At 39.0% G+C, this 72,089-nt stretch overlaps 2 long non-coding RNA genes and 1 pseudogene across 2 annotated transcripts; 1 reads left to right on the top strand and 2 right to left on the bottom strand.

The window, feature by feature from the left end:
* Window positions 1-10,059: 10,059 nt before the first annotated feature.
* Window positions 10,060-12,802, bottom strand: LOC141494263 (cyclin-A2-like; annotated as a pseudogene).
* Window positions 12,803-24,965: 12,163 nt separating this feature from the next.
* LOC141493408 (uncharacterized) lies at window positions 24,966-32,651 on the bottom strand. Its single transcript, XR_012470205.1, has 2 exons — window positions 31,402-32,651; window positions 24,966-29,019 (listed from the first exon to the last, which is right to left on the bottom strand). It is a non-coding gene; the product is annotated as an uncharacterized LOC141493408 (long non-coding RNA).
* A 22,565-nt stretch (window positions 32,652-55,216) lies between these two features.
* Window positions 55,217-64,129, top strand: LOC141493409 (uncharacterized). Its single transcript, XR_012470206.1, has 3 exons — window positions 55,217-56,184; window positions 59,806-59,932; window positions 60,860-64,129. It is a non-coding gene; the product is annotated as an uncharacterized LOC141493409 (long non-coding RNA).
* Window positions 64,130-72,089: the final 7,960 nt, after the last annotated feature.

Consider the following 72,089-nt stretch of genomic DNA (forward strand, 5'->3'; position numbering starts at 1 on the left):
AAGGTTTATACTGGAATCTCTAAAAACATTCCTCACTAATTGGTGACATCCTTTGGGTTGTTCTCTGAAGACAAACCATCTGGGTCTCTTTGACATCTTTTTCACACCCTGTATATGCTCAGGTTGGTAGACTGCCCCAAGATGAGACATGTCCTGGTGATCAGACTTACTGAAAGTTATTTTCTGTTTATCTTTGCTTAAGTAAGACAGTAGTGCCCCATGGCCCCTCCCTTATTGGAGGCTCCTCTGCTGCTGGCTGAATTGTTTCCCTGTTTTCAAATTCGAGTTGCATGAGGGTTTGGACTATCCTCAATCTGATGTTCAGGACTGGCTGGAGATGCAATGTTGGGCTCAAGCTCAGGCAAAGATGTTTCCTTGTGATCAGTACCTGCACAAGGTGTTTCCTCTTTGCCATCATCAGTAGGATGCGGGGTCTGCTGGTGGGAAGGGTTGCATTGAAGTATTCCTTTTGGTTTGAAGAGAAACTGAGGTTGACAGTCTTAAAGTTGAGACTATTTCTGTTTCCTGAGCGGCAAGGATTTCCATAGCATAGCCTGGGGAAAGGCCCTTTCTGAGTGGGATGGGTCAGGACTTCAAGGTAGTGCTCATGTTGTAATTCATTTTCTTTTTTTTAATTTATTTTTTATTAAAGATGTTATTTGAGTTTTACAATTTTCCCCCCAATCTTACTTCTTTCCCCCAACCCCCCCCCACAGGAAGCAATCTGTCAGTCTTTACTTTGTTTCCATGTTGTACCTTGATCCAAATTGAGTGTGATGAGAGAGAAATCATATCCTTAAAGAAGAGACAAGAAGTCTAAGAGGTAACAAGATCAGATGATAAGATATCTGTTTTTTTCTGAATTAAAGGAAATAGTCCCTGAGCTTTGTTCAAACTCCACAGCTCCTTATCTGGATACAGATGGTGCTCTCCTTTGCCGACAGCCCAAATTTTTTCCCTATTGTTGCACTGATGGAATGAGAGAGTCCTTCAAGTCCTTCATTTCCATATTGCTGTTAGGGTGTACAGTGTTCTTCTGGTTCTACTCATCCCACTCAGTATCAGTTCATGCAAATCCCTCGAGGCTTCCCTGAAATCCCGTCCCTCCTGGTTTCTAATAGAACAATAGTGTTCCATAACACACATATACCACAGTTCGCTAAGCCATTCTCCAGTTGAAGGACATTTATTGATTTCCAATTCTTTGCCACCACAAACATGGCTGCTATAAATATTTTTGTACAAGTGATGTTTTTACCCTTTTTCATCATCTCTTCAGGATATAGACCCAGTGGTATTGCTGGGTTAAAGGGTATGCACATTTTTGTTGCCCTTTGGGCATAATTCCAAATAGCTCTCCAGAAAGGTTGGATGAGTTCACAGCTCCACCAACAGTGTAATAGTGTTCCAGATGTCCCACAACCCTTCCAGCAATGATTATCCTTCCTGGTCATATTGGCCAACCCGAGTGGTGTGAGGTGGTACCTCAGAGAAGCTTTAATTTGCATTTCTCTCATAATTAATAATTTAGAGCAATTTTTCATATGGCTATGGATTGCTTTGATCTCCTCATCTGTAAATTGCCTTTGCATATCCTCTGACCATTTGTCAATTAGGGAATGGCTTTTTGTTTTAAAAATATGACTCAGTTCTCTGTATATTTTAGAAATGAGTCCTTTGTCAGAATCATTAGTTTTAAAGATTGTTTGCCAATTTATTACATTTCTTTTGATCTTGGTTACATTGGTTTTATCTGTGCAAAAGCTTTTTAATTTAATGTAATCGAAATCATCTAATTGGTTTTTGGTGATGTTCTCCAACTCTTCCTTAGTCATAAACTGCTCCCCTTTCCATAGATCTGACAGGTAGACTAGTCCTTGATCTTCTAATTTGCTTATAGTATTGTTTTTTATGTCTATGTCCTGTAACCATTTGGATCTTATCTTGGTAAAGGGTGTGAGGTGTTGGTCTAATCTAAGTTTCTTCCATACTAACTTCCAATTATCCCAGCAGTTTTTATCAAAGAGGGAGTTTTTATCCTGGTGTCCTGACTCTTTGGGTTTATCAAACAGCAGATTACTATAATCCTCTCCTGCTTTTACACCTAGTCTATTCCACTGGTCCACCACTCTATTTCTTAGCCAACACCAAACAGTTTTGATGACTGATGCTTTATAATATAATTTTAGATCAGGTAGGGCTAAGCCACCTTCGTTTGCACTTTTTTCACTAATCTCCTGGCAATTCTTGACTTTTTATTTCTCCATGTGAATTTACTTACAATTTTTTCTAATTCATTAAAGTAATTTTTTTGAATTTTGATTGGTAGGGCACTAAACAGCTAGTTTATTTTTGGTAGAATTGTCATTTTCATTATATCAGGAAAAGAGCCTTGACATCATTTTCAGAGAATTACTACAGTAAAATTGTCCTGATATTCTAGAAGCAGAGGGCAAAATAGAAATGGAGAGAATCCACCACTCCCCCCTGAGAAAGAGATCCCAAAAAACCAACCCCTAGGGATATTATAGCCAAATTCTAGAACTCCCAAGTCAAAGAGAAAATATTACAAGCAGCCAGAAGGACACAGTTCAAATACCGTGGAGCTGCAGTCAGGATCACACAGGACTTAGCAGCAACTACATTGGAAGCTCGTAGGGCTTGGAATACAATATATCTGAAGGCAAAAGAGCTTAGAATGCAGCCAAGAATGAACTACCCAGCAAGGCTGAATGTCCTCTTCCAGGGAAAAAGATGGAATTTCAATGAACCAGGGGAATTTTAGATGTTACTGTTGGAATGGCCAGAGCTGAACGGAAGGTTTGATCTTCAGATGCAGGAATCAGGTGAAGCATGGAGATTGGAGGAGAGGGGAAAAATATGAGGGACTTGATGATGAACTGCATGTATTTCTGCACAGAAAAATGACACTGATAATACTCATATGAACTTTCTGAGTTAATAGAGCAGGTAGAAGGAGCTTTTATAGTTCAAGCACAGGAGAAAGTTGAATTTGAAGATAAAATATGGTGTAAAAATGGAGTCAATAGAAAAAAGGGAAATGTAATGGGAGAAAGAAAAAGGAGAGGGGGATTAGGCCAAGATATTTCATATAATAAGACTTTTTCTTTATTACAATGAGTGAATGCAATGATATGGAAGGTGGGAAGGCAAAGGGGAATGACGGAACCTTCGTTCTCATCAGAGGTGGCTAGGAGAGGAAACAGCATATATACTCAATGGAATATAGGCATCTGGAGTAAGAAGGAGAGGGGGACAGGGGGAAGGGGTGTGGATGTGGGTGATGGAGAAGAGGATGGACCATGGGGTGAAAGTGGTCAGATAGAACACATTTTCTTTCTTACTTCTTGCAAGGGGCTGGGATTGGATGGCCTGTCCAAGACCATAAGGCCAGGTAGATGCTGGGCCTAAGGGGTGGTATGGGGGCTCAGGGCCTCTTGGCCCCAGAGCTGGGGATCTGTCTGCTGTGCTACTCTGCGACCCTACAGCAGAGTCAGAGTGAAAGGAGAGAGAAAATATAGTACATGGTAGTGGAGAAATATGAAAGGAGGGAGTTGCAATCAGCAATGGCAAGGGTGGAAAGATATGGAAGTAACTTTTGCCATGGACTTATCATAAAGAGTGTGATCCACTGGTGACAGAGTTGTTGGTGTTGGAACAAAGACTCAAGCACATTTTTTATTATTTTTGGGGGGGTGTAAGGCAAATGGGGCTGTGTGGTCTGCCTGGGGCCATATAGCACGGTGATCGTTGTGTGTCTGAGGCCAGATTTGGACCCGGGTGCTCCTGGATCAAGGGCCAATGCTCTGTCCACCACCCAGCCTCCCCTACTATTATTACTATTTTATTTTGGGTCTTTTTCTCTTTTTTTTGCAGGGCAGTGTGGTTCGGGAGGCTTGCATGTCACATGGCTGGGTGATTATTGGGTGTACAAAGCTGGATGTGGGCTTGGGTGCTCATGGCTCCAGGGCTGGTGCTCTGTCCATTGTGCCACCTGGCCATACCTCCAATTATTACTATAATTTTTTTTTAAATTTTTTTCTCTCCCCTTTATTGCTCAAGCAAGTCTATATTTATGGGTGAGGAGGGAGTATTTAATTTACTCTTATACAAGAATATTTTATTAATGTAAAAAACATTATTTGTACAAAATGAGAATATTAAAAAATACATAGAAACATGAAAAAAATTGTCATTTTTATTATATCAACTCTACCTATCCATGAGTAGTTGATATTTTCCCAGTTACTTAAACCTGATTTAATTTGCACGAGAAGTGTTTTATAATTGTTTTCAAAAAATTCTGAGTCTGTCTTGGCAAATAGACTCCCAAGTATTTCATATTTTCTGAGGTTACTGTGAATGGGATTTCACTTTCTAGCTATTCCTGCGGTATCTTGTTAGACATATATAGAAAAGTTGAGGATTTATGAGGGTTTTTTTTAATAACCTGCAACTTTGCTAAAATTGCTAATTGTTTCCAGTAGTTTTGGGGATGATTTCTTGGGATTCTCTAGGTATACCATCATGTCATCTGTCAAGTGTGAGAGTTTTATTTCTTCCTTCCCAATTCTAATTCCTTCAATTTCTTTTTCTTCTCTAATTGCTGAAGCTAACATTTCTAATACAATATTGAATAGTAGTGGTGATAATGGGCACCCTTGTTTCACCTCTGATATTATTGGGAATGCCTCTAGCTTTTCCCCATTGAATATATTACTTGTTGATGGTTTCAGATAGATACTGTGAATTAATATAAGGAACAATCCACTTATTCCTACACTCTCTAATATCAAAAGCTTTTTCAGCATCTATTGATATGATCCTATAATTTCCGATAGGTTTGTTGTTGATATAATTGATTATACTAACAGTTTTCCTAATATTGAACCAACCCTGCATTTCTGGAATAAATCCTACTTGATCATAATGTATTATCCTAGTGATCACTTGTAATAGTTTTGCTAAGATTTTACTTAAGATTTTTGCATCTATACGCATCAGGGAGATAGGTCTATAATTTTCTTTCTCTTTTTTAACTCTCCCTGATTTAGGTAACAGCACCATATTGGTTTCATAGAAAGAATTAGGCAGAGTTCCATCTTTCCCTATTTTTCCAAAGAATTTATATAGAATTGGAACCAATTGTTCCTTAAATGTTTGGTAGAATTCGCTTGTGAATCCAACAGGCCTTGGAGATTTTTTCTTAGGGAGTTCAATGATGGCTTGTTGAATTTTTTTTTTTCTGAGATAGGGCTGTTTAGGTATTTAATCTCTTCTTCATTCAACCTGGGCCTGTAGTAGTTCATCAGCAAAGAGACTGAGGAGGGGACTCCAGACTCAATGGTACTGTCACAAAAACGGAGTGTTTTGGTATCTTCAAACCTAATAATCAAAAGCACAATGGAAGAAAACTTAAATCCATTGTTGGCTGATTATGATGCAATAAAAGTCACATGCAAGAAAGGAACATGGAGGGGCAGCTGGGTGGCGCAGTGGATAAAGCACCCGCCCTGAAGTCAGGAGTACCTGGGTTCAAATCCAGTCTCCGACACTTAATAACCTAGCTGTGTGGCCTTGGGCAAGTCACTTTAACCCCGTTTTGTGGGTCAGATTTTTGTGAAGAGTTTTTTTTCATATGATAGATGGGGAAAGATCAGGAGACTTTAGAACTGTGCCTGTCTTCTCTCCACCATCTTGGCCAGAAATTTTTTTTCTAAAAATATCCAAGAGGAGGTTTTTGGCCCTGGTCCATAGGGCCTTTTTTTGTCTTTTCCTTCTCAGCAGGCAAATAGGTAGGGATGGGAGGAAGTAAGGTAAAGGGATTGGGAATTGAGCAAGGTTTGTAGGACAAATGAGGTGAGGGCATTGGAGCTAAAGGGCCTTGGGAAATCCCCAAGTCTTCTTTACATATCAGGGTTAGCTGACAAGGTCTTCTAATATATCTCATGAATGTGGATTCATGGTGATCCCCTTGATATCCTGTAGATAAATGAGAGAGGTGAGTTATCTCCCTAAGCATCTGAAAGTAAGAGTATGACCTGCCTTAAGACCTTACGCATCTGATAATAAGAATAAATCCTAAATATATATTGCAATGAGAGGAGTATGTAGGAAATACAAACATGAAGGAGCAATTGGTGGACCAAGGGACAGGATCTAAACCTTGTCTATACCTGGCAGATGGGGTAATATTGTAATCTTTTCAAACACTTTCATATGCGTCACATCCATAAATCCACGATGTATGCCTGATAAAGCAAGGGAGATCCCATTTACACCAACTCATAGATCTTGAGAGGAGAGATCCCAAGGAGAGGAAAGTATTGACTTACTGTATGGAACAGAAATAAAAGTTTAGAGAAATCTGAGAAGATATGCATGTGCTTATGTGCTAATGCAGAGTGGAAGGAGCAGTACTAGAACAAATTGGTACCATCACACAACTGTAAGAGATAGAAGCACTAGAACTAGTGTAGTTACCACCCATGATTCCTGAAGACTGACAACTGTATCCATCTTCCTGGCAGAAAGGTGAGAGAATGGAATAGTGAGGGAGACATTATTGGGATCCTTGAATATGTGACAATTTGTTTTGTTTGACTTTATGTTCATACCGAGGGATTTCCCACATTTTTGCTCATCATTATCACAAGGGGAGAAGGGGAAATTTTGAAGGAAAATAAGTAAAGGATTTTAAATTACAAAACAGAATGAAATGGAGCAGCTAGGTGGCACAGGGGAGAGAGGATGGACCCTCCGGTCAGGAGGACCTGATTTCAAATCTGGCCTCAGACACTTAATACTTGTCTAGCTGTGTGACCTTGGGCAAGTCACTTCATCCCACTGTCTTAAAGGAAAAAATAAAACAAAACAAAAGAAAAATAGAATGAAAGCAAATACTATGTGTCATCCCGGCTTACCAGATAGAGAACTCTGGAGTCAGGAAGTTTGTTGCTGTTCATTTGTGACTCACTCTTCTTGACCTTATTGAAGGTTTTTTGGGCAGAGATTCTGAAATAATGTCATCTCATTTTCTATGTCATTTTACAGATGGGGAAACCAAGGCACACAAGATTTAGTGACCAGTCCAGAGTCACAGAGCTAATAAGTGTATGAGGGCAGATTTGAATTCAGGAAGAGAAGTCTTCCTGGCTCCAGGCTCTATCCATTGCACAACCCAGCTGTTCCTAGGAAGATCTTGATTTAATTTTGTCCCTAACACTTATGGACAATAGGACCCCCTAGGATTTCAAAAAAACTCCCTCAAGCCCTAAGCTAAACTGTAATTTCTGTTGCTAGAAGGCCTCTGTTCTGTGAAAATTCTGCACATCCATGAAATCGTGGTCCTCTGGAAAAGATCTGGCCTCAGAAGACCTGAGTTTGATGCTTGGCCACTTATCTGACTTTGGGTCATCAAGTACAATGCATTCATGATGAGTTTTTATTTCCTCTAAAACATCCTAAATATCAGGGTCCCAAAGTAAAAATTGTTTTTCACGGATCTTTCATTACAATAAGGCAGAAAATACATAGATATAAAAGTATTCTCATAATACAGATAAAAATTATTTAAGATAGAAAGGGGAAAAATCAGTAAAGACTTTGTCTAGGAGGAGGTTGAGTAGTCCATCATGAGGGAAATGTGGGGCTGACTCCAAAGGGCAGGAGAGAGAATGAAAGTAAATTCCAGACTTGAGCCAGAGGAATACAAAGCACAGATGTGAGAGAGAGTGTTTCCTAAGCACAGAACTGACTCCAGGCGAAATGATGCAGAAGACAGAACATTGGATCTGGATGTTAGGAAGACTTGAGTCCTGGTCCAACCTCAAGACACTAGATGTGTGTGACCCTGGGGCAAGTCAATATTTTTCTTAAGTTTCTTCATCTGTGGAATGAAAGTAATAGCCTCTCCAAGGGCTTTTCTGAAAATTAAATGAGACCATATCCTTGGTAGTTATTTCTATATTCAGGTATATGTGACAAAGTTAATAAGTTTCTAAACCTTGACATTTCTGATAAAAAGGGAAAATATTAGTTTTTCAAATATCTGAGAGAGTTATAAATCTGAATGTGATATCTGTGGGGAAATATGTCAGTCTGCCTTGTCAAGGCCTCCTCTTCTTTGTAGTCTGTTGATTTAGCCTGATTCAATATTACCTAATCAGTTTCCTTTACTGGGTGAACAAAGCACAAAATAAGGAACATCTTGGAGGAGGAGAGAGGCATCCTTTTGTTATTTACATATATATATATATATATATATATATATATATATGTATATACATTCCCTTCTCCAGTGTAAGTGTGATTCTTATAAATTATAATTGGAAGCAGATATGACTGATAAGAGGATCCTAATGTCCTCTCTATAAAATCTCATTGGTTGCCTAACTTTGATAACCTTTTTCTTTTCTCTATATTCTCTCAACCTTTCTATTTGTGTTATTCTCTTGACAGATTTCATCCACTATAGGTTTCTATTTTAAAATCTTAAGAAAATAAACTGTCATGTGCAAAGGATCTTTTAGTTATGATTTTTAATTTTTTTATTTGATTTCTGATTTATTTCAGCAGTTATTCATGTTAATGCAAATGTGAACCCAACTCTTGATACTATATTTCAATATCATTATCTTCTGCAAATGTAAAACTTTAAAATGCATATTTAAGTAGCTAAATCTCACCTTAATCTCAGCAAATGGCCATCAAAGGTCCTTCTTATACTGATTATAGTAAATTCCTATGACCAAAGCACATGAAGGTTGGAGAAGGAAATTTTTTAAAGAAAGTCCTTGGCCTGCCTTCTACTGGACAGTTCATTGTACCTGATAGCTTCAGAGGGAAGGCACCACAGGCTTGTGGTCCTGACAAAAGATTTTTCATCATTATTCAAAGGGACACAGGGCCTAGCATTTGCTTTTCCTTAATTAAGTGTGAAAGTCTAGTGGGACCCTGGCAACAGAAGCGAGGGTCCCAGGCAGTGATTGGGTCCTGCTCTGTTGACAAGGAGCCTGGAAGGTACCAGGCTCCTCTCCCTGCAGAAGCTGAGGGAACATCTAACTAAATGAAATGTCTATTTTCTCAGATGCTTTGATTTCATCTGCTTACAGGATGCAGGCCAACTCCAAACAGGAAAAAAGTCTCAAGTTAAAAAGCAATTAGAAAGAAAAAAAGGAAGACAGCAGCTAACCAGAGCTTTCAAAGTACATTATTGGAAAATATTTGGGATTGTTTATTTTTTTCTTGATTTAAAATAAAAGCATCTAAAAAAGTATCTCATGTAACTGGATTAATTTGAGAGGTTGAATCTATTAGTGTAGGCAGCTGTGAGACAAGTGCAGGGTCTGTGGCCCTGGAGACCAATCCTGGGGCAGCTGGGCCACAGAATCATTCAATCTCTTAAAATTTATTTCCTTTACCCGAAAAATGGGGCTTGTTTCTATCCCACATCAGATACTAATTTGTTGTCAGGCCCTGGATCCAGCTAGTTACTAGCTCTACAATCCATAATTACTACCAAGGATCACTTGGAGTTTCCTCCCTTCCATTTTGAGTTTGGTCAACATCACTAAGCCTACAAAGAAAACTTAGGCGTGGACTGTCAATGCAGGCTTCCCCTATCTGGAGCAGCCTGGGAGTCGTGCCCTTCTGCCCATCAGCTCCCTCCGGTCCTTGGGAGTCCATGAGTGGCACGAATCATCAAGAAGAAGGGCTACATACGGTTTCTGGTTTAAAATCTCATTCTATTTGACACTCCAGGAGAGCTGTTTTGGCAGCACAGGCAATGGGCAAGACAGGGCACTCTGGCAGGGACCGGCAGAAAAGGCCAATGGTTCCACCGGCATCCTTCCCTACTGGAACACTGCCCAGTCCTGCCCTGGAGGAGTGTGTCTGAGCTCAGGGGCTGGGAAAATAGATATGAGCTGACACCAGGAGGGCCGCCAGCATTCTGAACTTGACATCCTGAACAGCCTCCTCCTGGGCTCTCATACCACACTGTAAGGGAGCCAGGTTCAGCACCTTCTGATCCTAAGGGGTGGGCTCGCCTCCTCACTCTGTATAAACACACCACTTAGATCTGCAGCTAAATATGTAGGACAATTGCACATAGAAAAATTTACATTTAAAATCATAAAAATCAAAACAAGGTACTTTATAATCTGTAACTGACTGCTCGAGCTTCAAGAAGTAAGAAGAGAGCTGGGCCGATGAAAGCACCCAGCACGGCCCTGCTGGAGAGCCAGCTCTGAGCGCGGGCACCTTACAAGTTTTGTGTCTGTGGAGGATTGATGAGGGGCGCACGATGGTACTTGGGTGTCTTGTATTTTTCTCGTATAGACTGCTGCGCGTGGTGCTCTGAGGTAGGTCTGGTGGAGATCCATTAGGGAGGGCTTAAGACTTTCCAAGGTGTATCCTGTCTATTCAATTAATGACTCAGGCCAGCTTTTCCTGGTGATCGTGTAGAGTGCTATATGAAAGGCAGCTCCTGTGGTAACTGGTGGTAAATATTTCAGGTAAGGGTCAGCATCATTTAAGCTTAACTCTCCCCAAAACATGGCTGAACTTTCCACTTTGGAATTGGCCTGCTGCTGATGGAGGAAATACTGAGTGAGGAACTGGTTGATGGTTGGGGCAGCGAGGTCGAAAGCAAGCACCTTGAGCACCAGGTGCTCCATTCTTAACACCTGCTTCTTGGTGTATGTGTCATCCGTGATATACACAAACGCGGCCACTTCTGGCGGGTGGATCTCTTCAAACTTTGAGGCGAGGAGCATGGCTGCGTCCCGCCCAGCTGAAGCTTCCCCGCAGCACCGACATCGAGGACAGGAACCTATCGATGTAGTTCACAGCCAAGTGGAGAGTCTCATTCTGGAGTTCGTACTCCTCTCCCACCTCCACCAGCCAGACCACTAAGATGGCACGCATGCTGTTGGTTATATCCGGTTGCTTCTTCATGTAGCCCACTTTGGGAGTCCTGGCGGGCTCGGCGCCGCCGAGCTTGGCCGGGTGGATGTTTTCCTGGTTCTCCTCCGGGCCGGCGTCCAGGATCTTTTAGTATTCATTTTATGATTGTTAAATTCTTAAGAAAATGAAGGTAAACACAAGTGTACTCTAGGTAGTGGCTGAATCAAAAATCGAGATGACCACGGTCCAAAACTGCTCTCAGACACTCACTGCTGTATGACTCTGGGTAAGTCACTTATCCCTCAGTTTCCCATCCATATGAAAAATGAGCAGGAGAAGTAAATGTTAAACCACTCTAGTATCTTTGTCAAGAACACCCCAGGAGGAGGTCATTAAGACTGGGACATGACTGAACACTAAAACTGCACCTAACCTGAAAATCACATGCTTAACACCTCCTCTGAGGGACAGGCCATTTGGCCACTGAGTACAGGATGCATTGTATCCTTGACAAGAAATAGGATGCATCACCAATGGCTGGGTCAAGTCGAATGGTTTCTCTTGATGTTTTCTTTGTCTTTAAGATCGGGGATGTCCACCCTAGAGGTTTCTTAGGACTCTTCTCAATCTCACATGGGAAATCACAGGTTTTAGAAGAGCTAAGGCAAAGTGAAGTGAAAAGAACTAAGATCATTGTGCACAGTAACATCAATATTCTGATGATGCTGATGATCAGTTGTGAATGATTCACTATTGTGATAAATACAGTGATCCAAGACAAGTATAAAGGAATTTTGAAAATGTGCTACCATCAACCTACAGAAAGAGAACTGATGAAGTCAGATTGAAGCATAATGTTTTTCACTTTATTTTTCTTGCTTTTGGGAAATGGCCAAACCAGAAATATGTTTTACAGCATTTCACAGGTATGGTTCATATGTATGCCTTTACAATGGGTGAGAGAGACACATAGGGACAGAGAGAATTTGGAATGCAAAATTTTAAGAAAAACTAAAAAAAATTACTGTTCTGAGAGGTTTTAATCATCCATGGATCCCCATTTAACACAGCTTATAAAACCACATTTCTCCTGTAAAAACTAAACCATTTAGGGGAGGCTAGCTGGAGCAGTGGATAAAGTAGGGGCCCTGGAGTCAGGAGTACCAGGGGTTCAATAATTACCTAGCTGTGTGGCCTTGGGCAAGCCACTTAACCCCATTTGCATTGCAAAAAAAAACTTAAAAAAAAAAACTAAACCATTTAGAAATCTTTTTTTCTCATTTAACAACATCCTCTTGATTTCAGGAGTTAAAGAGTTTCAACACCTCTATATTGTTGATTAACATATCTTGACTCCTAAAGAGACTAATGTATTTGCCCCAAAGTCAGTTATGGAAAATCCACCTATAAAGATGGGATAGGTGTAGAGGGAGGAGGAGGAATAGAAAGATCTTTTGAATGAAAATGAAAATTCTCACCACTGGGAAATATTCTAGTGCTTCTCCACATTTCAGCCACAAGAATATCCTGAGGGTGGGAAGAAAACAAAAACAAAACAAAAAACTGTAGAAATGCAGTTATCTAAGAATGCAGACATTAAGATTCATAGTCCTTTTGATGACTTTGTTGCTTTTCAGTACCTACATTTACCTTTAAATCTTTCCCATGGCCTCATCCTTGAGACCATTAACATTCTCTACATTCTTTGAACATCTCCTATTTCCATCCCCTGTCAGTGTCTGTCTCCCATGTTTGGAATACTCTGTTCCACAACCCACCCACCTCCACCTCTTATGACTCCCTGCTTGCATTCCTGCAGCTCTGTTGAAACACTACTTTCTGCAGAAGGGGTTTCCTGATAACTCACCTCCATGTTTGCCTGCCTATTTCTAATCTATAGCATCAGGGCAGCTGCTAATACCATGTTTGTTGACTAACAGTACTACAGTTTCCTTAGGACCAGAGAGCCTCAGCCAAACTGGAAACAAAAGTTTGCAGAGAACACTCAGACCCAATGACATAGGAGAAGTAGATTGGTCTAGTGACAGACAAGTAAAGTTTAGAGGGGCATTTACGTGAGATCTGAACAGTCAAAATTGAATCCTGACAGTGCTATACTGAACATGTACTTTTTTGTCTCTATGACTCTCTGTTTCTTTAAATATATGAAAGAGCAAGTTTCAAAACCAAAAGATTTGATAGAAAAATTTAAAAGCATATGTAAACTTTCCCTTCTTTTGAGTTTCCCTGGAAGCCAGCAAGAAGCTGAAGAAATAAGATCCCAAATTTTTTATTTGGTTTATGTCTTTTAGGGACAAAATTGTAAGTAATTCAGAACATATTCAACATTTTTAAAAACTGCTTTTTATTTATCCTTAATTCCTTTCTCTATTTATTAAGCATATATTTCCTCCTTCTCCTTTCTTGTTTCAAAAAATTATTTATAGTAAATAAGTAATTAAAATAATTTTGAATAAAGATCACATCCAAAATTTTGTTTTTCATTTCTTTGTACAAATCATTAACTTGGTTTGCCTAAAAAAAACCCAGAACGTGTGAGGTGAGTGCAGATCACATCTCCTATTGTTGGCCTGGGAGTCTTTGCCTATCACATTTACTCCTAAGAAAAAAGGTTTCCTTTTTAAAACCCCTTCCAAAACCATGCCTAAAGGATCTCTCACCAGTAAGAAAGTCTAGGAGATCAGAAAATATGTGTTTGCAAATTTTGGTCAGTCCGTTTCCTGCAGACCAATTCTCAAAAGCCTCCAAATAAGAACAGAGGCCTCAGGAACTCTATCTCTACAGTATGATAAAAGAAAATGGGTTCAGAATGCAACACTTCTCTATTGAGAAAACTAAGTCCTGGTGTGGAGAGAAAATTCAATTTGCCTCTTCAGACACCCACAATCGGACTGAATCTTTGGACCTGCTGCACAGTCATTTAATACTCTTAAGAGGATTATGACATCATAATGTCATATAATTACATAATTGTCATAATTGTCACAATTATCATAATGTCATCATTGAAGTCAGAGCTTCCCCTTATCTCTAGGAGACCAATCATTGTGTTTCCAGGTCCCAAAGTACAAGGGGGAAAAGAGAAAAATTAAAAGTTTCAGCAGACAGGTCATAGACAAGAGGTAGAGAAAGCTCCTTGGTTAAGCATTTTAGAGAGGATGAAGGATTATTTGACAGATATTGCCATGTGGAGAAGAATCACAGTAGTAATGGTCAAGTTGAAAGGGAGGCTGAAATAAGTGCTTCTATGCTAGGAGAAATGTGACTGGTCTTTAAGGAATGGGGAACATCTGGTGTCAGGTAGGGAACACTGAGTACTACTCAGGAGTGGTCCTTAAGGAGGGGCTGACACCTGCCAAAAGTACAGTAGCAGTCATACTGTGTGTGCTGCAGCCCTAATGGGTTTGATCCCCTTCATATCCTGTAGATAAATGAGAGAGGTGAGTTATCTCCCTAAGCATCTGATATTGCCATGTGGAGAAGAATCACAGTAGTAATGGTCAAGTAGAAAGGGAGTTAGGCTGAAATAAGTGATAAGGGGCTGGAAATGTTACAAAAACAGAGTGTATTGGTACCTTAAAACTTAATAATCAAAAGAAGAATGGAAGAAAACTTAAATCCATCCTTGGCTGATGATGACGCCATAAAAGTCACAATTCAAGAAAGGACCATGGAGAGACAGACATAAAATTAATTCATTACTAATTAATTTTAATGAATGATGGAATAAAATACAACAGAGCAGCAGAAACAAGAATTCCACCAAGACATATATCAAACCTAATTGGTTGCAGTCTAAGCAGTTAACGGGAATATAACTCTAAATTTTACATGAATTAAAATAGGGAAAGAGGAGATCAATAGACTAGGCAATTAACTGAAAAAATTTAGAATAAGAACAAATTAAAAATTAACTAAATACTAAATTGAAACTACGAAAATCAACAGAAATTAAAACAAAAGTAAGAAAATCATTGAATAAATAAAACTGGAATTGATTTTCAAATAAAAGCTACAAAATAGATAAACGTGGTTAATTAGAGGGTTTTTTAAAGTTTTTTACAAGATAGTGGGGTTAAGTGACTTGCCCAAGGTCACACAGCTAAATAACTATTATGTGTCTGAGAGCAGATTTGAACTCAGACCCTCCTGTATCCAGGGCCAGTGCTCAATTATGCTGGACCATGTAACTGCTCCAGTTAATTAGCTGTAAAAAAGGAAGAAACCCAGATGAATAGTAGCAGAAATGAACAAGGTGAATGCACCACTAAGGAGCAGGTAACTGAGATAATTCAGAACAATTTTGCCTTACTATAGGCCAAGGAATTTGACAATCTCAGTGAAATGGATGAAGGCTTAAAAAAAAGATAAACTCTCCAGGTTAAAAGAAGTGGAAATTAAATAGTTAAATGCCCCATCTTCTAGTCCAGATAGATTCCTGAGTGATTTTGATCAAATTTTGTTTTTGTATTTGTTTTTAGGGTTTTTTTGCAAGACAATGGCATTAAGTGGCTTTTGCAAGGCCAAACAGCTAGGTAATTATGAAGTGTCTGAGGCTGTGAGATTTTGAAGGAACAATCAGTTCCAATTGGATATAAGCTATTTGTGAATATAAGGGACAAGGAGTTCTGCAAAAATTCTTCTGACAGCAATGCACTGTGGACATCTAGAGCTGAAAGTGTCAAAACAGAGAAATCAAGTTTTTGATCAATTTACCTAATGAGTATAGATGCAAACTATTTTAAATACAAATTGAGCAATTTTTTAGGAAAAATTTAATGATTAGAACAAGTTATGTATAGGATGATGTACCATGATCAAAAGAAATTATACCTGGAATGCAAGGTTAGTTCAATATTAGGAACTCTATAAGCATACTTAACTATATCAATAGCAGACAGAGAAATCATTGCTATTTCAATACAAGAGGAAAAACGTTTTTAAAAATTTATTTATTTTTGAATTTTTACATTTCTCCCCTAATCTCACTTCCCTCCCCCTACCCCCCCCACAGAAGGCAGTGTATTAGTCTTTGCACTGTTTACATGCTATATATATTGATCTAAATTGAATGTGATGAGAAATCATATCCTTAAAGAATAAAAAATTAAAATAGGTAGTAAAATTATAGAAAATAACTTTTTTTAAAGTTAAAGATAATAATCTTTGGTCTCTCTTCAAATTCCACAATTCTTTCTCTGGATACAGATGGTATTCTGCATTTCAGATACCATAAATTTGTCCCTGATTTTTGCACTGGTGAAATGAGAAAGTCCATTGAGTTTGATCCTTAACCCCTTGTTGCTGTTATCCTGTCCAATAGTCTTCTAGTTTTGTTCATCTAGCTCACCATCAGTTCATGCAAATTCCTCCACACTTCTCTATAGAACCATCCTTCCTGGTTTCTGATAGAGCTATAGTATTCTTTAACATTCATATACCCCAATCTGTTTTGCTGTTCCTCAATTGATGGGCACTCAATTTTTAATTCTTTGCCCCACAAACAGAACTGCTATGAATATTTTTGTACAAATGATGTTTTTGACCTTTTTTCATGATCTCTTCAGGTATAGATCCAGGAGCAGTATCGCTGGACCAAATGGCATGCACATTTTATTGCCCACTGGGAATAATTCCAAATTGCTCTACAGAAAGTTTGGAAGAAATCACAGCTCCTCCAACAGTGTCTTAGTGTCCAAGATTTGCCACATCCCTTCTAACATTTATCGCTTTCCTTTCTAGTCATATGGCCAGTCCAAGAGGTGTGACATGGTAACTCAGAGATGCTTTAATTGGCATTTCTCTAATAAGTAATCATTTAGAACAATTTTTATATGTCTAAGGATCACTTGGATTTCCTTATCTGTAAATTGCCTTTGCATATTCTTTGACCATTTGTCAGATGTGAAATGGCTGGCTTTTTTTAAATATAAATTTGTTTCAGTTCTCTATATATTTTAGAAATGAATACTTTGTCAGAAATCCCTTTCCACTTACTTCCTCCCATCCCTTCCTCCAAACCACCAGAGCAAGTGACAGAACAACAAAAAATCACAAACATGTGGAGCAGGGTAAATACTGTTTTCTCCAATTTTTGGAGTAGAAAACTCAATATCCTGTCACTACCACCTAGGCATAACCCCTAAGTCTACAGATGTGGCCATTGATCAGACCCTGCTACACAAATATTTTCATCCCAGGGAACCAATGAGACCAAAAACAGAAATGTGGACTCTTAACACTTAACAGGCCAGAGGCTCAACTTTATTATATTCAAGGGGCTTAGCCAAAGAAGACTCAACCTCAACTCCAATTCAAACACCAAGGAACACTTCAAGTCAACCCTTCCCATCAGCCTGAGGATATTATGGGGTTGGGAACAGATCCTGAGACACTTCAAGAACTACTCAATGAGAAATATCAAAGGGAAATATTAAAGGGATCAGACCAGCTGACCCCTAATCCCACTGATGATGGCACTCTTCCTCTTGGTGCCGATGACAAGGAAACATCTTTGCTGGAGCCTAAGTCCTTTGCTGCATCCCCTGTCAGCCCTGAGCATGAGACTGAGGATAATCCAGACCCTAATACATGGGATTTACAGCAACTCCAGTTTGAACACAGTGAATCAATACAGCCAGTAGCAGAGGAACATCCAAAAGCAGAGGTCCATGGGACACCAAGGTCTTAATTAATCAAAGGTAAATCGAAAACAACTCTCAGAGAGCCTGATCACCAGGACATTGAATCCTGGGAAAGTCTATCAAAATGAGGCTATAGAGAATGTCAAAGAGATGTGAAAGAGACACAGATGGTTTGTCTTCAAAGACCAACCCATAGGATGCCACCAATTGGTGAGGAAACTTTTTAGAGATCCCAGTATATAAACCCATGTCAGTGCCCTTACTACATTCCATCCACTAACTCTCATTCATTCCAAATGCCAATCCCTTCCTTCCTCTCACCCCATCCTCCAAGTCTGCTGGGATAGATGCATTAAAACAAGTCTAGAGAAGACTCATCAAAAGCTTTAGAGTTTTGGATTCAGGCCAGTAAAACCATTTTATGGCTGTATTTTTATTTAAAAATCAATCCTGAGACTTCTGGCCAAGATGGCAGAGAGAAGACAGGCACAGTTCTAGAGTCTCCTGATATCTTCCCCATCTATTACATGAAACAAACCTCTTAGAGGAAGTCTGACTCACAGACCTCAGAGAGAAAAGCCAGGAAAAAAGAGCATCTACCTCAGGATTTTTCTCCCGCTGCAGCTTTGGTGGATTCGGGCAGGTAAGTATCAGACCCGGATCAGCCAGAGTGGCAGCTGAATTGGAACCGAGAGTCTGAGGGCCGGGGAGCGGGACCTGCTGGATCAGTGGTGGGGCTGGACAAAGGGGGCTTGGGTCCGTGGGGAAGCAGGGGTGCTGGTGTCGGTCCTGTCCCTCTGGAGCTTGGGGAGGGGGCTGTGGGGAGAGGTCAGGTGCAGGAGAGCTGTGGACGCCATAGCTGGGTTCCTTCAGTCTGAGAAACTCTGAGCCCAGGCCTCCATAGCACTGAGGCCTCCTCCAAAACAAACAATTGCAAACTACTTCTGCCTCAGGCCCAGGTGTGTGAGCCTAAGAACCAGCCCAGCTGAGGAATGACCTCAGGCCAGGGTAAAGCCCACCACTGATTGAAGGCAAAAGAATTCAATAGCTCCAACTCCTCCCTTCTGGAAAAGGGAGAAGGCCTCTCAACCCAGGTCACAGACACTCCAGAGAAAGCAACCAGCACCTCCTACTGGCCAGACAGAGAAACTGCACTCAGTAAAGCCTTTAGTGATCCCAAGCCCAAGTGAACCAGCCCCCCCCCCCCCCAACTCAAGGTCTTAGCATAACGAAGAAGGGTCAGTGGAAAGGTGGATCCATAGAAAAATTCCTGGAAGGGAAAGACCCCAACTCAGAGAGACCTGGAACCTCTGAGTAGAATATAATCTGGTCTGCAGCACAGAAAGACTTCCTCAAAGAAATAAGGAAGGAACTTAAAAATTTGGGAGAGACAGTACCTCGCAACAAGAAAACAAAACCTTAGAAAGTATAATTGGGCAAACACAAAAAGATAATAAATCTCTCAGATCATCAATTGGACAATTACAAAATGAGAACAATTCTCTCAGATCCTCAAATGGGCAAATGCAAAAAAATTAATTCTCTCAAAACCTCAATTGGTCAAATGGAAAGCTCTTTCAAAAGTACAATTGACCAATTGTAAAAGGAGTTGCAAAAGGTTAATGAAGAAAACTCCTCCCCCCAAAAAAAGAACAGAGTTGACAGAAACTAATGACTCCACGAGACAGCAAGAGTCAGTTAAACAAAATAAAAAAATAGAAAAAATAGAAGCAAATGTAACATACCTCATCAACAAAACCACTGACCTTGAGAATAGATCGAGGAGGGGCAACCTGAAAATTTTAGGACTTCCTGAAAACATTGTAGAGAAAAAAATCCTGGACTTAATATTACAGGATCTAGTGATGGAAAACTGCCCTGATATCATGGAATCGGAGGGCAAATTAGTTATTGAAAGAATACATCGAACCCCACCAGAAAAAGATCCTAAAATGAAAACACCAAGGAATGTTGTGGCAAAACTGCAGAACTATCAGATAAAAGAGAAAATCCTGCAAGCAGCCAGAAAGAAACAATTTAAATATCAAGGAGCCACAGTAAGGATCATGCAAGACCTGGCTGCATCAACATTATGGGATCGGAGGGCCTGGAACGAGATATTTTGAAGAGCACGGGAACTTGGAATGCCGCCAACAATCTACTTTCCTGCAAAGATGAGCCTACTCTTCCAGGGAAAAAGATGGACATTTAATGAAATGGAAGAATTCCAAAAAATTCTCATGAAAAGTCCAGAGCTAAACAGAAAATTTGGACATCAAACAGGAGGTTCAAGAGACACATGAAAAGGATAAAAAAGGGGAGGGGCAGTAAAAGGAAAAAAAATGCAATAAATGTAATTCTAATGGAGAGAATACACCTTGCCAGAAATGATGGACATTCATGACCTATCCATGAGATGACTATCTAATGGGATGTAACTGGCTTTAACCCCATTCGGGAGAAAGACTCTAATAACTCTCAGGAATTTAGACTCTATTCGATAGAATATACCGAACTAGAAGGGTCAGAAACTCAGAATTTTCTATGACTTAGATAGAATGTTCTAAAAAAAACAACACTACTGCCCTAAAAAGGGGGACAGGAAAGAGACGGGAGGAGGGAGGGAATTGAATGGGGGTAAATCTCGTTACACTAAGAGGTACAAAAAGCCTATGGTAATAGTGGGGAAAAAGGGAGCAGAGGAGAAACACGTGAATCTTCTTCTTATCAGACTTGGTTTAAGTCAACCTACACATACTCAGTTTACTTATAGAACATCTAACCTTTCAAGTATTAAAAGGGGAAAAGGGGAGGGGGACAGAGAAAGGGAAAGGGAGTGGGAGAAATAAGGGGCAATAAAAAAGGAAGGGAAGGGAAAAGGGAAAAAGGGAAAGGGGAAAGGGGAGGGTGTGATATAGGAGGTCAAACACACTGAAGGGGGTGGTTGTCAGAAACAAAAGAGTGGGGAATATGGATAAAAGGGGGGAAGGGGAAAAATACAAACAGAGGGAAGATAGCACGGAGGGCAATAAAGAATTAGTAATCATAATCTTAAATGGGAATGGGATCAACTCTCCCTTAAAACGTAAGCAAATAGCAGAGTGGATTAAAAACCAGAATCCTACAATATGCTGCTTACAAGAAACTCATTTGAAGCAGAGAGATACATATAGAGTAAAGGTAAAAGGTTGGAGCGAAATATATTTTGCTTCAGCTGAAGTAAATAAAGCAGGGGTAGCAATCCTTATCTCAGACAAAGCAGCAGCAAAAATAGATAGCGTTAAAAGAGATAAGGAAGGAAACTTTATCCTCCTAAAAGGTACCATAGACAATAAAGTCATTTCAATATTGAATATATATGCACCCAGTGGGACAGCATGCAGATTCTTAGAGGAGAAGCTGAAAGAATTACAGGAAGACATAGATAGCAAAACCCTCCTAGTGGGAGACCTCAACCTCCCGCTATCAGATCTAGATAAATCAAATCATAAAACAAACAAGAAAGAAATTAGGAAGGCAAATAGATTGTTAGAAAAATTAGATATGGTAGATTTATGGAGGAAACTTATTGGGGATGGAAAGGAATATACCTTTTTCTCTGCAGTACATGGAACTTATACAAAAATTGCCCATGTCCTAGGACATAAAAACCTAATGATCAACTGAAGAAAGGCAGAAATAGTGAATACATGTTTCTCAGATCACAATGCAATAAAAGTCATGTGCAATATTGGGCAAAGGAGATACAGACCCAGAACAAATTGGAAACTGAATAACCTCATTTTAAAACATGAGGGGACCAAAAAACAAATTATAAAAAGAATTAACCATTTTATCCTAGATAATGATGATAATGAAACAACATGACAAAGCCTATGGGATTCATTCAAAGCAACTCTCAGGAGATATATTATAGCTCTGAATGCTTATATGAATAAATTGGAGAAAGAGGAAATCAAAGAACTAAACATGCAACTAAAATAATTAGAGACAGAACAAATCAAAAATCCCCAATTAAGTACCAAATTAGAATTTCTAAAAATTAAAGGAGAAATTAATAAAATTGAAAGCAAAAAAACCTATTAAATTAATAAATGAAACCAAAAGTTGGTATTATGAAAAAACCTATAAAATTGATAAAGCTCTGGTCAATTTGATTAAAAAAAGAAAGAAGAAAACCAAATAGCTAGTATTATAAATGAAAAAGGTGAACTCACCACCAATGAGGAGGAAATTAAAGTAATAATTCAAAATTATTTTGCCCAACTCTATGCCAATGAATATGATAATCTATGTAAAATGGATGAATATTTACAACAATATAAGTTGCCCAGGTTAAATGAAGAAGAGATTAAATACCTAAACAACCCTTTCTCAGAAAAAGAAATTCAACAAGCCATTACTGAACTCCCTAAAAAAAAATCTCCAGGGCCTGATGAATTCTACCAAACATTTAAGAAACAATTGGTTCCAATCCTATATAAAACTCTTTGGAAAAATAGGGAAAGATGGAACTCTGCCTAACTCTTTCTATGAAACCATTATGGTACTTTTACCTAAACCAGGAAGAGTTAAAACAGAGAAAGAAAATTATAGACCTATCTCCCTGATGAATATAGATGCAAAAATCCTAAGTAAAATCTTAGCAAAATGATTACAACAAGTCATCACTAGGATAATACATTATGATCAAGTAGGATTTATTCCAGGAATGTAGGGTTGGTTCAATATTAGGAAAACTATTAGTATACTCAATTACATCAGCCCCATCTAAGTGGGGAGAGGTCAGGACTGGGAGCTAGGGCCTGTATAGTGATTCATTCATGAAAGAACAGATTTTTGGCCCTGGTGCACAAGGGTGTTGTGACTTGCTTCAACTTGGGGCCCATCGCAATGACCTCCCTCCTGGAGGGGAACTGAGAATAAGGAGTCAAGCCACCACTACCTTTTGCTTCCAGCTCAATTTTATTACTTCTTAGCTTCTACATATATACTGTTAGGTCTTGAGGGGTAGAACAAAGAAAATGAGGGAATGGGGATGTACAAGCAGTGTACATGCAGTATCTTGCATTACAGGATAAGGGGGTACATTGGGGTGAGTTGATAAAACACAGCTGTGTCCTGTGCCCTTGAGCTGTGGGGCAGAATGACCAGCTCCCACGGACTCCAGTGCACCTTAACTCTCAGGGCGGCATGCCAGCTCCTGAGACTGTCCATGTGGCAGGGCTGTTAGAATAGCCTGTGTTCCCACACAGGGGCTGTTTGATGTTGCTGGGTATTAGTTGTCTTGCAGGCCAAGAGGAAGAAATGGGGGGAAATAAGAAGGGAAAGGCATTTGGAATAGAGGGGGGTTGGTGAGAGAAATGAGGTGAGGGTATTATTGTAACATTACCTTGGGAAACCCCAAAGGGTTCTTTCTCTATTGGAGATAACCTGATGAGGTCTTCGAATATTTCTCATGGGGGTTGGCTTCAGAGAGATCCCTTTGATATCCTGTAGATATATGAGTTATCTCCCTAAGCATCTGAAAGTAAGAATATGACCTACCTTTACACCTTAGGCACCTAAGAATATGTCCTAAATGCATATTGTACAGAGAAGATATAGGAAACATGATCATGAAGGAGCAATTGGCAGCCCAAAGGACATGATCTAATCACTGTCTATACCTGGCATTTGGGGTAGTATTTTTAAAGCTTTTCAAAGACTTTCATATGCTTCACTTCCATAGTTACATGGTGTCTCCCTGATAAAGCAAGGGAGATCTCACGTATACCATGTCACAGATCTCAAGAGAAGAGATCCCATGGAGAGGAAAATATTGACTTTCTGTATGTAACAGAGATACAAGTTTAGAGAAATCTGAGAAGATATGTGTGAGCTAATTTGCTAATGCACAGTGGAAGTAGCAGTACTAGAACAAATTGGTATCATCAGACAACTTTGATAAATTGAAGTCTAGGACTAATACAGTTACCATCCCTGATTCCCATGGACTGACAACTGAATCCAGATCTTTCCATATTACCATGATTTCATGGATGTGCAGAATTTTCACAGAACAGAGGCCTTCTAGCAACAGAAATTACGCTTTAGCTAAGGTCTTGAGAGAGAGAGGGTCCTATTGTTAGTAAGTGTTTGGGGCATAATTAAATCAACATCTTCCTAGGAACAGCTGGGTAGTGCAATTGATTCCTGTCAGAAAGGTGAGAGAATGGTATAGTGAGGGAGACATTTTTGGGAACCTTGACTATGTGACAATTTGTTTTGTTTGACTGTACATTCGTTGCAAGGGATTTTTGGTGTTTTTGCTTATCACCTAGGAAAAGGGGAAATTTTGAAGGAAAATAAGTAAAGGATTTTAAATTGAAAATGGCATGAAATGGGTCAGCTACATGGTGCAGGGGAGAGAGCATTGACCCTCCAGTCAGGAAGACCTGATTTCAAATCTGGCCTCAAGATACTTAATGGTTGTCTAATTGTGTGACCTTGGGCCAGTCACTTAATACCATGGCCTTAAATAAAAAAATAAAAATAAAAACAACAAAATAAAAGAAAAATAGAATGAAAGTAAAAATTATGTGTCATCTCATCTAGCTAGAGAACTCTGGAGTCAGGAAGTTTGTTGCTATTGCTATTGACTCTTCATGACCTTATTGGAGGTTTTTTGAGCAGAGATTTTGAAATGATTTGTCATTTCATTTTCAATGTCATTTTACAGATGAGGAAACTAAGGCACACAGGATTAAGTAACTAGACCAGAGTCAAAGAGCTAATAAATATATGAGTGCAGATTTGAACTCAGGAAGAGTTTTCCTGACTTCAGCTCTATCAATTGCACCACCCAGCTGTTCCTAGGAAGATCTTGATTTAATTGTGCCCCTAACACAAACAATAGGACTCTCTCTCTCTCTCTCTCTCTCTCTCTCTCTCTCTCTCTCTGAGCCCTAAGCTACAGTGTAATTTCTGTTGCTAGAATGCCTCTGTTATGTGAAAATTCTGCACATCCATGAAATCATGGTACCATGGAAAGATCTGGATTCAGAAGACCCCAGTTTGATGCTGGCCTAGTTATCTGACTTTGGGTCCTCAACTACAATGCATTCGTGTTGGGTTTTTATTTCCCATAAAGCATCCTAAATGTCAGGATCCCAAAGTAAAAATTGTTTTTCAGGGATCTTTCATTACAATGGGGGAGAAAAAACAATTTTATAAAAGTATTCTCATAATACAAAGTTAAAGTAAGATGGAAGTGGTAGAAAATCAGTAAAGACTTTGTCTAGGAGGAGGTTCAGAGGTACATCATTGTATTGTGATTTTAAATGAAGTTCAGATTCGTTCCTGCAAATGACACTTTCACTGACACTCGTAAAAAAATGAAAGTATTTTAATTACACAACACAAGGAATAGATTGATTACAATAACATCCAATACAGCAACTAATACATTAAAGACAATGGGTTAGTAATACTATAATCAAAGTAGAAGAAAAAGATAAAGATAACATCACCAATTCCGGGGAGCACCAACTCTGAACAGTCCGTGGCTGGGGGGTTCCCAAGTTCTTGTCCAGCCTTTCTGCTAAGTCCCGGTTTGGGAAAGAAAGGAAGAAAGAAGGAAAGAGAGAGAGAGAGAGAGAGAGAGAGAGAGAGAGAGAGAGAGAGAGAGAGAGAGAGAGAGAGAGAGAAAAGTCCCAGGCAGAATCAATTCTCCATGGGTGAGATTCCTGCCAATGCTTGGAGCCTCAGAGTATTTATCAGTGGAGAACAGAGAAGGCTAGATGCTAATTTAGTTGGGAGGGAGTTCCTTTAACAGTAATATGGGAAAAGCCTACAAGTCTAGCAGTTTGAAGACTTCAAGGAAATGCCATAGGGGGCTGGAAGATTTTACTTTGAACAAGGTCAAGACTGTGAGAATAGCCAGTTCTGCCCAGTACTACCTGTGTATTCCAAGGAGTGGCTGGCTCCTTGAGTCTTTGGAATGCAGCCAAATCACCTATGGAATTTCAGGGGGGTAAATTTGTGAGGAAGGCATATCCTCATACAGGCTCTAGAGAACTTACTTATAAGAAAACTTCATTTTCTTATTCATTTGGCCTTAAGGTCACGAGAAATGTATGAGGATGGGACTATAGGAGTAAACCTATTGTAAATTTGTTTCAGTTTAATGTACATATAAAAATTACGAAGGCATAATAATAACAAGAAAATCATTAACAACAATATAGGAATAGCTAAACTGTTAAACTATCTAGTAGCAGTTGCTGGTTTAAACAGGAAATCATACCAATGGTGATTAGTATCAGAAGTTACTAAATGAGAGGCCTCGACTAAATGTCCTGCAACTGTGTGAGTCTGTATTGGATGTTCATTCAAAGCTCGCTGATCAGGCTCTAACAGCTTCTTTAGGACATAAGATTGATTACGAATAGCAATTAAAGGTTGTAAAGATAAAGAAGTATGGGGAAGAGATAACAATTTGGGTACCCAAGTCAAATTCTTAACAACAACATCTGTATGAGGGGAAAAGTAAAAATCATCACCCTGCCAGTGTAAAAAAGAGATGTTAGTAAAACATCCAGAAAAGGGAGGTTTCTGAGAGACAGAAGCTAAATCAGGACTATTATTAGAGGTTAAACAAATGTGTTGAGAAGATACTTCATATAACATTGAAAAGTTGGAAAAAGGATAGACAGTTAAGTCACAAAGGTTAGAGGAGTGTGAGAGAAGGCAGGGCTCCAACCACGTATACATCATCTCACACAGGATGCCTTTGTTAGTGAAAGTACAGTTCTGTAAAGTATAAGTTACATTGTCTTGATCTATATAGTTACTATTTTATGGGGTAAAGCAAAATAATCATGTAACACAAAAGGAATCACATGGAATTGACACATCATTTTCCATATATGAACTTGATAATATACTACAGTCCCACTACACCAAAGGGAGGTACACTGAGCTCATTCAGGCTTGATCTGTTTCCAATAATTTGCCATATAGGGTAATGCTACATCCCAAATGTTGGTATCTCCTTCTTTTAATAACCTTTGAGCATTCTCTTTTTGTATTAAAGTGTACATGTTTTGCAAAGAACATTTGGTCCAATTAAACAGGGCACTTACATTAGCATCAATCTGTATATTAGCTAGAATGCTATCATTAAAAACTTGTAAGAATTGCCCTTGGTATTTTAAAGTATTTTGGTGTGGCAGGATCGTCGTGGGCAACCAATTAGCATTAATTGTCAAAGCTGGAGATACATCCTGTCCAGCACTGCGCAGTCTGCTGGCCAAGGTCTCAAGATCTATAGAATTTACTATACCCAAACCTGTTCCTGCCCTGCCAAGTAGGGTGTCATACCAGGCTCTTTTAAATCTAGTACAAGGCAATAAAGGTGGAAAGGACACATTATAATGAAGTACAATTTTGTGCTGAGCAATAGAGGCATTAATACATGATTTTGGGACACGAACAACAGATAGAGATAGAGGATGATCAGTGGGTGGTGTTTTGGGCAATAATAATGAATAATGTACTGAAGTATCGCAATTGGTTATTACAGAAGCATTGATGCAAAACAAATATTGATTATTAAGGGGAATAGTTATATTAAGGGTGGAGTTATTTATATTCCATGTAGTACAATTTTCAGTAAATCTTTGTCTTATTACTTTATCCCGTAATGTTGGGAGCGTAAAGTGGAGAGGAGTAATACAACATGAGAGATTAACCAATGAAGAGGTAAGAATAGTTATAGGAGAAGGTCCTGTTAGGAGGGCAGACATAGGTAATGGGGCTCTATAAAATTTAGCATCAGTAGTAGATCAATTAGCAATAGTCCAATTAGCAATATTACATTTGCTGTATGCAGGACAGATGAAATCTCCTTGTTGTCTAGATTTAGTGATGTATTTCAATGTCAACCAGATCTGGATTCCTGAATTTGCTAGTTGAGCTCTTGGAGTCCAAGTCTGTGCTTCCGTATAAAGCCAGAAGCCTATGAGACACTTAATTGTGAATAAACATCTGGGTTAATGGAATGTAGTACCAAGAGTTACCTCCTGAATAACAAGCAATAACTGTGTTGTTATTCCCTTGAGCTATTAACTCAGCTGGCCTAGGAGCTTCTGTAGGATGTCTTTTTATCCATACTTTAGTTCCTGGGATTATCTTCTTAGGTACCCAGTGTATTTCATCTTAGCTACCATATCCTCGATCCCCTCTGGTAATTTTATCAGGGGATTGATTTCTTTTTATCCAGTGTCCAATGAGGTATGGTAATACAACCATCTGACATATCTTCTCCCTGGTCTTACAGAAGTAGGTTTCAGACACATAGGGATTATGTAAACAAACTGTAATTTCTCCTCTATAATCATTATCTATCACTCCTCCTAGTACATGCATTTGTTCCTTATTGGCCAAGCTGGATGTAGAGAATAGCTGACCATAATAACCAGTAGGTAGTTTGACCCCAATACCAGTATTACATAATAATTGGCCTTGAGGTTTTGTTTCCACATCATGCACTACATATAAATCATAACCTGCGGACCCAAGTGAGGCCCTCCAAGGTTCCCTAGCATTGTTATGAAATTTCCACCATTGTATGGTAGGAATGTTAGATGCTTTCCTTATTTGTAAGTTATGAGTCATCATTCTGGACAATGGAGTACCTTCTCCATCAGCCAATGGTCTACTATTCAATTGCTTCAAAGCTTAAAATAGATTTTCCTTCCATTTATTCAAATTATTGCCTCCTAATTTTTTCCTCAACTTTTCTTTCAATAAGCCATTCATTCTTTCAATAGATCCAGCTGCCTGTGGATAATAAGGGATGTGATATATACATTTGATATTATTATGCCCACAGTAAATATCAATTTCTTTTCCTTTAAAATGAATGCCATTATCACTTTGGATTTGCATGGGGGTGCCATAATATAAGGAAATAATATCAATAGTCTTACAAGTATTCTTTTGAGTTGCTCGTCTATATGGGCAAGCAATTAATATTCCTGAATAGGTGTCTACACAAGTACAGGCATATTGGCACCCTTGATTTAGGGGCAATGGGCCTATATAATCTATCTGCCAAATTTGGACAGGCAAAGTGCTTCCAGCTAATTCTCCAGTTACAGTCCGAGGTACAGAGCACTGACTGAAGAGCTGGCATTGGGGGCACTCCAGAGTTATCTGTTTAAAAATATCTCAGGGAATATTAATTCCTCTAGCCAATGCCCACCTGTAAGATGCAAGAGCGCCAAGATGACCTGCAGTAATGTGAATCCATTTTCCCAGCGTCAAATCATCCCTATTCCCCAGGGGCATCATTTGCAGGAATTTTTCTTCTGCTTTTAAGAGTTCATCAGCTTGGGCATTATACTCACGTTCCAGAGTGGCCACACACTGGCATGGGTATCTACATGAAAGACTGAGACATTAGTATACTGGACCCAAATACATTTATCTTTCCACATGTCATAAGCCCAAACTTGTTTCCCATAAAAATTCTAATTTTTTTTGCATGTCACATGGTCATCTAAGTGGTCAGGCCATTTGCCACTACCCAGGTGTCTGAGGAAAAAGAAAATATGACATTGTTTCCCCTTCTCCTATTTCAATACTTGACAGACAGCCATCAGTTTTGCCCACTGACTGCTTTCCTGTTCTTTCTAAAATATTAATTGTTACAGCCTTCCAATGCCTAATTTGTCCTAAATATTCAGCAGAGCTATCGGTTCACCAAGTGTGTTTCTTTTGTTCAGTACTCAAGGCATTAAATCCTTGATTCCATTTGACTGGTGAAACTGCCTTAAGGGGGAGTGGTCAGTGGAGACTGCACTGAGGTTAATTCAGATACTTTCTCAGGCAGGGGAAAGACACCAGATTCTCATTGTTTAGTTCTGTTCTGTATGTACTATTTCCATTTAATTATACTGGACTTCTGTGCATGTCCTATCATATGAGAGATCAGAGTCTCCATTTATCCAGCTCATAATAGTTATTTGGGGCCTTAACAAAACTTCATGATTTAAAGGGAAACTGTTCCGTTTCTACTAATGCCCAATATGCAGCTACCAATCATCCAAAAGGAGTATAGTTCTCTCCCACAGGTAGCAGTCTAATATATAAAATAAAATTTTTTTAATTGCTCCAATCATCTTTAAGAACACATATCAATTTAGTACAAATCTAGGTTGCCCAATCCCAGAAGAAATTCCATAACTTATTAGTTGATTCATAGTTCTCTATGTTCTTTCCTACTTTACATTGATTTTAAATGAATTTTCAAAACTTCCAAAACCAACATCTTATTCATACAAAGTCAAACTTACTCATACCTTCATTCTACATGCTTTAACTTTCATAAATTAAAAAGAACTCAACCTTCTCTGTGCCTCCTCATTTTTCTTTGCACCCCTTTCATTAATCACTTCACAGGTCCTTAAATCCAGTATTCAGACTACACAACTTGCATTTTCTCTCAACATACTATCTAAGCATATTTCAGACTTCATTCACCCCTTCCTCCTCTTCTTCTTTTATTTTAACAGATACTGTTCATGACCAGATCCAATGATTTATTTAAAACCTTACTTTTGCATCTAAATAGGCATAGTTCTATTTACAAATTCTTGGGCAAGATTTTTTCAATGTCCCTAATTCCCTTGTATATTTAAAATTTTACAGATTGTGATGGTCATTGTACTTTTGCAAGAATAATTTTTCATCAGGTAAATTGAGAGGTATCCCCCTTAAAATGTACTAATATGTACTTTGGGAGAAAGAGAACAATCATCACTGAGTACTCCTTATTTGGGTAATTGGCCTACCTTCATCATTATTTTAACTTGTTTTACCTAAATTTCTTTTTTTTTAAATATACTAGGATTGCTATCCATCAAAGAGGTCTCGCCCCAGTTTCAAAACAAAACAGAACAAAGAACTAAACTTTAGTAATTAACCTTATGAGAGACCGAGCAATAGACTGACCAGCAGCATGTTCATCACTCCTATATCGAGATTTATTGCCATCAGTATATGTGTAGTTGCCTAAGTTCTTCAGTTGGGAGAGTTTGTCCAAAACTTCTGCCAGAGAATTCCCTGCTTTCACTAAGAAGCAATATCGTTCCAAGGGGGCACCCTCTGGATTAAGGTATTATAAGCGGGCTGCTCCAACTAAAACCAAATCATATGTATCTGCATCCCCCACCATAGTATGAACTTTCTTTTTATCAATCTCCCTCTTTTCTTTTTTTCTTTTTTTATATACATTTACCCCTGTAAATCAATCAATTCTTCCTCCATTTGAACTTTCTCTTCCTCCTTCTTGTCCAAAGCCTGACATACCTGCAAATGCCATTCATCTCCTTTCCCTTTTCTATGGTAATTTTACTTAAGCACTTAGTAAGTTGGCCAGGCTTTCCATCCCTAAAGCTGCTTTCCCAATTTTCACAAAAGCCTGTATTCTGAGCCCAAACCTTTGCTAAAGAAGAAAAGGTGGGTTTATCCCATCCCGGTACTTCAACAGGGACGGGGGTCTCTATACTTGTCTTAAATAGCATTTGCACGAGTCCTGCTGACTACACCAATTTATGTATTGTGATTTGAAATGAGGTTCGGATTCGTTCCTACAAATAACACTCTCACTGACACTCATAAAAACATGAAAGTATTTTAGTTACACAACACAAGGAGTAGATTGATTACAATAACATCCAATACAGCAACTAATACATTAAAGACAATGGGTTAGTAATACTATAATCAAAGTAGAAGAAAAAGATAAAGATAACATCACCAATTCGGGGGAGCACCAACTCTGAACAGTCCGTGGCTGGGGGGATCCCAAGTTCTTGTCCAGCTTTTCTGTTAAGTCCCGATTTGAGAAAGAAAGGAAGAAAGAAGGAAAGAGAGAGAGAGAGAGAGAGAGAGAGAGAGAGAGAGAGAGAGAGAAAAGTCCCAGGCAGAATCAATTCTCCTTGGGTGAGATTCCTGCCAATGCTTGGAGCCTCAGAATATTTATCAGTGGAGAACAGAGAAGGCTAGATGCTAATTTAGTTGGGAGGGAGTTCCTTTAACAGTAATATGGGAAAAGCCTACAAGTCTAGCAGTTTGAAGACTTCAAGGAAATGCCATAGGGGGCTGGAAGATTTTACTTTGAACAAGGTCAATACTGTGAGAATAGCCAGTTCTCCCCAGTACTACCTGTGTATTCCAAGGAGTGGCTGGCTCCTGGAGTCTTTGGAATGCAGCCAAATCACCTATGGAATGTCCGGAGGAGGTGGGTAAATTTGTGAGAAAGGCACATCCTCATACAGGCTCAAAAGAACTTACTTATAAGAAAACTTCATTTTCTTATTCAATCATGAAGAAAAAGCGGGACTGACTCCCAAGGGCTGGAGAGAGAATGAAAATTAATTCCAGAGTTGAGCCAGAGGCAATGCAAAGAACAGACTTGAGAGATAGTGTTTCCTAAGCACAGAATTAACTACAGGCTAAATGATGCAGAAGATAAAACATTGGATCTGGAATTAGGAAGACTTGAGTCCTGGTCCAAATTCAAGATACTAGATGTGTGTATGTGTGACCCTGGGGCATGTCACTATTTTTCTTAAGATATCCTCATTTGTAAAATGGGAATAATAGACTCTAGCTCCCAGGGTTTTGTGAAAATTAAATGAGATAATAACCTTGGTAGTTGTTTCTATTGTCAGGTACATTTGACAAAGTTAAATAAGTTTCTAAACCTTTGCATTTCGGGTAAAAAGGGAAAATACTGGTTTTTTCATCTACCTAAGAGTTATAAATCTGAATGTAGTATCTGTGGGGAAATATGTCAGTCTGCCTTGTCAAGGCCTCCTCTTCTTTGGTAACTAAATTTTAATGAATGATGGAGTCAAACAACAAAGCACCGAAACAAGAAATTTCACCAAGACATAATACCAAACCAAATGGGTTTCTGACAAAACAGTTAACAGGGGAATATAACTCTAGATATCTACATGAATTAAAATAGGGAAAGAGGAGATCAATGGAGTAGGCAATGAAATGAAAAAATATAGAGTAGAACAAATTAAAAAATCAACTAAATACTAAATTTGAAAATGTGAAAAACAGAAATTTATCAAAATAAAAGTAAAAGTATTAAATGAATCACTCAAACTAGAGTTGGTTTTAGAATAAAACCCACAAAATAGATAAACTTGGTTAATGAGAATTTTTTTTAGTTTTTTACAAAGCAATGGTTTTAAGTGAAGTGCCCAAGGTCACCCAGCTAGGTAATACTTATGTGTCTGAAGCCAGATTTGTACTCAGGCCCTCCTGACTCCAGGGCTAGGGCTTGATTAAGATGGACCACTTAACTGCACCAGTTAATTAGCTGTAACAAAGAAGGAAACATAAATGAATGGAAATGAAAAAGGTTAATTCACCACTTCAGAACGATTTTGCCCTACTATAGGCCAAGGAATTTGATAATATCAGTCAAATGGATTAAGGCTTACAAAAAAATAAACTGGTTAGGTTAAAAGAACTGGAAATTAAATACTTAAATGCTCAGGAAAGTGAACTCCCATTCACAAAATCATTAAGAAAAGCATCTTGTCCTGATGGGTCCCTGAGTGAAGCTGATCAATTTTTCCTTTTTTTTATTTAGGTTTTCTCAAGGCAATGGGAGTAAGTGCTTGCCTAAGGCCACAGAGCTAGGTAATTATTAAGTGTCTGAGGCCATGATCAAATTTTGAAGGAACAATCAATTCCATTGGATATAAACTATTTGGAAATATAAGGAAAGGAGTTCTGCAAACATTTTTCTGACACCAATTGGCTGTGGATATCTAGAGCAGAAAGTGTCAAAACAGAGAAAGCAAAGTTTTGATCAATTTAACTGAGTATGGATGCAAATGTTTTAGCAAGTTTTAGGAAAAATTTAATGGTTAGAACAAGTTATGACTAGGATGATATACCATGATCAAAAGAATTTATACCTGTAATGCAAGGTTGGTTCAATTTTCATGATCTCTTGAGGGTATTGACCCAGTAGTGGTATTGTTGGATCAAAGGGTATGCACATTCTTATTGCCCACTGCGCATAATTCCAAATTGCCTTCAAAAATGTTTGGATTAGTTCACAGCTCCACCAACAATGTATTAGTGTCCCAGATGTCCCACAACCCTTTCAACATTGATCATTGTCATTTCTGGTCATATTGGCCAGTCTGAGAGGTATGAGGTGGTATCTCAGAGGTGTTTTCATTTGTATTTCTCTAATAAGTAATTATTTGGAGCAGTTTTTCAGAGGACTATGGATTGCTTTGATTTCCTCAGTTGTAAATTGCCTTTGCATATCCTTTGACCATTTGTCAATTTGGGAATGGCTTGGTTTTTGGAAATTTGACTCAGTTCTCAAACTATTTTAGAAATGAGTCCTTTCTCAAAAATATTAGTTGCAAACATTGTTTCCCAATTTACTACATTTCTTTTCATCTTGGTTGCCATGGTTTTGTCTGTGCAAAAACTTTTTAATTTAAAGTAATCAAAATTATCTAGTTTGGGTATGTTTTTGTTTGTTATTTTAGATTTTTCAAGGCAATGGGGTTAAGTGGCTTACCCAAGGCCAGATGGCTAGGTAATTATTAAGTGTCTGAGGCTGGATTTGAACTCAGGCACTCCTGACTCCAAGGTCAGTGCTCTATCCACTATCTACATCTAGTTTGTTTTTTATGATGTCCCCCACCTCTTCCTTGGTGGAGAGAGAAATCCATCCCATTCACAATAACTCTAGACAATATAAAATACTTGGGAGTCTTCCTGCGAAAGTAGACTCAGAAACTCTGAAAACTACAAAACTCTTCTCTCACAAGTAAAATTACATTTAAAAAACTGGACAAATATCAACTGCTCATGGATAGGCCAAGCTAATATAATGAAAATGACAATTCTACCTAAAGTAAACTACCTTTCTAGTGTCCTACCAATCAATATTCCTAAAAATTACTTGACAGAAAAAAATTGTAAGTAAATTCATATGGAGATGTAAAAAGTCAATAATTTCCAGGGATTTAATGAAAAAAAAAGTTCAAAAGAAGGTGACTTGGCCCTACCAGATCTAGAATTATATTGTAAAGGATCCATCATCAAAACTGTCTGGTATTAGTTAAGAAATAGAGTAGTTGATCAATGGAATAGACTAAGTGCAATAGCAGGAAATGATTACAGTAATCTGCTGTTTGATAAACCCAAAAAGCCCAGCTTGTGGAATAAAAACTCTCCGATAAAACATGTTGGGAAAATTGGAAGTTAGTATGAGCAGAAGCTTGGATTAGACCAACAACTCACACCCCATACCAAGATAAAGTCCAAATGGATATACAGTTTAGACATAAAAGTATTATAAGCAAACTATTTGATGAAGGAATAGTTTACCTGTCAGATCTCTGGAAAGGCAAGCTGTTTATGACCATGGAAGAGTTGGAAAACATCATTATAAACAAACTAGATAATTTTGATTACATTAAATTAAAAAAGCTTTTGCACAGAGTAAAGCAATGTAACCAAGATCAAAAGAAATGTAGTAAATTGGGAAACAAATTTTTACAACTAGTATTTCTGACAAAGGACTCATTTCTAAAATATATAGAGAACTGAATCAAATTTATTTAAAAAAAAAAGACATTCCCCAAGTGACAAATGTTCAAAGGATATACAAAGTCAATTTATAGATGAGGAAATCAAAGTGATCCAAAGATATATAAAAAATTGCTCTAAATCATTACTTATTAGAGAAATGCATATTAAAGCATCTCTGAAGTACCACCCCACACCTCTCAGACTAGCTACATGAGTAGAAATGTCAATGATCAATGTTGGAAGGGATGTGGGAAATCTGGGACACTAAGACACTGTTGGTGGAGCTGGGAACTCCTCCAAAATTTCTGGAGAGCAATTTGGAATTATGCCCAGTGGGCAAAACAATGTGCACACCCTGTGATCCAGCAATATCACTCCTGTGCCTGTACAGAGAAGAGATCATGTAAAAGGGTAAAAACATCAGTTGTACAAAAATATTCATAGTAGCACTGTTTGTGGTGCATAGAATTAAAAATTGAGTGAATGCCCAACAATTGGGGAATGACTGAACAAATTGTGGTATATGTATGTTATGGAATACTATTGTTCTATTAGAAACCAGGAAGGATGGGAATCCAGAGAAGCCTGGAGGAATTTGCATGACCTGATGGTGAGCTAGATGAGCAGAGCCAGAACAATGGATGGGATAACAGAATCATGGTATTAAGGATCAAACTTAATGGACTTGCTCATTTTACCAGTGTAAAACTCAGGGATAATTTTGGGGTATCTGCAATGGAGAATAGCATACGTATCCAGAGAAAGAATTGCAGTTATCTCATTCTGTAATTTTACTAGCTCTTATATTTTATTTTTTATTCTTTAAGGAAATGATCTCATCACATTCAATTTAGATCAATGTACAGCATGCAAACAGTGTAAAGACTAACATACTTCCTTCTATGGGAGGTCAGGAGAGGGAAGCAAGATAAGGAGGAAAATATAAAATTCAAAAAATAAATTTTTAAAAAACTTTTTTCCTCATCTATTGAAATAGCTATTTCTCTATGTTGCTATTGATATAGTTAACTATGCCGATAGAGTTCTCAGTATTGAACCAACTGTGCTTTCCAGGTATAAATTCTTTGGATCATGGTATATCTTCCTGATCATAACTTGTTCTAATCATTAAGTTTTTCCTAATATTTGCTTTTCCATCCATACACATTAGGTAAATTTATGAAAAATTTCCTTTCTCTGTTTTGACACTTTCTGCTCTAGATATCCACAGCCTATTGGTATAATAGAACTTTTGCAGAACTACTTCTTCCCTTATATTTCCAAATAGTTGATATCCAATTGGAATCAATTGTTTGTTTAGTTTATATTGGAATTGGATAGCCAATATGAATTGGAATTGATTGATCCTTCAAAATTTGATCATGGCCTCAGACACTTAATAATTACCTGTGTGGCCTTGGGAAAGCCACTTAACTGAAATGCCTTGCAAAAAACCTAAAAAAACAAAAACAAAAGCAAAACTTGATCAAATCACTCAGGAATCCAACAGGACCAGAAAACATTTTTCTTAATGATTTCATGGATGGGAGTTCAATTTTCTTCTTGAGATTGGGAATTTAAGTATTTAATTACCACTTCTTTTAACCTAACCAGTTTATTTTTTTTAGGAGCATCCATTTAACTGAGATTATCACATTCCTTGGCCTATAGTAGGGCAAAAGCATTCTGAAGTGGTGAATTAACCTTTTTCATTTCTATTCATTTGTGTTTCCTTTTTGTTACAGCTAATTAACTGGGGCTGTTAAGTGTTGCAGCATAATCAAGCACTAGCCCTGGAGTCAGGAGGGTCTGAGTACAAATCTGGCCTAAGACATATAACTATTACCTAGCTGTGTGACCTTGGGCAAGTCACTTAAACCCACTGTTTTGTAAAAAACTAAAAAAAAATTCTCATTGATCAGGTTTATCTATTTTGTGGGTTTTATTCTAAAACCAACTCATTTGATTGATTCATTCAATACTTTTACTTTTGGTTTGATAAATTGCTCTGATTTTCACCCTTTCAAATTTAGTATTTAGTTGATTTTTAATTTGATCTTACTCTATATTTTTCAATTCATTGCCTACTCCATTGATCTCCTCTTTCCCTATTTTAATTCATGTAAATATTTAGAGTTACATTCCCCCATTAACTGCTTTGTCAGCAACCCATTTGGTTTGGTATTATGTCTTGGTGAAATTTCTTGTTTCGCTGCTTTGTTGTTTGACTACATCATTCATTAAAATTAGTTACCAAAGAAGAGGAGACCTTGACAAGTCAGACTGACATATTTCCCCACAGATACCACATTCAGATTTATAACTCTCTCAGATAGCTGAAAAACCAGTATTTTCCCTTTTTACCCAAAATGCAAAGGTTTAGAAATTTATTTAACTTTGTCAAATGTACCTGACTATAGAAACAGCTACCAAGGATATTATCTCATTTAATTTTCACAAAACCCCTAGGATCTAGGGTCTATTATTCCCATTCTGCTAATGAGGATACCTTAAGAAAAATAGTGACATGCCCCAGGGTCACACACGTATAGTATTTTGAATTTGGACCAGGACTCAAGTCTTCCTAACTCCAGATCCAATGTTTTATCTTCTGCATCATTTAGCCTGTAGTTAATTCTGTGCTTAGGAAACGCTGTCTCTCAAGTCTGTTCTTTGCATTGCCTCTGGCTGAAGTCTGGAATTTATTTTCATTCTCCTGCCCTTGGGTGTCAGTCCCACATTTTCTTCACAATGTACCTCTGAACCTCCTCCTAGACAAAGTCTTTACTGATTATCTCCCTTTCCATCTTACTTTAGATTTCTATTATGAGAATACATTTATAACCGTTTTTCTCCCCTACTGTAATTAAAGGTCCTTGAAAAACAATTTTTACTTTGGAATCCTGACATGTAGGATGATTTATAGGATATAAAAACCCAACATGAATGCATTGTAGTTGAGGACCCAAGGTCAGATAAGTAGCTAAGCATCAAACTGGGGTCTTCTGAATCAAGATGATTACATAGTACCATAATTTCATGGATGTGCAGAATTTTCACAGAACAAGAGGCCTTCTAGCAACAGAAATTACACTTTAGCTTAGGGCTTGAGGGAGAGAGGGTCCTATTGTTCATAAGTGTTAGGGGCACAATTAAAGCAAGATTTTCCTAGGAACAGCTGGGTGGTGCAATGAATAGAGTTGGAGTCAGGAAAAATCTTACTGAGTTCAAATCTGCACACATACATTGATTAGCTCTTTGACTCTGTTCTAGTTACTTAATCCTGGGTGCCTTAGTTTCCTCATCTGTAAAATGACATAGAAAATGAAATGACAAATCATTTCAGAATCTCTGCTCACAAAACCTCCAATAAGTTCTTGACAGGTCAGTCACAATAGCAACAAACTTCCTGACTCCAGAGTTCTCTAGCTAGACAAGATGACACATTTTTACTTTCATTCTATTTTTCTTTTTTTTGTTGTTGTTTTTATTTTTATTTTTTTTATTTAAGGCAATGGTATTAAGTGACTGGCCCAAGGTCACCCAGTTAGGCAACCGTTAAGTGTCTTGAAGCCAGATTTGAAATCAGGTCCTCCTGACTGGAGGATCAATGCTCTCTCCCCTTCACCACGTAGCTGACCCATTTCATGCCATTTTTGAAATCCTTTGATTATTTTCCTTCAAATTTTCCCTTTTTACCAAGTGATGATAAGCAAAAAGACGAAAAATCCCTTGAAATGAACGTACAGTCAAACAAAACAAATTGTCATGTAGTCAAGGTTCCCCAACGTGCTTCCCTCACTATTCCATTCTCTTACCTTTCTGGCTTGACTCCTTCTCATCTCCCATCCGGGAAGGAGGTCACTACTGTGGGCCCCAAGGTAAAGAAAAGCACAACAATCAGGTGTCCCCAATAGAGAAAGAACCCATTGGGGTTTCCCAAGGTAATGCAACACCAGTGCCCTCTCCTCTTTACTCTCACCAACACCCCTCTATTCCCAATGCCATTCCCTTACTTCCCCCCATTCCATCCTCTAGGCCTGCAGGAACATCAAACAGACCCAGTATAGGAACACAGGCTATTCCAATGGCCCTGCCACCTGGAGAGTCTCAGGATCTGGCATGCCACCAGGAAGAGATAAGGTGACCAGGAGTCCTTGGGAGTTTGTCATTCCACTCTATAGTCCAAGGGGACAGGACATAGCTGTGTTTTATCAACTGCCCCCAACATAACCCCTTATCCTGTACCGTAAGACGATGCAACGTACACTGCTTGTGCTCCCCCATTAACCAATTTTCTTTTGTTCTACCCAAGAACACCTAACAATATATATGTAGAAGCTAAGAAGCAATAAAATTGAGCAGGAAGCATGAGGCAGTAGTTGTTTAATTCCTTATCCTCAGCTCCTCTGCAGGGGGGAGGTCGCTGCTGTGGGCCCCAAGGTGAAGAAAGCCACAACAATTGGGTGTCCCCAGTAGATAATAAACCCATTGTGATTTCCCAAGGTAATGTAACACCAGAGCCTTCACCTCTTTACTCTTACAAACAACCATCTATTCCGATTCCTTTCCCTTACTTCCCCCCATTCCTTCCTTTAGGCCTGCAGGGCAACTAATATCCAGGAACCTCAAACAGCCCCTGTGTGGGAACACAGGTTATTCCAAAGGCCCAGCCATCTGGACAGTCTCAGGAGCTGGCATGTTGCCCTGAGAGTTAAGGTGCACCGGAGTCCTTGGGAGCTAGTCATTCAACTCTACAGAAGAAGGGCACAGGACACAGCTGTGTTTTACCAACTTCCACCGAACATACAGCCTTAACCTGCACTGTAAGAGGCTGCACGTACACCACGTGTGCATCCACATTCCCTCATTTTCTTTGTTCTACAATGGAAAACCTAGCAGTATATATGTAGTAGCTAAGAAGTAATAAAATTGAGCTGGAAGTATCAGGCAGTGGAGGCTTAATGCCTTATTGTCAGTACCCAGCCTGGAGGGAGGTCATGGCTGTGGTCCCCAAGGTGAAGAAGGCCACAACAATCGGGTGTCCACAATAGAGAAAGAACACTTTAGAATTTCCCAAAGTAATAAAAACCCATGCCCTCACCTCTTTACTCTCACCAACACCCCTATATTCCCATTGCCTTTCCCTTACTTGCCTCCATTCCTTCCTCTAGGCCTGCAAGGCAACTAATACCCCGGAACATCAAACAGCCCCTGTGTGGGAACACAAGCTATTCCAATGACTCCGCCAACTAGAGAGTCTCAGGAGCTGACATGACGCCAGGAAGAGATAAGGTGCACCGGAATAGTTCGGAGCTGGTCATTCCGCTCTACAGCCCAAGGGCACAGGACACAGCTGTGTTTTACCAACTCCCCTCCAATGTAAAGTATTATCCTGTACTGCAAGTGGCTGCACGTACACTGGTTGTGAACCTCCATTCACCAAATTTCTTTGTTCTACCCCAGAAGACCTAACTATATATATGTAGAAGCTAATAAGTAACAAAATTTAGCGGGAAACATAAGGCAGTTGGGGCTTGACCCCCAATTCTCAGCTCCCCTCCAGGAGGGAGGTGATCACTGGGGCCCCCAAGTTGAACAAAGCCAAAACAATCAGGTTTCCCCAAAAGAGAAAGAACACATTGGGGTTTTCCAAGGTAATATAACACCGGAGCCCTCACCTCTTTACTCTCACCAACACCCCTCTATTCCCAATGCATTTCCCTTTCTTCCCCCATTCCTTCTTCTAGGCCTGCAAGATAACTAATACCCAGGAACATCAAACAGCCCCTGTGTGGGAACACAGGTTACTCTAATGTCTCTGCCACCTGGAAAGTCTCAGGAACTGACATGCCGCCATGAAGACATAAGGTGCACCGGAGTCCTTGGGAGCTGGTCATTGCACTCTACAGAACAAGGGCACTGGACACAGTTGTGTTTTACCAACTGCCAGGTAATGTACAGCCTTATACTGTACTGCAAGTGGCTGCACGTACACTGATTGTGAACCCCCATTCCCTCATTTTCTTTGTTCTACCCTGGAAGACCTAACAGTATATATGTAGAAGCTAAGAAGTAATAAAATTGAGCTGGAAGCATCACGCAGTGGAGTCCTGCTCCTTATTGTCAGCACCCAGTCTGAAGGGAGGTCATTGCTGTGGGCCCCAAGGTGAAGAAGGCCACAACAATCAGGTGTCCCCAAAAGAGAAAGAACACTTTGCGGATTCCCAAGGCAATTTAACACCAGTGTCGTCACCTCTTTATTCTCACCAACACTGCTCTATTACCATTGCCTTTCTCTTACTTCCCCCATTCCTCCCTCTCGGCCTGCAAGGCAACTAATACCCAGGAATATCTAACAGACCCTGTGTGGGAACACAGGCTATTCTAACAGCCCCCACCACCTGGAGAGTCTCAGGAGCTGGCATGCCACCATGAAGAGATATGGTGCACCAGAGTCCTAGGGGGCTCGTCATTCTGCCCCACAGCCCAAGGGCACAGGACCCAGCTGTTTTACCAATTTCCCCCTAATGTAAACCCTTATCCTGTACCTCAAGACGATGCACGTACACTGCTTGTGTACCCCCATTCACCAATTTTCTTTGTTCTACCACAGAAGACCTAACTATATATATGTACAAGCTAAGAAGCAAGTAAATTGAGCTGGAAGCATAAGGCAGCAGTGGTTTAATTCCTTATCCTCAGCTCCACTGCAGGGGGAAGGTCGCTGCTGTGGGGCCTAAGCTAAAGAATGCTGCAACAATCGGGGGTCCACAATAGAGAAAAAACGCTTTAGGATTTCTCAAAGTAATTAACACCTGTGCCCTCACCTCTTTACTCTCACCAACACCCCTGTATTCACATTGGCTTTCCCTTACTTGCCTCCATTCCTTCCTCTAGGCCTGCAAGGCAACTAATACCCCGGAACATCAAACAGCCGCTGTGTATGAACACAGATTACTCTAATGTCTCTGTCACCTGGACACTGCTAGTGAACCCTCATTCCCTCATTTTCCTTGTTCTACCCTGGAAGACCTAACAGTATATATGTAGAAGCTAAGAAGTAATAAAATTGAGCCGGAAGCATAAGGCAGTGATGGCTTGACCCTTTATTGTGAGCTCCCCTCCGGGAGGGAGGGCATTGCTTAGGGCCCCAAGGTGAAGAAAGCCACAAAATAGGGTTTCCCCATGAGAAAAAGAAAGCATTATTGTTTCCCAAGTTAATGTTACAACAGTGCCCTCACCTCTTTACTCTCACCAACACCCCTCTATTTAAAGTGCCTTTCCCTTACTCCCCCCATTCCTTCCTCTATGCCTGCAAGATAACTAATACCCTGGAACATCAAACAAGCCCTGTGTGGGAACACAAGCTATTCTAACGCCGCACCACCTGGAGAGTCTTGGGAGCTGGCATGCCACTCTGAGAGATGAGGTGCACCGGAGTCCTTGGGAGCTGGTCATCCTGCTCTACGGAACAAGGGCACAGGACACAGGTGTGTTTTACCAAGTGCCCCCAATGTACAGCTTTACCCTGTACTATAAGAGGCTGCAAGAACACTGCTTGTGCACCCCCATTCCCTCATTTTCTTTGTTCTACCCTGGAATACCTAACAGTATATATGTACAAGCTAAGAATTAATAAAATGACCTAGAAGCATCAGACAGTGGAGGCTTGACCCCTTATTGTCAGCACCCAGTCTGTAGGGAGGTCATCACTGTGGGCCCCAAGGTGAAGAAGTCAACAACAAACGGGTGTCCACAATAGAGAAAGAACACTTTAGGATTTAACAAAATAATTAACACCATGCCTTCACCTCTTTACTATCACCAACACCACTATATTCCTATTGCCTTTCCCTTACTTACCCCCATTTCTTCCTCTAGGCCTGCAAGGCAACTAATTCCCTGGAACATCAAACAGCCCCTGTGTGGGAACACAAGCTATTCCAATGACTCCGCCAACTAGAGAGTCTCAGGAGCTGACATGATGCCAGGAAGAGATAAGGTGCACTGGAATCCTTGGGAGCTGGTCATTCTGCTCTACAGACCAGGGGCACAGGACACAGCTGTGTTTTACCAACTCCCCCCAATGTAAAGCCTTATCCTGTACTGCAAGTGGCTGCACGTACATTGCTTGTGAACCTCCATTCACCAATTTTCTATGTTCTACCTCAGAAGACCTTACCATATATATGTAGAAGCTAAGAAATAATAAAATTTAGCGGGAAGCATAAGGCAGTTGTGGCATGACCCCTAATTCTCAGCTCCCCTCCTGGAGGGAGGTCATCACTGGGGGCCCCAAGGTGAACAAAGCCACAGCAATCAGGTTTTCCCAATAGAGAAAGAACACATTGGGGTTTTGCAAGGTAATATAACCCCAGAGCCCTCACCTCTTTACACTCACCAACACCCCTCTATTCTCAGTGCCTTTCCTTTACTTCCCCCCATTCCTTTATCTATGCCTGCAAGACAACTAATACCCAGGAACATCAAACAGCCCCTGTGTGGGAACACAGACTATTCTAATGCGCCACCACCTGGAGAATCTCAGGAGCTGGCATGCCACCCTGAGAGATGAGGTGCATTGGAGTCCTTGGGAGCTGGTCATTACGCTCTACAGAACAATGGCACAGGACACGGTTGTGTTTTTCCTACTCCCCTCAACGTACAGCATTACCCTGTACTACAAGAGGCTGCATGAACACTGCTTGTGCACCCCCATTCCTGCATTTTCTTTGTTCTACCCTGGAAGACCTAACAGTATATATGTAGAAGCTAAGAATTAATAAAATGAGCTGGAAGCATCAGGAAGTGGAGCCTTGAACCCTTATTATCAGCATCAATGGGGGGGGGGTTATCGCTGCCGTCCCCAACGTGAAGAAGGCCACAACAATGGGGTGTCCCCAATAAAGAAAGAACACTTTGTGGATACTCAAGGCAATTTAGCACCAGTGCCATCACCTCTTTACTCTCAACAACAACCCTATATTCCCATTGCCTTTCCCTTACTTCCCTCCATTCCTTCCTCTAGGCCTGCAGGGCAACTAATACCCTGGAACATCAAATAGCCCCTGTGTGGGAACACAGGCTATTCTAACAGTACCCACCACCTGGAGAGTCTCAGGAGCTGGCATGCAGCCAGGAAGAGATAAGGTTCCCCGGAGTCCTTGGGAGCTGGTCATTCCACTCTACAGACCAAGGGCATAGGACACAGCTGTGTTTTACCAACTCCCCCCTAACATACAGCCTTAACCTGTACTGCAAGAGGCTGCATGTACACTGCTTGTGCACCCCCATTCCCTCATTTTCTATTTTCTACCCTGGAAAACCTAACAGTATATATGTAGAAGCTAAGAAGTAATAAAATTGTGATGCAAGCAATACGCAGTGGAGGCTTGACGCCTTATTGTCAGCACCCAGTCTGGAGGGAGGTCATCTCTGTGGGCCCGAATCTGAAGAAAGCCACAACAATCGGGTGTCCACAAAAGGGAAAGAACACTTTAGGATTTCCCAAAATAATTAACATCTGTGCCCTCACCTCTTTACTCTCACCAACACCCCTATAATTCCATTGCCTTTACCTTACTTCCCTCCATTCCTTTCTCTACATCTGCAAGCCAGCTAATACCCTGGAACATCAAACAACCCCTAGAAGCTAAGAAGTAATAAAATTGAGCTGGAAGCATCAGGCAGTGGAGGCTTGACCCCTTATTGTCAGCACCTATCCGGGAGGGAGGTCATTGCTGTGGGCCTCAAGGTGAAGAAGGCCATAACAAATGGGTGTCCCCAAGAACACTTTGGGGATACCCAAGGCAATTTAATGCCAGTGCTGTCACCTCTTTACTCTCACCAACACCCCTCTATTCGCAGTGTCTTTCCCTTACTTCCCCCCATTCCTTCCTCTAGGCCGGCAAGGCAACTAATAACCAGGATCATCCAAAAGCCCCTGTGCAGGAACATGGGCTATTCTAATGGCCCCTGCCACCTAGAGAGTCTCAGGAGCTGTCATGCCGCCATGAAGAGATAAGGTGCACCAGAGTCCTTGGGAGCTTGTCATTCTGCCCCACAACCCAAGGGCACAGGACCCAACTGTGTTTTACCAACTCCCCCCTAAGGTAAATCCTTATAGTGTACCACAACATAATGCACATACACTGCTTGTGCACCACCTTTCCCTTCATTTTCTTAAGAATTTAAAAATCATAACTAAAAGATCCTTTGCACATGACAGTTTATTTTCTTAAGATTTTAAAACAGAGAGGGAAAGAACTTCAGACTCCCGGAGAAAGCCCCAGGGCACTGGGAGCAGCAGCTCACAGCAGCAGGGTCAGTTTCCTGACTTACACCCTAGGCAGCACCGGGCAAAAATTGGGGGAACAGCCAGGGTACCTCTTCCAGAGCAAGCACGTGAAGCCCAGCATTCAGAGCACATAGAGAACAGCTTGGCCACTACATTCTATAGCCAGGAAACAGAAACAGGCAGAGCTGGTAAGCAGGAGCCCCCAGGGCATGAGCCCATTGAACCTAGGGAGGGGAGTAAAGAGAGAGACTGCCGACCTCTGTCCTCTGTCCCTGGAAGAGGACTCTGGGTCTATGACCACATTCAGATCCTGATAGCAGTCCAGGCTCCCCCACAGAACAGCAGGGCCCCCCCCAACCTTTCAATTATCACATCAAAGTTATCCCATTTTTTTCTCTTTAAACCAGTTCTTATAAATATTATGGTGTTTCTCTGTATTCTCTACATTCATGAAAATATTCCATTCCATAAAACATGTAATTTGCACAGATATTATAATGAATATAGTGGGGGTTGTGGTTTCATGAAATGTTGTGGTGATTTGTCATGTATATCAGGGAAGTGATGCCATGACATGGATTTGAATTGCATTTGAGTGAGGGGGTGCTGTCCAAATGACACTTTCTCCTCCAGAGCCATCTGTGTCCAGTGGCCAGATAAAAATCAAGATGACTGCATATTGTCCATGATATGAGACAAACGGGTTAAGTGACTTGTCCAAGGTCACACAGCTAGTGTCACGTTCTGAGGGCATATTTGAACTCATGTCCTCTTGACTTCAATGCCAGTGCCATTATGAAACCAGGCTTCAGTCTGATGAGGAAATAGACAAGTGAGAGCTTGTAGAGGGACAAGAGGGACTCGTACGGTCTTGGGGAACAACCTCAGTTAGGGGGCTTGATGTGTCGATGTATTCAAGAATGGAAAAGCAGTCATAGACTGGAAAGAAGAGAGAGCACTTTCATAAAAACGCAAAGGGGAGATAGTGTACAAGAAAAGAATAGTCAAGACTGTTAACGTGTGTAAACGTTAACAGTACTGGATAAGTAATCAGATATCTGAGTTAAAATCTCAAACAGCATGACTTAAGCAAGTCACTTGGCCTCTTCCAATTTATTTCCTTGTTCAAAAAATGGGGATAATTAAACACCTTTCTCAAAGTATTATGAGGGTCAAGGGAATTTATATGACCTATGCTTTCCAAACATTGACACCCAACATGAATGATAAACAACATAAATATAGCAAAGAGGCCAGCATTTAAAAATTAAGAGAAAGTGAACAGATTCAGTGATTAAATGATCCTTCATGACATGCTGAGGGAATAATTTTAGCTAAGAGATGAACCAAATTGTGAAGGGACTAAAAGATGAGTTGGAGAGAATTTCAAGGCAACAAATGCAGTTTATTTAGGAGTTTGACTGTTTGTTGGTATGAAAGGTAGATGAAATATTTGGGAAGCATGAGAGCGTCTAGTGAAGATTTTTCAGGACAGAGAAGTCTTGGCACATTTGTCACAAGGTTCATATAAACTAAAAGATGAGAATCTAAAGAGTTAAGAGAAAGGAGTTGCTATCTGCTTGAAAAGATAACAGATGGGTTCAAGGCCTTGTGCAAAATCTCTGGAGGGATCTGAGACACACAAAGGAGTGGTAGTCAGGAAGAAAATACATTGTTTCTACTCTTTGATCCTGTTATTGTTTAAGCTAAATATATTCTATGCTAGTAAAGAGCCCTACCTTCACAAAATCTTTATGCAGGTTACACACTGCACCATCAAGGTATTCACTGCTAGAAATCACGTTACGTAAACACCTTAATTCAGTTTCTAAGATTATTTTTTGCAGATCAGACCATGTACTGAAAGTTATCAATCAAGAGATAATAAAGAAATTAAATTTGCTTTCCTGACAAACTCTTTATAGCCATATGACCCCAAAATATAGGTCTTTGTTTTCTCTTTCAGAATAATAACCTAAAGCAAAGATTTTTAGTATAGCTAAATAATTTCTTAATGACAAATATGAAATTATTATGTAGCCCTATTCCTCTTCCTGACATAACTAAAATTTGGGTAATAAAAGCAAAGTTCCTATATCATTAGTTTCATCTTGATAAAATAAAAGGTGAACTACATAGTTTTCCAGTTTTGAAAATCGTTGCATTTTCTGGTTGAAGTTTAAAGAACTACCTTCTTTCATTGCTCTAGGATGGGATAGAACCTGAAATCTCAAATTTTAGGTGATAATCAATTCCAAATTAATCTGTAGGAATACCAAAAGAATAAAGGGAGAGTTTTCACAGCAAGAAATTTGCAAAAGTAAATGTCAAAAGTTCGGATTCACTTTTATTTCAATGACAACATCTGATCATCACTAAATTCAGGGCAAATCTGCATTCCACAGTCCCAGAATGAAAAAAAAAATGACTTTTGATTTACAGTGCTTACTTAATATTCAAAATATGCTAATGCTTTCTTGAACATACTTCTGAACCTTCTCTCAGGTTAAGGATACCTGATATAGTTCACAAAATCCAAACATGTTATCCCTTCCATTTTTACTTTTAACCCTTTCTATTCATTTCTCAAGACCTTCAAAATTCATTTGATAAATGTCCTTTTTAATCACTTTTCATATGCAGTTTAACCATATTTCAGATTATTCTGCCTTTATTTTCTTAATTTATTTAAATTCTATTTCATTTTATTCCCCTTCATCCCGATTACATGTCAAAACAAGTATGGACATTCACTTTCAAAATCTTGAGTTCCAAATTCCCTGCTTTCCTCCCAGTAGACTCCACCTCATTAGGAAAGCAAATTACTTGATGTAGGTTAAAAATCTGAAGTCTGGAACAAAAACATTTCCACCATAGTGATGTTATAAAAAGAAAGCAGAATGTTCCACCTTGCCCTAAGAAAAGAAAAGCCTCAAGAAAAATCAATTCACAAAAAGTATAATCAATCTGAATTCCTATACCATTTGTTTAAGGGCATGAATAGTATTCTTTGTAGTAAGTCCTTCAGAGTTCTCTTGGGTCATAGTACTGCTGACAAAAGCTAAGTCCTTCACAGCTGATCATCCCACAATATTGGCTGTTACTTTTTGTATACATTTCCCATTCCATCTGATCATGGAAGTTTTTCCTGAGAGCATCCAATTCATCAATTTCCACAACAGAATAGTATTTCATCTCAAAGTTTTGTCAAAATTTATTCAGCCATCCTCCTCACTATGGTTATCCTCAAAATCTCCAGGTCCCTTCAGCCAGAAAAGAGCTGCTTTAAATATCTCTCTATATATAGATACATTTTTCTTCCCATGTTTCAACTCTTCTGGAATGGATCTATCAGTGATATCCCTAGACCCTTATTCAGCCATCCCCCTATGGTTATCCTCAAAATCTCCAGGTCCCTTCAGCCAGAAAAGAGCTGCTTTAAATATCTCTCTATATATAGATACATTTTTCTTCCCATGTTTCAACTCTTCTGGAATGGATCTATCAGTGATATCCCTAGACCCTGGAGGGTAGGCATAGATTTATAATCCTTTGGGTACAATTCCCAAGTACAACTGATCAATTTACAACTCATCTAATAATGCACCAATGTCCCATCTAACATTTGTCATTTTCTCTTTCTTCCCTATTAGGCAATCCAATAGGCATAGGGTAGTACTTCAGAATTGTACTGACCCTGATTTCTCCTACCAGGGTTGAGTTAAGACATTTTTACATGATGTAAGTAGATCACTGTGCAACTGAAAACTGGTCATATCTCTTGATCACTTATCAAATGATAAATGACTTTTAAATTTTTATAAATTGTGTTACAGAAATGAGTTCTGTATAATAAAACCTTGTTTCAATATTATATGCCCACAATTATTGCAAAGTGTATTTCCCTCCAACCTATTCTTCTCACTCCTGTTTATTCCGTTCTTCTCCCCTCCCCTCCCCTGCCCTCCCCTCCTCTCCACTCCCCTCCCCTCCCCTCCCCTCCCCTCCCCTCCCCTCCCCTCTCCTCCCCTCTCCTCTCCTCCCCTCTCCTCTCCTCTCCTCTCCTCTCCTCCCCTCTCCTCTCCTCTCTCTCCTCCCCTCTCCTCCCCTCTCCTCCCCTCTCCTCCCCCCCTCTCCTCCCTCTCCTCCTCTCCTCTCCCTCCCCTCCCCTCCCCTCCCCTCCCCTCCCCTCCCCTCCTCTCCCCTCCTCTGCTCTCCTCTCCTCTCCTCTCCTCTCTTTCACTCTGGTCTTCCTGAAAAGTATTTTACACCTACCGACCACCTTACACCATCTTTCCTGGATTCCATCACATAACTTATCCCCAACCCATTTTTATCATCCCTTTTCTCTTCTTTTCACTGATGGAATGAATAAGTGGCAGTTGATCATCACCCTCGTGTTCCTTTTTGATCTACAATATTCTGATGGTTCCACTCATCTAAGTCAGTAGCAATTCATGCACGTCTTTCCAGGCTTTTCTGAAATCCTATTGCTCATCATTTCTTATAGAACAATACTATTCTTTAACATACATATACCATGGTTTGTTCATCCATTCCCCAATGGATGGGCATCCCCTCATTCTCCAATTCTTTGCCACTACAAGGAGAGCTGCAGTGCATATTTTTGTACATGTGGGATTTTTATGCCTTATCGTGATCGCTTTAGGATACAGATCCATTTGTAGCATTGCTGGATCAAAGGGTGTGCAGTTTTTTCCCCCATTGGACATCATTACAAATTGATCCCCAGAAAGGTTGGAACAGTCCACAACTCTACCAACAATGCATTAGTGTCCCAGTTTCCCCACATCCCCTCCAACACTGATCATTTTCCTTTCTAGTTATATTGGCCAATCTGAGGGGTGTGAGGTGATACTTTAGAGATGTTTGAATTTGCATATCTCTGATCAATAATGGTTTATAACAATATTTTATATGCTTATAGCTTTGATTTCTTCATCTAAGAATTGCTTTTCCATATCTTTTGACCTTGTGAGGAATGTAGGGTGTTGGTCTTCACTGGGTGTGGAGGGAGAGCCCTTAAATAATCCATTGCAAAGGAGGAATGGCCCAGCCAATCACAAGCCTGGGAGTTTTCCTAATGTCATTGAGGGAAAGCAAACCCCAAACCGGTTCTCAACCAGGCAAGAGTGACATATAGATCTTGACCTAATGCTACTGAGTTTGCACAATTAGGTAATTGAATATTAACCCACACACCCCCTGTGACCATTGGGGTTCTTTAGCATAACATGCATCTTATGATGTGGGGGGGATCAAATTAGGGGCATGTCATGGAATGGGTGGACCTCTTAGATTGTAACCCAAACTCTGAGGGCCTATGAATATCCAAGAGGGAGGGGAAAGAGTTTCTGAAGACCATAAATTACCTGACTTTGAAGACTAATTCATGCTTCACGCCTAGGTGAAGCACCTGTACCTTGTAAGGTGTATCTTATGAGATCAGTGAAGAAAATGTATAATTTTCTCTCAATCTAGCTCGTTTTTCTTTTCATTCATTCATTTATAACAGACCTTTTATCAAGTCAGGAATGACTTGTATTTTTATATGATTTAGTTCACTAAATATTTTAGAAATGAGTCCTTTGTCAGAAAAACTAGTTGCAAAAAAGAAAAAAAAACCAGATGGATATTTTCATTTCGGCAGTACAAAAATCAATGACCAATCCTGGTTGCTTTGTTTTTATTATGGTAAATATTTTTCGATTTAATGTAAAATTAGACACTTTGCATTTTACAGTGACTAATGTGTCTTTGTTGGTCAGAAAGAGCTCCCATTTCTGTAGATCTGAAGTATAAACTATTTCTTGTTCTCCTAATTCGCTTATTATATCACCTTTTATGTCTAAATCCTGTTTCCATGGTAGACGATGTTGGTCTAGGCCTAGTTTCTGACCTACTGTCTTCTTGTTTTCCAAGCAGTTTTTATCAAAGAATGAGTTCTTATCCCAAGAGCTGGAGTCCATGTGTTTCTCAAACAGCAGTTTACTATAGACATTTACTACTGTTTTTTTGCACCTAATCTATAATTGATGCTTTATAATATAATTCCAGATCGGGTTTAATTATTCCAACTACCTTTCTAATTTTTCATTAATTCCACTGGTAATCTTGAACTTTTGTTTCTCCATATGAATTTAATTTCCATTTTTTTCAGCTCAATTAAGTGAAGTTTTGGAGGTCTGTTTGGTATGGCAATGAAAAAGGTATTTTAATTTAGGTAGAAAATTCATTTCTATTATATTGGCTTGGCCTACCCATGAATAACTGACATTTGTGCATTTGTTTAGATCTGCTTTTCTATCTGTAAGAAGTGTTTTATGGTTGTTTGCTTATAGTTTCTAAGTCTGCCTTGGTTATAAGAATCCCAAGTGCTTTATGTTGTCTACAGTTAGTTAGAATGGAATTTCTCTTTCTATGTCAGCTGGGTCTTATGTAAAACTGACTGTGATTATTTGTATTTGAATTACTTCTTTCTGTCCACTTTCAGGATTTTCTACTTGATACTGGAGTATGGTTACAATATTCTTGGCATTTTCCTTCTGCTATCCCTTTCAGGATGTTATGTGAGGAATTCTTTCAATGACTATTTTGCTCTCTGGTTACAGGTTACCAGGGCACTTCTCCTTGCTGTTTTCTGAAGAGTGCTCTCCAAGTTCTTTTTTATTTAAGCATGCCTTACTTTCAGGTAGTCCAAGGATTGTTTAATTATCATTCCTGGATCTGTTTTCTGGGTCAGTTGTTTTACCAAAGTGCTATTTTAAATTTCCTTCCATTTGGTTTGCTTTTATTTCTGTTTAATAGACTCTTGGTCTCTTTTGTAGTCAATAGCTTCCACTAGTCCCCGTCTGTTAGTCAAGGTGGTATTTTCTTCATGTAGCTTTTACATATCCTTTTCCATTGGGTCACTCTTATTTTCAAAGGAGCTGTTATCTTTTTACCTTTGCCCAATTCATTTTTAAAGGATTTTTCTTCCATCACTTTTTGTTGCAAAATGCTAATTTGTTCTTGTATTTCTCTTCCCAGTTTTTCCATTTGGTTGTCAAAATGCTTTCTGAGTTCTTCTGACAAATCTTACTGGGCTGGAGATCAATTCATTTTCTCTTTGGAAGCCTCACATATATTTCTCTTTCTGCCCTTCATTTCTCAGATATGATCCTTATCTCCAAGGTCATTTCAATGTACTCTGTTTTCTCTGTCCTTTCTTATTCATTTTGAGATTTGTTGCCTAATCTAACCTAATACTCTTGTGTTAGAGAGAAGGAGGAATCCCTGGCAGATCTTTGCTGTTTTGAGCCCGAGAGACTTGCTTACTAGCCTTTGCCACTGATGTTAGAAACTCCAGTGTCTTTCTTGGTGGAATCACCAAGAAAAAACATCAGAGGTTTTCTCTCTCTCTCTCTGGACCCTCTGTTCTGGGGATGTTATCCACCTCTTCCATGGGCCATTCATGGTGAACTCTGGGGAAAGCTGAGGCTGTCTCTGGCCTGTCCAGTAGGCCTTCTAGTCACCTCACTAGGGTGTCCAGGCTGGAAATGCCAGAGGCTCTCTCAGTACAGTCAGAAGTGAGGAAGTCAGCCGTACCTTCCCTGGGCTATTTCTGAGCTGATTGTGCTTGAGAATGCCATGCCCTCCCTCCAGGAAAGGCAGCTGCTCTGCTGGAAGACCATCCAGACTATCCTGACCAAATGGGGGTCTTGGCCACCTGTGCTGGAACCCTCCCAGTGCCCATCACACAGCCTCTGTGTGCAGTGGCCTCCACGACCACAGTCGAGATTCTCAGTTTAGTCCTCCACCTTGCCCCACCATTGGTCCCCTGGGTCTGCTTCTGGACACATATACATTTCCCCCAACAGACCTTGCTGGAAGATGATCCAGCATGTTCTTCTGTGGGTTCTATTGCTCCAAAATCTGTTAAGAGGTTTGATTCATGATTCAGCAAAGGCTGGGGGAAGCCCATGGGAGCTTACCACAGTTCCTGGTTTCTCCCAAACATCTTAGCCAGAAGTCTGGTGACTTGTTTAATTTCTTCATATTTCTTTATCAAAAATGAAGACTATTAGGGTAGAGAGGAAGTGGATATGGATGGTGATGCAAAGAAAAAGAGGCAACTAATAGGGAAGAGGAGTTATGACTAGTATAGAAAGATGATTCACATTGCTTCATTTGAATAATGAGATACTTTCAAGTTTTCCATGAAGGGCGTGGAGGGAGGGATTGAATTTGAGATGGAAAATAATAAAATTAAAAATTCACAGAACAGAGCAGAAGACAATTGAGAAGTGGAAACAGCCATGGCAGACAATTTTGTTACTCTAAATAGCTAATCAATTTAAGAGAGTAAACTATACATAAGAGAAGTTCACTTTTTTCTAATCATTGCCTGTTGAAAAATTCCTGTTTATTTCAGAGAAAATTAAAGAAACAAAAATCACAAAACACTTTCCAAATGTCTATTATTATCTTACACAAAACATGTCACATTGAACTGCCTAGTATGAAATCCTAAGTGATAGCCTTGTTGGGGAAAGTACAGCCTGCAAACGGTTTTTAAGATTAATAGTGATTTGGAAAAAAAGTCTGAGATTTCTTCAGGGTTATAAAAATGTTACCCATTGAGAGAGAAAGAGGGAGATTATTGGGTGGCATTATTAACTCAATTTAAGGAGAATCACTAGAAATATTAGCTATTCTTGGGGTTGGTTCAATAGTACAAAATCAGGAATTTATTTTGATCAATTTTGGAACCAGGAAGACCTTTCTAAAGACATTTGTATAAAAAAACCTGTCAGTAGAAGGAGGTACAGCAAATTTGGAAATGGACCTATTATCATGGTGGTTATAGGGCTTATCTAAAAGAGTCCCTTGGAAGTCATCAGATGGTCAGGGGAATGTTATTTAGCCTTAAGGGCCTACTCATAAATTTAAAAAAATCTCATCAAAATAAAAGAGGAGGGACTGAGTGGAATAAAGTCTGAGATTTCTTCAGTAGAATATTTTAGATTGGAAAATAGTTAACTATGTTCCCCGACTCCCTTGACAAAGCAACCTCTGGGATATTGTTGAAGAGTCAACTAACCCCCTCTTATCTCTTAAAATCTGGATATCCATTCAATTCCTGGGGCTGAAGGGCTATTCTGGCTTTGGTTTGAATTATATGCTCTTTGCCTTAGATTAATTTACAAGTATAGATTGTAAAACCACATTCCTCATTAATGAGGATGGGTCAGTGAGGGGGTGAGATTTAGTTGAGATAAATGTGATTCTTGGGTCTTTTGCTTTTGCCTCAATCTCTGTAATGGATTGGTGTCTGTTCCACAAAAAAGGAGTAAAACTTCTTTTCATACATTGAAAGATCTCTGAAATTTATTTAAGTGGCATTTGTCCCACACAATAGTTTCAGGGCTTTGGGAAAACATGGAAGAATTCATTTATCAGACTAATTCCAACCTGGAAAAATTTAGGGATTAAATTGTTTATTTTACAGCAGAGAAGAGCACAGTAGAGTAGAGCAGAGAGGAAGATGGAGGCAGTTGGAAACTGTTGATACTCCAGCCGGACAGCAAAGGAATTAAGAGGGCTGAAGGGGAAGGTCATCAGCAGCAACAGTTGCTCAGGTAGGATGGGGGAGGGGATGGAATACAAGGAGGGGGAGGGGGAATGGGGAAGGAGGGGGGAGGCAGAAGCTGCATCAGGCTGGCAGGAACAGTGACTTCCATTTGTAGAGGCTGGATTTCTATAGGGGACCCACACATCTTGTTAAGAACTGCGTAGAGTGGGCTGGGGAAAGGTGGGGAGGGCAATTTCCATCACCTAGAAACAATTTCTGTGGCAAAGACCTCAGGAGTGGGTTTGGGAAAGACTTAAGACATTTCTATTCCACTAGGGACTTTGTGTCTCACAATGGGGATATTTAGATAACAATGATGGAAATTTGAAGCCCAGAGTAAAGCTTATGAATCATTCTAGTATACTGAGTGCATTGGGGGAGCATTTTTGGAAATAGTTCCAATCCTGGTTTCAGGACAATACTTCTCACCTGATTTATTCTGATTTCCTCTATTTGCCTTTGGTAACACCTCTATATTCTGCCCCTCAGGTCAATATGCTTGTTTTATGTTTCCATAATTTGCTCCTTGCAAAATTTCAAAACTTTTGCCACCTTGTAACTTTTCTATTTTTCTATCTTCTATCTTTTGTCTCTTATTTTTGAACTTGACAGAACCAGATAAGTGCCTGAAAACAATATTGGCTTACAGTCCAATAATTCCTGTCACTTTTCAAGAGAAAAGATCGAGAATGCACCTCCTTCCTTCCATTACAGAAGTGGGAGACTGGGTTTACAACACTGCTTCTGGTGTCATGTTTGGTTGCTGTGTGGATTGTGATAAGTGATTAGGTTCCATTTCTTCATTAGTTATGGGAAACTGAGCAAAGCAGTTTATATCTTATAGAGAAGTAAATAGTAAAAAAGGAGCAAAAGAGCTCAAGTGGTAAAATTGGAGGAATCTTGGCTTACAAATGTAAATCTAGCTACTTTATATATTACAGGGAAGCAGGAGGAATTTCTCTCTACAGAGGAAGGGGATGGACAGGCAAGAGGAAAACAAGGGACCCCAGAATTAAAAGGTACATCAGTGAATGAACTGATCCCAGTCTAAGTGTCAGATTCACACATCTATGTTACATCTTTTAAAGGACTGGCTACCTACCAAATTGTGGGGAAGGGGAGTTTGATAAGGAGTTTGAACCCATGTGGGGGAGAATCTGACAGTTTCTTTGACCTTGACAATAGATGGTCTTTTAGGGCCATAGAAGATTAGAGGCCCTCGTCTCATGAACCACATGTGTGTATTTGTATTTTGGATACTCATTTGTGTGGGACAAATGCCACTCAAACAAATTTCAGAAATGAGGAATGTTTTACAATCTAGACCAGCAAGATAATCTAGGGAAAAGAGCATAAAATTCAAACTGAAACCAGATTATCTCTTTAGCCCCAGGGATTGAATTGACATCTTGACTTCAACAGATAAAGTTGAGCCAGTTGACTCTTCACCAATAACCCAGAGGTTGCTTTGTTAAGGAAAGAGGGGCACATAGTTAACTGTTCTCCAATCTAAAATATTCTACTAAAGAAATCTCAGACTTTATCCCACTCAATCCATCCACTTTTATTTTGATGAGATTTCCTCAAATTTCTGAGTTGGCCCTTAAGTCTAAATAACAACTCCCTGACCACCTCCTTACTTCCCAGGGACCCTTTTAAGCTGGTCATGTTCAGACACTTTCTACTGACTGGATAAAAACCCTGGCCAGTCAGTAATAAACAATAGTTACCGTCCCTGTCACCTGACATTCTTGGCCCATTGGCTTCCTTGGCTCCAAGAACATAACATTTACCCAGTAGCATTTTTTTTTGTTGACCGTCCTGGTATCTGACAAAAGAGAAAATCAATTAAAAGTCCTGTGATCTAAAATGGTTTTTAACCAGTTAGAACTTCCAGTGAATACAGTTCACTGAATTCCAATTATAAGCTTAATGGAGCCCCAATTAATGAAACTCCTACCTAAAGATCACATTATCCTTCCTGGGTCTTTGCCTAAAATATGGTATTCTAACTATGACTGGCCCTACAGGCCTGTGTCCTACCTATTACTAGAGACATCCCTTTGTCTGAAATCATATCTACTCTATCTGTATATAATGATGGTATATCAGATTCCCCTTGTCTAGAGAAACCTCCTTCTAGTGGGTTGTATCTCCCAACAAATACCTCCTTTGTTGAGGAGATTGCACAGAGAAATATCAAATTATCTTGTGTTTATCTTTCCTATATTGTATGGTACTAATTAGAAACTTCTATATATTGTTTACCTACTAGCCATCCTCAGCATACAAATGCCTATTTTTGTTTTGGCAAGGAAATTGGGGTTAAGTGATCTGCCCAAGGTCACACAGCCAGACAATCACAAAGTATCTGAGGCCTGACCTGAACCCAGGTCTCCTGACTCCAAGGCCAGTGCTCCATCCACTGGGCCACCTAGCCACTCCCTAACATACATATTACTTTTCAGAATTCTTTAAACCATTAAAACATCTTAGGCAGCTTTAAATTGCCAACATGCATTATTAATTTCATTATAACAGAAATGGAATAAGAGTAACAGAGTAACACAGAAATTACTAGATTGTACAAAGCAATCCCTCCATTATTACATTATACATGAACCCACAGATCTATCCCAGAAAGGGTCATAATTTTTCATATTTTCCTTATTGCCCTTCAAAGCAATCACATTAATCCCAGGCTTTAACAATACAGTATTTAAATAACATATTCACAATAGTATAGCTAAATATTGAAAATATAATCTCTTTTCAGTTACAAAAGAATATCACACAACTGATAAAAACATCTTATTCATCAATGTTACCTTACAATAAGGCCCACAACTGCAATTTGTTCAGAGCCCCCCATCAGCTGTCTGCAGTAAGAGAGAAGTCCACATTCTTGACTTCTTTAAAATTAAACATGCATTGTTAATATACATTAATCATAAAATTCTTATTTAAACATCTCATTTCCCTTAGAACAAGAGCAAAATGAATATCCCATGATCTTTACGCTTTTATCTCTTTACCCAAGTTCTCAGAGTCCAGTCTCATACATATGACACATTTAAAACTCCAATGTAATTACAATTCAACTAACTTCCCAACAGTTGTTTCATAAAAACTTTAGATAAAACTTTGATGAAAACTTATAGAGAATCCAGCACTCACATTCCAAAAACTCTATCCAAAATAAAAATACAATTGTTAGCATTATTAAACTTAACATTAAAAACAATCAGAATTTTTTTTCCAAAAGAAATTAGTCAACTTCCGTGGTAACCAAGGTATTTCTATTCTTAGTAACCCGATACCACTTTTCTTTAACCCAAAGGTGTTACAATAGAGCTTGAAAATCCCAAATTGCTTGCAAAAGAAAGCATCAGTCATCAAAACTGTTTAGTATTGGCTAAGAAATAGAGTGGTGGACCAGTGGAATAGACTAGGTGCAATAGCAGGAGACAATTATAGTAATCTGCTGTTTGATTAACACAAAGAGTGCAGCCATTGGGATAAAAACTCCCTCTTTGATAAAAACTGCTGGGATAATTGGAAGTTAGTATGGAAGAAACTGAGATTAGACCAACACCTCACACCCTTTACCAAGATAAGCTCCAAATGGTATATGAATGTTATAGAATACTATAGTTCTATCAGAAATCAGGAAGGATGGTTCTATAGAGAAGCATGGAGGAATTTGCATGAACTAATGGTGAGCTGGATGAAGAACTAGAAGAATATTGGACGGGATAACAGCAACATGGGGTTAAGGATCAAACTTAAGGGATTTTCTCATTTCACCACTGCAAAAATCAGGGACAAATTTATGGGATATGAAATGCAGAATACCATCTGCATCCAGAGAAAGAATTGTGGAGTTTGAAGAGAGACCAAAGATTATTATCTTAAACTTTAAAAAAAGTTATCTTCTATAATTTTACTACCTCTTATAATTTCTTTTTTTATACTTTAAGAATATGATTTCTCATCACATTCAATTTAGATCAATAAATATATAGCATGTAAATAGTTCAAAGACTAATATGCTGCCTTCTGTGGGGGGGGAGGGGGAGGGAAGTGAGATTAGGAGGAAAATGTAAAAATTCAAAAATGAATAAATTTTTAAAAAAACTTTTTTCCTCTTGTATTGAAATAGCAATGATTTCTCTATGTCTGCTATTGATATAGTTAAGTATGCTTATAGAGTTCCGATTACTGAACTAACCCTGCATTCCAGGTGTAATTTCTTTGGATCATGGTACTTGTTATAATCATTAAATTTTTCTAAAAATTGCTAAATTTGTATTTAAAACTTTTGCATCCATACTCATTAGGTAAATTGACCAAAAATTGATTTCTCTGTTGTGACACTTTCAACTCTAGATGTCCACGGTGCTTTGGTGTCAGAAGAATTTTTGCAGAACTCCTTGTCCCTTATATTTCCAAATAGTTTATATCCAGTTGGAACTGATTGTTCCTTCAAAATCTCACGGCCTCAGGCCCTTAATAATTACCTAGCTGTTTTACCTTGTAAAAGCCACTTAATGCCATTGCCTTGCAAAAAAACCCCTAAAAACAAAAACAAAAACAAAAACAAAATTTGATCAAATTCACTCAGGAATCTATTATTTCAGAGCAGAGCAGAGTAGAGCAGAGCAGAGAGGAAGATGGAGGCAGTTGGAAACTGTTGATACTCCAGCCGGACAGCAAAGGAATTAAGAGGGCTGAAGGGGAAGGTCATCAGCAGCAACAGTTGCTCAGGTAGGATGGGGGAGGGGATGGAATACGAGGAGGGGGAGGGGGAATGGGGAAGGAGGGGGGAGGCAGAAGCTGCATCAGGCTGGTAGGAACAGTGACTTCCATTTGTAGAGGCTGGATTTCTATAGGGGACCCACACATCTTGTTAAGAACTGCGTAGAGTGGGCTGGGGAAAGGGGGGAGGGCAATTTCCATCACCTAGAAACAACTTCTGTGGCAAAGACCTCAGGAGTGGGTTTGGGAAAGACTAAGATATTTCTATTCCACTAGGGACATTGTGTCTCCCAATGGGGATATTTAGATAACAATGATGGAAATTTGAAGCCCAGAGAAAAGTTTACTATGAATCATTCTAGTATAATGATTGCTTTAGGGGAGCATTTTTGAAAATAATTCCAATCCCGCTTTCAGGACTATACTTGTAATATGATTTATTCTGATTCCCTCTATTTGCCTTTGGTAACACCTCTATATTCTGCCCCTCAGGTCAATATGCTTGTTTTATGTTTCCATAATTTGTTCCTTGCAAAATTTCTAAACATTTGCCTCCTTGCACCTTTTCTATTTTTCTCTTTTCTATCTTTTGTCTCTTATCTTTGAACTTGACAGAACCAGATAAGTACCTGAAATCAATATTGGCTCACTGTCCAATAATTACTGTCACTTTTCAAGAGATGAGATAAGAGAATGCACCTCCTTCCTTCCATTACAGAAGTGGGAGACTGGGTTTACAACACTGCTTCTGGTGTCATCTTTGGTTGATTTGCTGATTGTGATAAATGATTAGATTCCACTTCTTCCTTAGTTATGGGAAACTGAGCAAAGCAGTTTATATCTTATAGAGAAATAAATAGTAAAAAAGGAGCAAAAGTCTCAAGTGGTAGAATTAGAGGAATCTTGGCTAAATCAAGCTACTTTTATGTATTACAGGGAAGGAGGAGGAATTTCTCTCTACAGAGGAAGGGGATGGACAGGCAAGAGGAAAACAAGGGACCCCAGAATTAAAAGGTGGATTAGTGAATGACCTGATCCAGTCTAAGTGTCCGATTCACACATCTATGTTACAACTTTCAAAGGACTGGCTACCTGCCAAATTGTGGGGAAGGGGAGTTTGTTAAGGAGTTTGAACCCATGTGGGGGAAAATCTGACAGGTTCTTTGACCTTGGCAATAGCTGGCCTTTTAGGGACAAAGGAGATTAGCGGCCCTTGTTTCATGTACCACATGTGTCCCTTTCTATTTTTGGATACCCATTTGTGTGGGACAAATGCCACTTAAATTAATTTCAGAAATATCTCAAGGTATGAAGAGAAAGCTTTATTCATTTCCCGAGGATGGGGCACAGTCAATCACAGAGATTGAGGCAAAAGCAAAAATTGTAATTGTAACTGTAATTATCCTAAGAATTTCCTTCTTACCTAAATATCTCCTGTAATACAAAAACCAAGGAAACATAGTTCCTATCTAAGCATGTAGTTGATAGCAGGGGTCAGAGCCAGACACCTCACCTATCTCTGGCTATTACATCCAATTCACCTAAAGCTTCTTTTTCCTAGTTTGCTTAGTAACTACTATAAAGATCCAGGACATTAAAGGAAAATTCCTTTACAGATATATGTATTGAATGTCAGTGTCCAGGCAGGTCATGTGGGTACATCAAATGTCTTAGGCCTGATTTATTCTTCCAGGTGAGATATTATGCAAATGTTATTTTGGGGAAATCAAGACAAAGGGGTCCAACCTCAGCTGTACTGAGAAGCTGCCCTTTCGGCTGCCCATCCCTGTCACCTGACATCCTTGGCCCATTGGCTTCTCTGGCTCCAAGAACATAGCATTTACCAAGTAGCATTTCTTTTTGTTGACCATCCTGGTATCTGACAAAAGAGAAAAATCAATTAAAAGTCCTGTGACCTAAAATGGTTGTTTTACACAGTTAGAATTTCCAGTGAATACAATTCACTAAATTCCAATTATAAGCTTAATGGAGACCCAATTAATGAATCCCCCACCTAAAGCTCATATTACCTGGTATTCTAATTATGACTGGCCCTAAAGGCCTGTCTCCTACCTCTTACTAAAGACATCCCTTTGTCTGAAATCATATCTACTCTATCTGTACATAATGATGGTATATCAAATTCCCCTTAGCTAGAGAAACCTCCTTCTAGTCTGTTGTATCTTCCCACAAATAAATGCCTCCTTTGTCCAGGAGATTGCATCCAGAAATATCAAATTATCTTGTGTTTATCTTTCCTATATTGTATGGTGCCTTTGCAAATGGCTATTTTTGTTTTGGCAAGTAAATTGGGGTTAAGTGACTTGCCCAAGTTCACACAGCCAGACAATCACAAAGTATCTGAGACCTGACCTAAACCCAGGTCTCCTGACTCCAAGGCCAGTGCTCTATCCACTGTGCAACCTAGCCACCCCCTAACATACAAATTACTTTTCAGAATTCTTTAAAAGCATTAAAATATCTTAGGCAGCTTTAAATTGCCAACATGCATTATTAATTTCATTATAAGAGAAATGGAATAAGAGTAACAGAATAAAACAGGAATTACTAGATTGTACAAAGCAATCTCTCCATCATTACATTATATATGAACCCACAGATCTATCCCAGAAAGGGTCATAATTTTTCATATTTTCCTTATTGCCCTTCAAAGCAATCACATTAATACCAGATTTTAACAATATAGTATTTAAATAACATATTTGCAATAGTATAGCTAAGTATTACAAATATAATCTCCTTGTAGTTACAAAAGAATATCACATAACTGATAAAAAACATCTTATTCATCAATGTTACCTTACAATAGGGACCACAATTGAATTTGTTCAGAGCCCCCCCATCAGCTGTCTGCAGTAAGAGAGAAGTCCACATTCTTGACTTCTTCAAAATGAAAACTACATTGTTAATATACATTAATCATAAAATTCTTATTTAAACATCTCATTTCCCTTAGAACAAGAGCAAAATGAATATCCCATGTTCTTTATGCTTTTGTCTCTTTACCCAAGTTCTCAGTAGCCAATCTCATACATATGACACATTTAACACTCCAATGTAATTACAACTCAACTAACTTTCCAACAGTTGTTTGATAAAAAATTTAGATAAAACTTTGATAAAAACTTATACAGAGAATCCAGCACTCACATTCCAAAAATGCTATCCAAAATAAAAATACAATTGTTAGCATTAAAACCAACTAGAGTTTTTTTTCCCAAAAGAATTTAGTAAACATCCGTGGTAACCTAGGTCTTTCTATTCTTAGTAACCCAATACCAATTTTCTTTAACCCAAAGGTGTTACAATAGAGTTTGAAAATCCCAAACTCCTGGCAAAAGTAACAATAGTGTTAATATAGCTTAATCCCAAACTAATTAACAATCTAGGTTATTTAATTCCTCCCATTCTGTACAAATTTTGTCAGTATGTTACAACACTGTTATCTCTCTTTTAAAACCCTCAGAGTCCTTTCTAAAACTGTTGCTCAGAAACTTTAGAAAGAATGAGAGTCATCACTCAGGCCACATGGCCAGCAGATATTTGTCAAATGTGATTTCCTTTCAATAAAGGAGGTTCTTAACTGGTGTCCAATGTACCAATCCTTTCCCCAACCCAGGCAGAAGGCATATAATGATCGGAAATCTTCCCCCCTCTAATTTCTCACTCTTTCCCTTAAATTCTCTTTCTTCTCTTGAACTTCTTTTAAACTCTTCCCCAAAGCACAACTTGCTTTTTTTCATTAAGAATCCCGCCCCCTGATTCTCTAACTCTGCACACCAACGAAGTACCATAGTACCACTGGATGTGGGAGGGGCTGATTTCCACGTGGGGGCCAATGCAAAAACACTTTTTTCTCCTCCTAGAATGATTTGTAAACCACTTTACAAAGTTCCCAAAATCCATCTGGGGTATACAAAGTTAAACTGCTCAAATGTTCTGTCTACAAACTTCAACAATTTCCATACTTAATTCCTTTTCATTAGCTCTTCTTGACTTTAATTCATACTATTCTGAATTAGAATCACGTAGATTATACAGTTATATAAACCACAGATATGATTCCACTTTTCATAATACATTTTCCCTCCCGAGCTTGTAATGTTTAGCATTTCTTTATTATAACTCCTGAAACCCTGGAGAAGGCAAACAGTCATACAAAAATCCCTTAGCCTAATCAGAACATTCCCTGTCCTCGCCGCCTTCAAATAGAGTAAGCTGAATAACTTTTATAGAGGGACAATCCTTTCAGGGGCGGGGGGGCAGTTGATCATCTGTTCTTAAATGCTTACATGTCCCATAATTTTCTGAAATACCCAACATTACCAGAATCTAAACTGATAAACTCCTGAAATTTTGTTACCATATCATTCTGGGAAAAGATTAACTATTCAGTTTCCCATATATTGTCATATGTTGGTAAGCACATTATATACTTCAAGATTATCCTGACTCTCATAGTTTTTCTGAAATGTATTTTCTAACCTCTTTTTTTCAAATTAAAATAGCATTTCTTTCCATGATAATCTCTCTCCTGTTTAACTTCAAAATAAGGTCCCTTTGAACACATATTTTACTAATTCTTCCTGAAGTAACTCTCTCTTAGTCCTTTTTCTAAAAGAGAGTGAGGGGAAAAAACATTCTAGCACCACATAATCATGGAAAATTGTAAAGAGAAGGGAACATAAATAGGGAAGGGGAGGGCCCTTCCCATAATGGTAGAACAATAGGGTGAGTAGTTTCCCTGCATAATCCATTCCTTTTTAATCAAAATTAAAATCCCTCTTTTAAGTCCTCAAAAGACAACCTAGGAGTGAACAGGGTGTGATCATATTATCTACTGTAACACAAGAAGAAAGCAGGCTCAAGGGAAGAGCCAGAGAAAGTTAGATAAATACTGCCTAAAAATCCAAAAACAAAATGAGGCTACCCAAGGAACACTTTAGGGGAACTTGCTACCTCCTCCTTTCCCTGTTTAACAAATCAAACAATTAAATAGACATTGTAAACATAAAGACAGACAAGGCCCAAGCACAGATCATACAAAATGCAGCAGAATTTTCCAAAGTGACAATTTCAAAACACAGGACAATGGCAAATTCCTGAGGACTCAGGAATGCAGAGAGGGGAGATTTCAGCCTCCCTTCTGACAATGTCTCCCTCCCAAAGGCAGACCAAATTCATTCCTTCTCCTATAGCTTTGTTTTCCCAGGCAAGACAACAATACTTAATCATTTTCTTCTTAATTTTCCTTTATATTTCAGTCTTATTTACCTGATTTACCACGGGGGAAGGCTCAGGACAGGGTCCTTCCCATTTTTAATATTGACAGAGACCTCTCAGGATCAAGTGCCCTTAGATCCAAGTCTTTTATGCCCAAACCCGAAAGGGTCACCCCCAAACTTCAGTCATCCAAATGGATCCTCCAGGAATCTAGTGCCCTCAGATACCAAGGTCTAGGCTTACCATCTTTTGGGTCTCTTTGCACAGACGTTTAATGACTGTTCTTTCTCCTTCCTGACATCAGGTTCTTGCCTCAGATTTGTTGTTCTCTTCTTACCAAATCTCTCCTCTTTGGGTCATTTGCACAGAGGGGAAATCAAGACTTCCCACAAAATGACAAACTGTCTGCTCTCCTGGCAAAGAGACCCCAAACTGTGTGGGAGAAATGCCACTTAAATAAATTTCAGAGATCTCTCAAGGTATGAAGAGGCAGCTTTATTCATTTCTGGAGGAACAGGACACAATCAATTACAGAGATTGAGGCAAAAGCAAAATGTCCAAGAATCACATTTATCCTAACTGGATTCCCACCCCCCACTGACCCACCCTCATTAATGAGGAATGTGGTTTTACAATCTAGACCAGCAAACTAATCTAGGGAAAAGAGCATAAAATTCAAACCAAGACCAGATTATCTCTTCAACCCAAGGAACTGAATGGTCATCTGGACTGCAACAGATAAAGTGGGGTCAGTTGACTCTTCACCAATATCCCAGAGGTTGCTTTGTCAAGGGAGGAGGGACACATAGTTAACTATTCTGTAATCTGTAATATTCTACTGAAGAAATCTCAGACTTTATCCCATTCACATTCTTAAGAATGTTTCTATAAAAATGATCCTCTTTGATCCACTAATAGCAGTTCTTAATGTTTGGTAAGGTGTTTGTTTCTTACACTCATTAGTAATCCTGACATTTGGGGCAGGGTTATTGATTTAAGAAGGATTTTACTGAATTTCCTCAGCAAGCTAAGTGTTCGCTCCCATTTTCCAGAAGAGGATACTGAGGCTAATGAGTGCCTGGTCAATAATTGTCTTCCATTGAATTTAATCTTTATGAGTTTTCTTCAAATAGAACAGACCTTTTGTGCAGAATAGAGGAGTTAAAAGTAAAATTAGTGACACCTTTCTTCATTCTTGTATAACCTGATTGGTTGTTAAGGTTTACTTGTCTATTCTCTACAAAAATTCTCCCAAAACTCAATGTCTGTTTGGTTATCTTTAGTGATCCTATCCACCCTAAAGCATTCAGTAAAATTCCAAGAGAATAAAATTTGAATGTTTGACATATTTTCTCACAATTTTCTTTCAGCCATATTTTTTTGGCTTTAATTTTAGGTCATAGACACAAGATTTGAAAAAGAGTTAGACTCTTCCTCCAGAGAAAGGATCCTAGAACTGAACTAGGACAAATTTTGAGCCTGGAAAGAATATAGTGGTCTTGTAAGAATGATGATGATGACAATGGTATTTTTTGGGGGGGTCAGCAATTAAAGATAGCAATAGGGGGTTGCTGAAAGAGGATGGAATTTGCCTGCTCCATATGGTTTCAAAACTAATCAGGATTTTATTGCACTTTTTTACAAAGTAGACAGGTTAAAACTTCTAGAAAAGAAGTAAGCCCTTTGATGATTGGATAGTACAAGTTGAGACACACAGAGAGAGAAAGAGAGAGAGAGAGAGAGAGAGTGCAAGCACTTCTGGCCATGGTGGCATGGGGGCGCATGGTGGACCACCAGGTCCTAGCATGTGAGTATATGAACTAAGAAGGAAAGAGATGGATACATCCTGAAAGGCAAAAGGTAGTTAAGAAGAATGGAAAATGGTCAGTGCTTCTTCATAATGGCACTTCTGCAGTATATTGGACAAAAGGTGGCACTAGTGAATGGTCTCGAAGCTGGGCCACGTATTCTCCAATTGGAAGTGATGTACTACAGGGCCTTCCTGTCCCAAGGACCCAAGGGGAACTCTAATTTCAATGTGTCATTTCTTGTCCAGCTAGTGTCAATGGACAAGGGAAAAGTGTCTAGGAATTGGAAGCTGGGTGAAGGAGGAATGAGGAGGTAGGATACAAACAAGGTCAGTTTACAGCTCAATAGCAAACAGCCTTCCACAGTTAACAAAATTTAACACCATAAAAAATTATAGAATTTATTTCTAACTATAAACTCTTCTACAATTTTGTTTTCCTTCAAATCATCTTTTCTTCCCTCCTTCTCCCCACCCCATCTCTCAACCCCATCTTTGTAGCTGTGTGTCCATAACTGACTGTGAGGCAAATATCTTAGTCTCTTTAGGATTCAGGCTATAGTAATCAGCAAAATAGGAATAGTATTACATTCACTCTTGAAGAGAATGTTGTTAAATGTACAAAAAAAGATTTATAAATGATTTGGTTGTAGTAGAACTGTGATTTTCCAAGATGTGTGAGATGGGATGGGGAACAGCATGATTAAAGTCTCTCAGAATTGTGATTTCTTTTCCTACTAAAAACTTTGACTTCTAAACTGTACCCTCACAGGACAGCTAGGTGGTGCACAAGATATCTCAGACTGAGTAGCCGATGTGTGGGATCCCAGTCTCTCATCCTATATCCCTCTTTCAAACCATTGAGAAGGCAAATGATATATCATCCATATGTGTGAAATCCTGCAAAACATATTTCTGTATTAGCCATTTCTGAATAGTGACTAAATTATGCTTCAACCTGCATCCATGAGGTCCCTTTCTGGAAGTTAATGACAGGATTTTTCATTCAGAATCCTTTAGACTTTTCTTGGATCACAGTTTTCATCCAAACAATGAATCTTTCACAGTTGATCATCACCATCATCATCAGAATATATTGATGAGCTCAATGATCTCTTGCTTCTCACCACTTCACATTGCCTTAGCTCATCTAAAACCTGTGATTTCATAAGTGCATTTGGGAAGGGTCCTTAGAAACCTCTATCCTGGAAATATTTATCCAGATGATATAAAGACCAGAGAAGCCAAATGACTTGTCCTAAACAAATATTTATAAATTGTCCCTTTGATGGTCAAGGGTACAATCCATGCTCTACTAAGCTGCCAAATCGCCTTTCCCCTAGGGTAGGTCTTAAATGTATTATTCTCTGCTTAAGTAACCTTTTACTATTGAGTCATGTTCCAGTCTTCATTACCTCCTGCTGGGCTGTTCTTGACAAAGATATTAGAATGCTTTTCCATTTTCTTCTCCAAATCATTTTTCAGATGAGGAAACTGTAACAAACAGGTTTAAGTGACTTTGCCAACTTTGGACTCAAGTCAGCTTGATTCAAGCTCTAGCCCTTCGCTAGAGCACCATGTGTTTGCCTGTATTTTCTTGGACTAAAATATGTCAAATCAAAAAGTTCATTTACACATGAAGTTTTATACTTCTAAGATCTAATCTAGAAATATAGGGTGGATGGCATCATTAAAGATATCTTCAGTGACACAATGAGCTAAAGACATTTTTATAAACAAAAGGACAAAGGACTATAAAACTGAGTCAGGCAACCAATGAGATTCCATTTAGGGGATATTATGATCCCTTTAAGTGATAATATCTGCTTCAAATTAAAACTGATAATCCCACCTAGCAATTTGCAGATGAGGAAATCAAAGCGATGCATAGTCACATGAAAAATTGCTCTAAATCACTACTTATTAGAGAAATGAAAACAAAAGCATCAAATAGATATTTCATGTTCAAAAATTATCATTTTTCCTCAAGGAAATGTAAATTTTGACCTCAGAAAGCAATCAGTGTTTAGATTTTTACCTGAGGTAAAGACATCAACACATAATTCTACTCTGAAGAACCTGGAGACAACATCTGAAATCCCAAAACTGCATCAGATGTATCATGAAAAGAAGAAATTCAATGTAGCCAAGAAGGGACTGCCTCCTTTGACTCTGTAACTGCTTTGTGTACTGTGCTACCGTTACTTTGACTGCCCATAACTCCTGGCGACCCTTAGTCTCCTAAATAAGCAATTTCTACACTTTCCGCTTACTGGAGCTCCAGACTTGTCTTAGTTTTACTACCACCATGCTTTTTCCATTCACGTTTTCGTCTCTCTCTCTCTCTCTCTGCCTTCCCCATGCCAAACAAAGATCCTCTTAAAACTCCCATTTGGAGGAAGAACACTGTGCCCTGGTGTGTTTTGAGGCAACCAGAAAGTGATGGGTGAGACCTCCCTACTTTGTCCCCATTTATTTTAGTCACACCTCTATGGGACACTTTTGCTTCCAATCAAATTCACTGTTGTATGACTCAATAGCACTCTTCTTTCCTGGTCTAAAACCACAGTCCCTTCTGTAATTCTTTTCCTACTTGGTCTTTAGCCAGAATGCCTCTCTTTAAATGGGGGATGCAGTGGGACTCATTGAACTAGCACATTTAATTGTCTCTTCTTTGACCTTTTGGATTGTTTCTTCCAGAATACAAGCTTGCATTTCTAGATGATTGCTTGTAAAGAATGTCAGCAAATTCCCACAACTTCTTTGGATATGCTAGCTCCCATTTCAGATTTCCCTGCAGAGATCAGATATGAAGTACTTTTCCTCCCCCACCTTCAGCCTTATTTCAGTTTGAAGAAGTTATAGAAAATGGATTTTCAACCCTTCTTGCCATGAAAAGCATTTCATTGCTCTATCCCTACTGGAAGAATTATGATGAGGGGTCCCAATTCATGGGCCCTCCTATCCTGAATATTCAGATCTGCTCTGAGTGTCCTTTCTGGGTCCTTCCTAGGATCATGCATATTAAACTTGATTTAATTACTGACCCTGCTGTTTCCTCAAAATGCCTTTTTCTTCTGGTTGTCACTTTTCAATGCCCATTACTTAGGGTCAACCTTGCCCTTTTTGATTTTTTGTGAAATTGGGGTTCTGATCTGCCTAGAGCCTTAATCATTTATTATCTAGGATCTCTGATAATAAAAGCGCTTCTTAACAAGTTGTTTATAACTTGATTGAAATTCTTTCCCTAATAACTCTCCCCTGTTGTTGCCAATTCCTGACATCTAACCCCTCTTCAAATTATTTAATCTTAATCATTTATTTGAAAGCATTTTTGGCCTCCTCTTCATTCTTCTCTCCCTTTATAAGTGAGAACCTGAAAGATCCCATTTTACTTGAGTATCTCCTATATTTTGGCCACTGAGTCATCACAATACTCAAAAAAATGCCAACATGTCTGGGAGCGAGGCCTCGTCTTATGAATTCTTTTACAGACATCCAACACTGAACTCCAGTATTTTGGAGGTGTGAAACCCAATACCAGCCAGCACTTCAAAATACAGAACCTCTTACTTTCATTTAGTAAATTTCCATAAATTGGAAGTGGAAATCTTGTGCTATCAGGCTCCTTTAGCATTTTTGAGGATTTTGTGAATGATGAAAATTCCAAACAGAAGTTTTCTTATGTTGTAATGATATCATGATGGAATATTCTTTATATGTGGACTGAAATATATCTTTGTATTGTTCCCACATGAACAGAAGAGTGGTATGCCATCTTCAAATAATACACTGAAATTTATTATTTTATTGTCTTCTGTCATAAAGTATAACAAATTTTTTCATATTTTAATTCAGTGAGCTCAAACCTCTGTCCAAACGTCTTTAATAAATACATTTCACATTTTTACTTCATAAACATGTATACAGTTAAAGAAATATACCCAATACTTTTCCCCAAAAAAGAAACTTCAATATGACAATTACTATAATAATTTAGAGACAGTGTATCATTGTGAGGGCAAAACTTCCACTTTTTGTTTTTAAGAATAGAAATATCTAGGGGCTGCTAGGTGACACAGTGGATAGAGCACTGGTCTTGGAGTCAGGAGTACTTGAATTCAAATCCTGCCTCAGCCACTTAATAATTACCTAGCTGTGTGGCCTTGGGCAAGCCACTTAGCCCAATTAACTCTCAAAGAAACTAAAAAAAGAAAAGAATAGAAATATCTTTGAAAGGTATAAATTTCCGCTCAATGGGAGGGATAGCAGGGCTCATAGAACTGAGGGAGCTTGTAAGCTGTCCTTCTTCACTAAACTGCTTGGAGATTTTATCTCCTGATTTAAATTGATAGTTCCATTTCCAAAGCAAAACATTTTCTTTTTTTCTTTTTCTTTTTGTACATTTCTGACAGAATTCAAGACAATTATATCTCTGGAACATTCTAGCTAAGGCCTAGACTGTGACAATTCAATATAATGATACCTAATTTCAGCTGATCAACTGCTATTTATTATAAATTCAATTTTATTCAGTTATTTCCAAAACTCAAAAGTATAGAAAGAGGAATCACATTTTGTACAGTCACTACACTTATGATAAGGATGAGGATAAACTTCCAATCTTCCTAAGTGTTATCATAAAGATTTCAGTAATTTAGCAGAGCCTGCATTTAATGTATTTTCACGTTAATTTCCAAAATCAACTTACCAAAACTCATTTTCAAACTTCATCCTTTTCATTTCTTCAAAAACAAATGTGTTGTGTTCATCTTACCTGCATTACCTAGGATCATCTGACATAGGCATGAGGCTACCCATCCAAGGATAGGTACGGCTCTAATACATGCATGTAATAATTCGGCCTGTCCAGGAAATTTTTTTCTACCTTTCAAACATAGCTCAAAGGCACTTCAAAATTGTCATACTGAATGCATGATTACAAATAGATTTTACACTTATCCCCTTATAAATCAAAGCACATGATGGTGTGGGTGCTGTCAGAAAAGCATCTTCAGTGAGATAGTCACCAGTGATATGGTGTACCCAAAGGGAGAATGGCTAGGGAGTGAGAACTGACTTCCCCTGAGTAGGAATTGAAATCAGGCTGCAATG

The sequence above is a fragment of the Macrotis lagotis genome, chromosome 7, assembly GCF_037893015.1.
Source record: "Macrotis lagotis isolate mMagLag1 chromosome 7, bilby.v1.9.chrom.fasta, whole genome shotgun sequence".
In the NCBI taxonomy this organism is placed as follows: domain Eukaryota; kingdom Metazoa; phylum Chordata; class Mammalia; order Peramelemorphia; family Peramelidae; genus Macrotis; species Macrotis lagotis.